The 57,741-nt window shown below is 35.5% G+C and overlaps 3 protein-coding genes and 3 pseudogenes across 3 annotated transcripts; 3 read left to right on the top strand and 3 right to left on the bottom strand.

The window, feature by feature from the left end:
* Positions 1-13,848: 13,848 nt before the first annotated feature.
* Positions 13,849-14,525, top strand: LOC146898748 (agamous-like MADS-box protein AGL29 pseudogene; annotated as a pseudogene).
* An 11,930-nt stretch (positions 14,526-26,455) lies between these two features.
* LOC146898747 (F-box protein At1g30790-like) lies at positions 26,456-28,103 on the top strand. The gene has a single exon (XM_085732938.1). The coding sequence runs from the start codon at positions 26,574-26,576 to the stop codon at positions 27,843-27,845; it is 1,272 nt and encodes a 423-aa protein (XP_085589064.1). The 5' UTR covers positions 26,456-26,573; the 3' UTR covers positions 27,846-28,103.
* A 1,991-nt stretch (positions 28,104-30,094) lies between these two features.
* Positions 30,095-31,816, bottom strand: LOC146898746 (hydroquinone glucosyltransferase pseudogene; annotated as a pseudogene).
* Positions 31,817-34,102: 2,286 nt separating this feature from the next.
* On the top strand, positions 34,103-42,155 carry LOC146898745 (F-box/kelch-repeat protein At3g06240-like; annotated as a pseudogene).
* A 5,804-nt stretch (positions 42,156-47,959) lies between these two features.
* Positions 47,960-49,588, bottom strand: LOC146898744 (prohibitin-3, mitochondrial-like). The gene is made up of 2 exons (XM_085733501.1): positions 49,140-49,588; positions 47,960-48,650 (listed from the first exon to the last, which is right to left on the bottom strand). The coding sequence occupies exons 1-2, from the start codon at positions 49,519-49,521 to the stop codon at positions 48,211-48,213; spliced, it is 822 nt and encodes a 273-aa protein (XP_085589627.1). The 5' UTR covers positions 49,522-49,588; the 3' UTR covers positions 47,960-48,210.
* Positions 49,589-53,572: 3,984 nt separating this feature from the next.
* Positions 53,573-57,134, bottom strand: LOC146898743 (prohibitin-3, mitochondrial-like). Its single transcript, XM_085731776.1, has 3 exons — positions 56,705-57,134; positions 55,565-56,037; positions 53,573-53,777 (listed from the first exon to the last, which is right to left on the bottom strand). Exons 1-2 carry the CDS (start codon positions 57,084-57,086, stop codon positions 55,574-55,576), a joined length of 846 nt encoding a protein of 281 aa, XP_085587902.1. The 5' UTR covers positions 57,087-57,134; the 3' UTR covers positions 53,573-53,777; positions 55,565-55,573.
* Between the last annotated feature and the right edge of the window lie 607 nt (positions 57,135-57,741).

The following is a 57,741-nucleotide window of genomic DNA, read 5'->3' as shown; positions in this document are numbered from 1 at the left end:
GTTTGAAGAAAATATTTATAGGGACTAAAAAAGTTGATAATTTCTTAGACAAAAAAATATTCACCTTTAATTAATTATTAATATGATTGATATTTTTTTATCTTACTTTTATTTATAGATTTTATTTTCGTAAAATTTATCACCCATACTATATAATGTAAATACATAAAAATATTTTTAAAATTTATTTTTATTTATTATTAATTTATTAAATAAAAAACCTTTGATTGTTTAAGGATAATTATGTCATTTCATATTTTTGTAATATGTTTATGTCTATTTATGAATACATATATTTCTTTTCTATCATAATTTCCTTTTAACTTTTCTTATGCCAAACTATTAAACAATCTGTCCTCGTGAGCTTAGCTCAGTTGGTATGGACAATGCATAAAATATGCAAGGTCTGGGGTTCAAACCCTGGACACTGATGTAAGATTTTTCCTACATGTCATATAACTATGTACACGTGAGTATATATAGGATCGTTTCCACAGGGAGTTACGTTAATCATAAGCATTTACACAATCGTTCACATTAAGGGTTTGGATATAATTTGTTTGTGTGTAACACTATATCCATGTTTGACACTAAAGTAAAAACGAGAGGGGATCGAACTATTTCGCTTGCGGTATAAGATAACGAGCAAGCATAACAGCAGCAATCTCTCGATCGATTAACAGACTCTAGCTTTATAACCAATATTATTACAATCATTTCTACAATATCCTTCGTGTCCAAAGCGACATCGTTATTTCCAAGTTAGCGTTTAAACATTCGTGTCCAAATTCCTTAAACGATAACAAAGTCGATCGGATAACTTAATCGACCGTGTCCAGCCTGATTAAGTATCCGAAAGCATTAAAATCTTGATTAAAAGTAATTATCAAAGGTTTACAAACTTGTCAAGAGTGATATAACATAAGATAGATTGTTATTCTAGTTCTAGATTCAAGAGTTTGTGTCCAAATCATCTTGAATCTCTTTGAAAGCATTAAAAGCAAGAATAACAACAATATTGAATCATTAAGCTAGAACCTTATATATTAAAAGATCAAAAGATTACATAATAGCTTGATTGTTACCTCAATACTACAAAGAAGGTGATAGTTACATATAGACATGTAAACTAATGCAAGGAAGGAAGGAAAGATGAAGATTCCATGCCAAGATCCTTGATGTCTCAATGAATCTAGGGTTGAATCTACTCCTTAATCACTTGCTTTGTGTTTCTCTCTTATGAAATAGCTCTAACCTCTCTCTAGAAATGTATAAAATGTTTCAATGGAATAGTGAATACCTAAAAGAGAGGTAAAAATGCTATTTAAAAAGCCTGTGTTTTTGCACCTGCGCTAATAGCGCAACTCACGCTAATAGCGTGGTAAGGCGGCCTATAATTTGGCCAATGGGAGCCTGCCACGTTGTTCTTGCCCTGCTGCTACGCTCCAGCCACGCTAATAGCGTGGCTCTCTGGAGCATTTACGCTAATAGCGTGAAATACGCTAATAACGTAGCTCTTCAAACCCAGCTTCTGCTTCCACGCTCCAGGTACGCATATAGCGTAGCTCTCTGGACATTGTACGCTAATAGCTCATAATACGCTATTAGCGTACTCTTCAAGAGTGCTCCAGATCCACGCCCCAGGTGCGCTAATGGCGTATCCCTCTGACCTTTGGCATTTCTTCATCACGCCAATAGCGTAGGACACGCTAATGGCGTAGCTTCTTTGAACTTTGACATTTCTTGCTCCTTGCTTGTAATTTCCTGCACAAAAAGGGTAGACTAAGGCTCAAAAGCATAAATGACATATTAACACAATATTTGGAGTTTTCCATAGAGAATCTTGCAAAACAAGTCACTAAAACGCCTAAACTCCTATGCGAAATATATCACTTTTAAACACTTATCAAACTCTCCCCAACTTGGCTTTTTGTTTGTCCTCAAACAAATCAATTGAAAAGGAAACTAACAAGGCTTTGGACAAGGTTTTCAACATGGTGTCAAACAATTCAAAACAAAAATAAACAAATGGTGATTCAAAAATGATCGCGTGGACAAGCATGAAGTCCTCCGCTACTCTAGGTTCAAACTAAGAATGCGACAAATGTCCTAAGCACAAACTATACATCATAAACTTCAAGACATAAACATATTTATCTATGAACCACACCTAACACACTTCTTTGAAAGTAAATGCAATATAATGATGACAATGAATGAGGTAATGAACACACATCCAACAATCATGCTAACATCCTATTTAAGTTAGGTGTCCATCCAAATATCGTCTCAAAAAGCATAAAAGCATGGATCAAAAGGTCTTGCAAGGGTTATAACTTGGCTGGGCTACAAAAGAAATGTCATATGTGGGGCAATTGATCAGAAAGCCTATCAAAGAGGAACATTTTTTTGTATCACAACTTGAAATCCATATACTTCCCTACCAAGAATTAAAACCTGTGGTGATTAACAATCAAACTTATAACCTTGACAACTTATTCTATTTTTGATTTTTCACTTTCTTTTTCTTTTCTTTTCTTTTCTTTTTCAAATGTACAATTTTTTCTTTGATTCAATGTTGTCAGGTTATTTTACAACTTCACCAGAACTTAACATATAATGCCTCCTTTTTCTCCCCAACTTGAATACAACAAAAACTCTAATTGAATGTTCCCCTATCCTAAGGCAAGGGACAAAGTACAAAAAGGTTAAGGGTTCAACAAAGTAAAAATATCAAAGTCCTATAAGATTCAACCATGAACTGGATTTTTGAAAAATTTCAGGCAAATTCAACAAGCATTGTGCTTATGAATATTGACAGTTCATGTTTGAGGACTTGATTCATTAGGCTCGGATTGGGGTATCAGATACTCGCTCTTCTCACAGGTAGGCTTTATGTGGTCAAGTAGGTTACTCTCAATTCAAAAAGTGCCTTGATCCTTTCCATGCTTTCAAACAATTCAAAATAATTATCAGATTTAACATAACTAAAACAAGTTAGACGGTGATTATTGGTCTCCAGCATATATACAACGGATTGAAGCTACCTCACATTTATGTTAAGTACTAAGTGGTTCAAAAATATTTATGTCTATGAAAAGAATTAAATGATATATATTTTGTGCAAAGTACAAGTTTCAAATTCTTATTAAAAACCTAGAATAAAAGAAAACCAATACCTTGGCCTTACGCTTTATCACAAGTAATATCATTATCACTCACCTGCTTTTGCTCAAACATGGCTCCATGGAGCACTTTAAAATTTATTGTTCATGAGCAATTTTCTTTTGAGAGACACAAGCAAGATGTAAACAAAAATTTCATCCAAAGCATAAGTTATTAAACCAAAAAAAACTAAGTTATTAAACCAAATATAAAGTAACAAAGTAACAAAGTAACAAATCAAACACTAAAAACCACAGTGCTTGAAGAGTACAAAATACAACCAAAATAAACATATGTTCCAACATGAAATAAAAACGAAGAGTTATAAAGCAAAAAGAAAAACATCACTAAAAACTCAAGTTCACTGATCATCCTCTCCAGCATCATCCATATCAAGATCCTGGTACACATCATCATCATCACCCACGACTCCAGCATCATCAGGTGTCGCCTCATCATCAACAGCATCAGCCACCCCCACATAAGGATTTGGCCTGCCCTCAGGCCAATGAACATAAGCCTGGTACTGCTCAGGAGTCATAACCGGGTACTCAGCATTTCCCGGATGCATGTGAGCATTGTAGAGGTCCTGGTGTATGCCCATGTTGCTCCTCCAAATTGCCTCATTCTGGTCCATTAAGAAGCTGTTCTGGTCCCTCACGTACTGGTTATGCATCTACTGCTCCAGCATAAAGGTCTGCAAACCTGAAAAGTCAAAAGAACCAGCAGCCTCAGATGGGCCACCTTCATCATCAGAGAAATGGTATTGGGCTGCCCTCTGCTCTGTTTTCTCCCAAGTGCGAATATGAGTGTCAGTAATGGCCCCCTCAATATCCTCATCATAGGGTCCAGTAATGGCCACTCCATTGGCCTTCAGCAATCCCATAATCAAACCCGGGTAGAACAAAGCCACCTTCTTAGCACCAGTGGCTACTTTCAAAGCCACAGCCTTCATCTCATTAGCAATGATGCGAGCAATATCAACAGGCACTTCTTTCATAATGCACCAGATGAGTGGTAGAACGGCTTTTGGGGCATCGGAAGTATGGGCTCTAGGCAGGGCATTGTGGACTAGGAATTGGAAAACTAAGCGGGCAGTAGCGGTCATCTCCTTGGTAAGTGCATGCCTAATCTCTCCCTTGTCATTCTTTACAAAGAGTCTGCCCTTGTTCATAATATCACGCTCAATTTGCTGAAATTTCCAATTTCCTTGAGCGTTCCTCTTACCATAGGTACACAAGGTGGGCACTGTGGGGTCAGGTGATGGCTCAAGGTTTAAGGCATTATCAAGGAAAGGTAGCGGGTGAGGCAGGGCATTTCCTTGGGATTTGCTTTCCTCAGACATAAGAAGTCCAAGAGAAAGTCTCAGCAAAGGTAGCGGGTGAGGCATCAGGGACAGCATTACAATAGAACTCCCTGATTAGGTCAGTGTTAATCTCGGTTGCGGGCACAAGGAGTTTGGTCCATTTGCGACCAGTGAAAATGTGGAGCATATCAGCATGCTCACCACTAGGATGAATGTCAAAAGTTTTCTCGTGCCAGGTTTTGTACTGTGCCATCTTCTTAAACCTGGCAGAGTGGGCAGGGGTGGGGAAACGGTTTGGGATTGCAGGTGCAGCAGAGGAAGAGGCACCTTTGCCTCTAGGACGCTTAGTCCCGGTAGTTTTTTCAACATTTTTCGGTGCCATCTGCAACAAAACCAGGAAACACCAACATATTGCATAGAAAATATTAGCACAAACTACAATTGGTCATTTAAAAATATCAAAAATTTTGAAAATCTGGACAAGTACGAAGAACTACGCTAATAGCGCCTGTCACGCTAATAGCGAAATTTTTCTGGGAAACTTTCGCTATTAGCGTAGGATACGCTATTAGCGAAATTTTTCTGGAAAAGTTGCGCTATTAGCGTATATTTCGCTAATAGCGTACTTCTTCGTTCCTGCAATTTTCAAATTTTCAAAATCTTTGTTCCTGCAATTTCTCAGCACAACCCAGCATATTTCAACCCTAGGTTTCATCCTATGTCTCTAAAACACAATAAAATCATGAAAAGGAATCAGAATCACAACATTGACACACAAATCATTCAAAACCCTTGTTTTTCAAATTTACAAAATGGGTCAAAATCAAAAGATGAATGTTTGTTGCATGTGGGTTATGATTATTGTTCCTTTTCCAACTATTATCATTAAAGAACAATCTCTATTCACAAATCAAAACTCTAACCCTAACCTAACCATCTCTAATCATGTCAAAAGCATGGTTTTTTTTTTTTTTCAAATTTAAGAACAAAGATAGGAAGAGAATCAAACCTGTTAGTGCAGTGATTGGATGCAAGCAATAGAATGAATGATGCAAAGATGAATGCTTGGAACCAATTGACCCAAAAGAAAAGGGTTTTGATTTTTAGGGTTAGTGTGTGAGTGAGAGAAGTTTTTGTGTGTGAGAGTGAGAAAGGGAAGAATGAAACCGTAAAAGGAATAAGAGGAGTGGGTTGTGGGAAGTTAAGGGGAGTTACTCCCCTTGGGCCCACAAAAATTTTTCCCTCACGCCAAAACCACGCTATTAGCGTAGCTCTCTGGAGCTCCCACGCTAATAGCGAAAAATACGCTAATGGCGTGAGGCTTCAGGATCAGTTTTTCAAAGTTTTTCATTCTGCTTGTAAATGTATATGTACTACCACTATATGCAATAAACATAAAAATACTTACAAAACTGGGTGTGCCTCCCAGCAAGAGCTTGTTTAACTTCCTTAGCTTGACGCATTTTGAAGAAATCATGGATCGATTAGTGAAACCGTCGTCAAACACCGATCAATTTCACCACCGAAGTAGGGCTTAAGCCTTTGCCCATTAACAGTCCAGTTGGCTTTGGTGACTGGGTCCTCAAGTTCCACAGCTCCGTACGGTTTGACCTCTTTAACCATGAAAGGTCCGGACCACATAGACTTCAATTTGCCCGGAAACAACCTCAGTCTTGAATTGAAAAGTAATACCATTTGTCCCGGCATGAATTGTCTCAGAGTGATCTTCTTGTCATGATACTTCTTGGTCCTTTCTTTGTAGAGCTTTGAAGATTCATAAGCTTGATTTCTCAATTCTTCAAGCTCATGCATTTGAACTTTTCTTCTTTCACCGGCTTTCTCTTGATCGAAGTTTAGGAACTTCAATGCCCAAAAGGCTTTATGTTCGAGCTCGACCGGTAAATGACAAGATTTGCCATAAACCATTTGGAAAGGAGTGAGGCCTATAGGAGACTTGTATGCAGTCCTATATGCCCACAAAGCTTCATCAAGTTTAGCCGACCAATCCTTCCGAGATGTAGAGACCGTCTTCTCAAGTATGCGTTTGACCTCCCGGTTAGAAACTTTGGCTTGTCCATTCGTTTGCGGATGATACGGTGATGCTACTTTGTGCTTGACTCCATAATGATCTAGGGCCTTGGCAAGTTGTGCGTTGCAAAAGTGTGATCCTCCATCACTAATAAGCACTCTTGGTGTACCAAACCGGGTGAAAATATTCTTCTTTAGGAACTTCACCACCGTCTTGCTATCGGCTTTAGGCGATGCTACGGCTTCCACCCACTTTGACACATAATCAACAGCGACCAAGATGTACTCATTTGAATATGATGAAGGGAAAGGGCCAACAAAATCTATACCCCAACAATCGAACACTTCCACTTCAAGGATGAGTTGTAGAGGCATCTCATTTCTTTTTGACATTGATCCGGTTCTTTGGCATTCATCACAATGCTTGCAATGTAAGTTGGCATCTTTGAATAGAGTTGGCCAATAGAACCCGGATTGAAGTACCTTTGTGGCGGTTCTCTCCCCGTTGAAGTGACCTCCATAGGGGGAATTGTGACATTGCCATAGGATCTTCTTTGCGTCTTCATCATCCACACACCTACGCAAGAGATTGTCCGCTCCAATTTTGAACAAGTAAGGCTCATCCCACACATAGTGGTTAGCATCATGAAGGAACTTCTTGCGTTGTTGCCATTCAAAATCTTCCGGAATGAACCCGGTTGCTTTGTAGTTCACCATGTCGGCAAACCACGGTCTCACATTGATTGCTAGCAACCGTTCATCTGGAAATTCTTCACGAACCTCCGGTTCATTCTTGGTTACCTCATTGTTTGTCAACCTTGAAAGGTGATCAGCTACAAGATTCTCCGTGCCTTTCTTATCCTTGATCTCTAAGTCAAACTCTTGAAGCAACAACATCCACCGGATGAGTCTAGGCTTTGAGTCGGACTTAGTAAGGAGATACTTGATAGCTGCATGGTCAGTATAAACAACAATTTTGGAACCTACAAAGTAAGAACGAAATTTCTCCATTGCATATACTATTGCAAGTAACTCTTTTTCAGTTGTGGCATAATTGATTTGTGCCTCATTTAAAACCTTACTTGCATAGTGAATAGCATGAAAAATTTTGTCCTTACGTTGACCCAAGACCGCACCAACAGCATAATCACTTGCATCACACATTAATTCAAAATTTAAATCCCAATTAGGAGCAATGATTATTGGTGCGGTGGTCAACTTTTCTTTTAAAGATTCAAATGCATCAAGACATTCATTATCAAAAACGAAAGACTTATCTTTGTTGAGCAAGTTGCTCATAGGCTTTGCGATCTTTGAGAAGTCTTTGATGAACCTCCGGTAGAACCCGGCATGACCAAGAAAACTCCGCACACCTTTGACATTTACCGGTGGAGGAAGCTTTCCTATGACATCGACCTTTGCTTGGTCTACCTCAATACCCTTAGCAGAAATCTTATGACCAAGGACAATACCCTCGGTAACCATGAAGTGACATTTCTCCCAATTGAGCACCAAGCTAGTTTCAATACACCGCTTCAGCACGGTATCCAAGCTATTCAAACACGTATCAAATGACGAACCGAAAACTGAGAAATCATCCATGAACACCTCCATGCATTTACCAATAAGTTTGGAGAAGATTGCTTGAACACACCGTTGAAAAGTTGCGGGTGCATTACACAAGCCAAATGGCATTCTTCGATAAGCAAAAATACCAAAGGGACAAGTGAAAGCCGTCTTCTCGTGATCATCTGGGTTCATGGCGATTTGATTGTAACCGGAGTAACCATCTAGGAAGCAATAAAAGGATTGACCGGAGAGTCTTTCAAGCATTTGATCCATGAAGGGCAAGGGGAAGTGATCCTTCCTTGTTGCTTGATTGAGTCTTCTATAATCTATACACATCCTCCATCCGGTGACGGTTCTAGTTGGGATCAACTCATTTTTATCATTAGTGATCACCGTCATTCCTCCTTTCTTGGGAACTACTTGAACCGGGCTTACCCAAGCACTATCCGAGATAGGATAGATCATGCCGGCTTCAAGCAACTTCACTACTTCCTTTCGCACCACCTCTTTCATGTTTGGATTCAAGCGGCGTTGCGGTTGTGCTACCGGTTTAAAGTTTTCTTCCATCATGATCTTGTGCATACAATAAGATGGACTTATCCCTTTCAAATCGGATAACTTCCACCCTATCGCTTCCTTGTTGGCCTTGAGAACCTCTACCAACTTTGTTTCTTCATCGATGGACAAGGAGCTACTAATGATCACCGATTTTGTACCATCTTTCTCAAGAAAAACATATTTCAAATTAGATGGTAAAACTTTTAATTCTACCTTGGTGTCATCAACTTTGGCTTCTTCCTTGGATTCTTCTTTCAAATCTTCAAGTATGGCTTGATTAGGAAGAACCTCCTTCAAGGAATCTAGCTCCTTCAAACACTCTTCAATGGCACTTGCTTCGTCTTCATCAATAGCATTGAGTGCGTCCACCAAAGCACTCTCAAGGGGTGTTCTATTGTGCATTTGCTTCCGAGTAGTCAAGATGACTTCTTCGGTTGCATCCATTTTGAAACATGCACCCTTGTCTTTCGAGTACTTCAAAGCTTCTCGGATGTTGAAGGTAACCTCTTCATCATTTACCTTGACCTTCATAATATTATCATCAAGATCAATCATCATCCGAGCCGTTTGCATGAAATTCCTTCCCATTAAGATAGGCACATCCTCATCTTCTTCGACATCCATAACCACAAAATCAGCCGGAAAAATAAATTTGTCCACTTTTACAAGAACATCTTCGGCCATACCTAGTGGTTTTGCAAAGGATTTGTCGGCCAATTGCAACATCATCCTAGTCCGCTTTATACAAAGGTCACCAACTCTTTTGGCAAAGGACAAAGGCATGAGATTGATGCTTGATCCAAGATCAAGTAGTGCTTTACCTACACGTGTTGTGCCAATAGCTACCGGTAGAGTGACTCTTCCCGGATCTTGCTCTTTCTTAGGCAACGTTCTTTGAATAATAGCACTACAATTGGCATCAATTTGGATCGTCTCTTCATCGTTGATTCTTCTTTTCTTGGAAAGGATATCTTTCATGAACTTTGCATAGACCGGCATTTGCTCCAAGGCTTCCGAGAATGGTATATCAATTTGCAACTTCTTGAAGAGTTCAAGAAACCTTGCGTATTGCCGCTCTTTGTCTTTCTTCGATGGAGCATGTGGGTATGGTAAGCGTTGAGCCACCTCTTGCTTCTCAACTACTTGTTTCTTCCCTTTATCTCTCCCCACATCTTTATTCTTCCTCTCCATCTCCTCTTGTACCACTAGATCTCTTTTTTGATTTTTTTCTTTTTCAACTAATGCTTCTTTATTCTTTATATACACTTCCTCCTCTATCTCTACACTATCCTCCTCGAACTCCTCTTTGTCCTCCTCATTGACAACTTCATCATCCTTTTCTTCAACAACAATATCATCACCTACCCCTATACCTACTACTCTCCCACTCCTTGTAGCTATAGCTTTTGACTGCTATGCCTTGTTGTGCTCCTTAGGATTTGGTTGAGTGTTAGCGGTGAAAGCTCCACCTTGCGGAGGACCTTGAGCCATTTGTTGAGCTAACTGACCAACTTGCGTTTCAAGGCCTTTGATGGACGCGTCGGTGTTTTTCTGGTTAGCCATGGACACTTGCATGAATTGTTTCAAGACCTCCTCGGTGCTTTGGGAATTATTCGGTTGTTGGGGGTTATTTGGTGGTGGATTTTGGTATTGATTATTGAATGGTTGTTGGTAAGGTTGTTGGTAGTAGTTTGATGGTGGATATTGATAGTTATTGTTGTACGGTGTTCTCCAAGGTCTTTGTTGGTTGGCCGGATACCTTCCTTGGAAGTTGGAAGTACCCGGATTTTGTTGTGAGGTTCCGGCTTGTTGTGGTTGGTTAGGCCTTTGTTGGTTTCCCACATAGTTGACCTCTTCCCCTTCAAAAGAACTGGGCTCGGGACAATAGCCGGTGGGATGATCCCCCGTACAAAGTCCACAAGTATAGACTTGAGCGGTTCCTCCTTCTTGCTTGAGAGATTCAAGAATTTGTTTAGGCATAGCTTTCATCTCCTTTTGCATAGCTTCTAATTGTTGAGTGAGAAGCTTATTTTGAGCTAAGACCGCATCATTTGCTTCTAGTTCCAGAATACCGACTTTCCTTTGATTAGGATTCCGGTTGTGAGAGGATTTTCTTGTGTTGAGAGCCATTTGATTAATGATTTTGACAGCTTCAGCTGGGTTTTTCAAAGCAATAGAACCTCCAGCACTTGCATCTAGCATCGTCTTGGACATGTCTTGAAGCCCTTGACGAAAAAGATATAGTTGCATTTGGCTATCAAAACCATGCTTTGGACAATTCCTTAGCAATGATTTATAGCGCTCCCAAGCTTCACAAAGAGTCTCACTTTGGCCTTGAGCAAAAGTTGTAATTGAAGTTTTAGCCTCAAGATGCCTATCCTCCGGAAAGAACCTTTCTTGAAATGCTTTCTCTAGCTCACCCCAATTTTCCATCAAAGAAGTTGGTTGATCAAGATACCACTCCTTAGCCTTCCCGATCAAAGAATGAGGAAACAATTGCACAAACACACCCTCTTCCTCATCTTCCTTCATACCAAGTGTACCGGCGGTAACATAGAAGTTGGTTAAATGCTTATATGGATCCTCATGATCCATACCGGTAAACTGGTTATGAGTAATCAAGTTAATCAACCCCGACTTCAGCTCAAAAGATTTGGCATTACGGTTGCCAAGATTAGCTAGCCTCCTCGGACTAACCCACATAGGTAGAGCATTCTCATCTTCATTAGCCATGACTACTTCTGGATCACTCCTCGGAGATGAATGTGCAGAAGAATGTGATGAAGAATCACCTAGTGATATAGTATGCACCGAACCTGACGGAGAAGGAATAAAAAGTAAAGATTCCGGCTGAGCCAGCCTGGCTAATCTCCTAGCTTCCTTTGCTTGCTTTCTAAGTAACCTAGCAGTTTTCTCAATTTCAGGATCAAATTGTAGGTCTTCTTTATCAACGGTACCTCGCATAAACAAAGTTCACCAAGACTATACCAGGTGGTTAGCATAAAAAAATAATGAATGATATATGTGTATAAGTATATGCATGAAAGAATTTTGTGCAAAATTGACTTAACATGACAAAATTGTTTCGATACTTATGATAAAAATTTCCGTTACTCCCCGGCAACGGCGCCATTTTGATGTAAGATTTTTCCTACATGTCATATAACTATGTACACGTGAGTATATATAGGATCGTTTCCACAGGGAGTTACGTTAATCATAAGCATTTACACAATCGTTCACATTAAGGGTTTGGATATAATTTGTTTGTGTGTAACACTATATCCATGTTTGACACTAAAGTAAAAACGAGAGGGGATCGAACTATTTCGCTTGCGGTATAAGATAACGAGCAAGCATAACAGCAGCAATCTCTCGATCGATTAACAGACTCTAGCTTTATAACCAATATTATTACAATCATTTCTACAATATCCTTCGTGTCCAAAGCGACATCGTTATTTCCAAGTTAGCGTTTAAACATTCGTGTCCAAATTCCTTAAACGATAACAAAGTCGATCGGATAACTTAATCGACCGTGTCCAGCCTGATTAAGTATCCGAAAGCATTAAAATCTTGATTAAAAGTAATTATCAAAGGTTTACAAACTTGTCAAGAGTGATATAACATAAGATAGATTGTTATTCTAGTTCTAGATTCAAGAGTTTGTGTCCAAATCATCTTGAATCTCTTTGAAAGCATTAAAAGCAAGAATAACAACAATATTGAATCATTAAGCTAGAACCTTATATATTAAAAGATCAAAAGATTACATAATAGCTTGATTGTTACCTCAATACTACAAAGAAGGTGATAGTTACATATAGACATGTAAACTAATGCAAGGAAGGAAGGAAAGATGAAGATTCCATGCCAAGATCCTTGATGTCTCAATGAATCTAGGGTTGAATCTACTCCTTAATCACTTGCTTTGTGTTTCTCTCTTATGAAATAGCTCTAACCTCTCTCTAGAAATGTATAAAATGTTTCAATGGAATAGTGAATACCTAAAAGAGAGGTAAAAATGCTATTTAAAAGGCCTGTGTTTTTGCACCTGCGCTAATAGCGCAACTCACGCTAATAGCGTGGTAAGGCGGCCTATAATTTGGCCAATGGGAGCCTGCCACGTTGTTCTTGCCCTGCTGCTACGCTCCAGCCACGCTAATAGCGTGGCTCTCTGGAGCATTTACGCTAATAGCGTGAAATACGCTAATAACGTAGCTCTTCAAACCCAGCTTCTGCTTCCACGCTCCAGGTACGCATATAGCGTAGCTCTCTGGACATTGTACGCTAATAGCTCATAATACGCTATTAGCGTACTCTTCAAGAGTGCTCCAGATCCACGCCCCAGGTGCGCTAATGGCGTATCCCTCTGACCTTTGGCATTTCTTCATCACGCCAATAGCGTAGGACACGCTAATGGTGTAGCTTCTTTGAACTTTGACATTTCTTGCTCCTTGCTTGTAATTTCCTGCACAAAAAGGGTAGACTAAGGCTCAAAAGCATAAATGACATATTAACACAATATTTGGAGTTTTCCATAGAGAATCTTGCAAAACAAGTCACTAAAACGCCTAAACTCCTATGCGAAATATATCACTTTTAAACACTTATCAGACACCACCAAAAAAAAATTATTAAACAATCTCTTCGTTTCAACTTAACTTATTTTCTAACTTCTATATTTCTTTCATAAACCAAAACAAAGTGTAAAAGGGTTGAGACTAACTTATCCCGATTTATTTTTCTTAGGGGTAAAAAGTTGTTTTTATTTTTTTCTGGGTCTAAGTTTGGTCTTGCAAATTTTTTCAATGACTAAACTAGGGATTCAAACTATAAATTAAAGTCATATATAATACATGTATTAATTAAATATAAGATTTATATTTCTTATTTTTCATTACCTTTTATGTTCCCACAGTTTTTTATTTTTTGAAAGAAAAAAAAAGTATTCCTATAATTATTATTAATTACCACAATTTATTTAAAATAATAAGAAAAAAAGGATAAAAATTTAATATTTAGAAGAAAATTTGTAAAATAAGAAAAGTACAAAAACATTTAGATATTATAAACTTGTTAAGAAATAAAAATTGTTTTTAGGAAATATTGATACAATAAATTATTAAAAAATAATTTAATACAATATTAAACACAATTAACTCATTATATATAGAGATATAGGGATAGAATATAGCCACAACATTTACAATTAACTCATTATGGGTCGGCGCAAAATTGAGATGGCGATGGTGAAAAAACCAGAGGCGAGACAAGTCACATTCTCAAAGCGCCGAATGGGGTTATTCAAAAAAGCAAACGAGCTTGCCATCTTGTGTGGGACCAAAATTGTTATTGTTGTATTCTCTCCCGGGAATAAACCTTACTCTTTTGGCCACCCTAGTGTTGATGTTATTGCGTCTAAATTTCTTCAACAAGAGCCCGATCTAAACGATGTCCTAGAAACCCCTTCCTCTAACATAGATGATCTGAACCAACAACATGAGAAGGTGATGGCTGATATAGCTGAGGCTGAAAAGGAAGATAAGGCCAATGAGGATATGCTAAAAGAATACAAATCGGCACTACTCAGCCAGCCTAAGGAATGGAAAGATTCATTAATGGAGCTCAAGGATATGGTAAAATCACGTCTTTGTGATTTAGATATATCACAGTCCATGATGCTCCTCGCAAAGGAGCCCGTGGTTGGAATTAAAAACCAAGTCACAGAAAAGAAAGGAAAATATTAATGTTTGATTTATATTATGCAAAATTGCAAAGTATGTCAATTTTAAAATCTCTTGTACTAAATACTTGTTGCTTTTTTCCTCGTTGTTAGAGCAACATAGAAAATAGTACGAGTCTCGAATAAAATATGTTGTACTGAATTTCAATAAATTGCAAGGAAATAAAAAGGTCAAATGCATCCATGGTCTTTAAGTTCATCGTTTGTACACATCGATCTTTTACGTTTTTATTTTATTTTATATTGGTCCTTTATCTCTTTAAAAATTTACGTTGTTATCCTTTCGTTGACCCAGTGTTATAAGACATTGACGTGGCTGATCAAATTAAGCAAAAAATTTATTATTTTTAATTATTTTATTAAAAAACTCAAATAAAAAAAATATGTTGTGTCGGGTTCAAGTAACTAACAACGCCATCGTCTTCATTGACCATTTTCTCTCTTCAATTCAACTCAACCTGGTAACAGTTCTTCTTCAAATACCATTTCATTTGGTATTCTCCTTTTCCTTTTTGTTTAATGTATGCATTGAATCATATGATTTTCAATTTTAATTAATCTGCTATGTTCTAAATTAATGGGGAATTAGTCACTTTAGTCCCTGAATAGGAAAGGAGTAGTCACTTTAGTCCCTGAATGCAGAGAAATTGCAAAACAGTCACTGAATGTAGACTTTGTTGGTCAATTTCAGGGACTAAAGTGACGAACGGAGTCTGCATTCATGGACTAAATTGACTAACAGAGTCTACATTCATGGACTATTTTGCAATTTATCTGCATTCAGGGACTAAAGTGACGATCATTTCCTATTCAGGGACTAAAGTGACTAATTCGCCTAAATTAATTGTATGTTTGATAACAGGTGGAAGATATTAGGATTAACTAAAAAAATCTAAAGAGAAATGGAATGTATTTTGTGTTTATTTGTGACCTTTCAATTTGATTTATGTGTTCTAATGTGCTAACCCTAATCCGCCGCCGATCCTCTTACTCCCAATCCTCCACCATGTAGACTTTTATCTTGGTTGTGCGACGAGATCCTTTCTCTGCACCACCGAAACCAATCCTCCCGGTGGCCTTAACGCCGATGGTGGTTGGTTAAGTTAGGAAGATTTCATTAGCCCCTGTTAAATCAGTGGTTTTTGCTTCTTCTTAAACCTTTGGTTCCTATTACTTTTGTGGTTCACTCCGTTCCTGTTACAACGCCGTCGCGTCTTCCGCCATGTTGGGTGATTGTTCTAGTGACGGATGTAAAGCCTTACCCCTTTTTAGATTCGATCTGTTTTGGGTTTTGGTTGGTTGTATGTTGGAACTCAAGGCTGTGGAGACAGGTTCGTTTCTAGTGACTTACCTGGGTTTTGAGAAGGTTAATACGACGTGTTCTAAACTGTTAGGTAGTGGCTTTGTGTTCTGCTTTGATACCTGGTTTCTTTTCAGATCTGTTGAGATCTGCAGGTTCACTGCATTTTGGAGGCTGCCACCGCACCAATGGTACTACGATTCAAAACCTTGTCGTCACTGTGTTTGACATGATGAAGTCTCAAATATGGTTTATATGATTTGGTCTGTTTAGCTCGGAAGGGTTGTTAGGCTTGTTGTGCTGTCTCAGGGGGCTGATGATACGTGAATTGTCCGTGTCGGCGGACGATTCATTCATCACTTCTTGTATCCCAGTCATGCTTTGATCGACATGGGACTATGTGGACTCAAAAGAGTCGTTAATGCTTGTTGTCGTTGTTGCAGGGAATTGATGGTACGTGAGTTGATTTCGTGTTGACGATCGACTCATTCGTCAAACTTTAGACACGCACTTAACTGTCAGAATTGGTTAGGGTTGGATTCACTTGTGGAATTTTATTTTATTTTTGTTTTTCTCGTTAGGGTTGTTAACTGGGTCATGTTTTATGTCCCCCAATTTTTATGTAATTTTTCCTTTTTTTAATAATATATATGAGCAACTGACAACAGATTAGAGTAGGGTACCAACTTAGTTGGACACTTTTCTTATGGATGTCTTTTTGCTCATGGCCTATAAAAAAAAAATGTGTTCTAATGGTTGAAATGATTATAGGCCGGTTTTCTATTTGGGAGCTTTAATGGCTTCTATCTGGTTACAATATGATGGAAGGTTTACATTAGACATTAGGTTAGAAATTTGAAGGTGGAGAATGGAGGAACGATGATCGAAATAAAGAATGGATGAGTTGGTTTTGTTTGATGTTTTGATTTGGATAGTGTTATTCAATTTTCATGATTGGATTAATCTGTGGTTAAAATTTTGACATATAGCATTGTTATCGTTTCGATTACAAAACCCATAAAACTCAAATCGCACTCTCATCTCTATCCCCCTCTAAAACCAATCCTAAACCTTCTCTCATTGTAGTCAAATTCATTTACAAATTCATTTCCCCCCTTTCCTCATTTCCTACTTCTTCTCATTTGTGAAACATCAAATTAAAAATTAATATCTGATTAATTTGTGGCAAGAGAAAAGAGTTTTTGTTTGATATTTTTGAGATGAAAGGATGTGAGAGGAAGATGGTTTGGTTTGAGAGTAATACAGGGATTGAGATGAATATGGTTTTCGTTTTTTTAAGATGAAAAGAGAATATATTTTTATTTTGTTTGGTTTTGAATTTTTTTTATTTAAGAAAAGTTGTTAAAAATTATATTTTTTGCTGATTTAGATAAGCCGCGTGACCTGTTTTGCGGACAGTTAGTGTCTTGTAACGGAGAATCCATAAAAGAGTACATTGTAAATTGTAGAGGAGATAAATGATAGACATAAAATAACAAAAAATACGTAAACGACCAATGTAATACAATATTAAATGTAAAAGACCACAAGATGTACCTGGCCAATTAAAAAAAAACTTTATTGGATAGAAATTAATTATAAATATTTTAACGAATATTTCTCTTTTTTCATTTTTTACGGTTACAATTATTTTAATTAGAATGGTTCCTAATTCATGCACAAATAAATACAATAATTTTTTTTTGACAATCAAATAAATATAATAAATTATTATAATAAATATGGCACTCATTATGTTCTATAATAATAATCGCATTTGATTAAGTCACACAAATTAAAAAATAAGATAAATGAAATAAATATATTAGGATTGTTACGATTGACCCACTTTTCAAAGTTTTGATTAATTAGTGGGAATTCATCAAAGCTTCGTTTTGTGTTGGGTGGTACGATCAGTATAACACGTTGAGAATCGGTCATGCCATTTGATTCGCAGGCAGAGATTGCAGCACTTGAGGTTATCTCCACAACCGCGCGAGTGCTGCCTCCTACCATACTTGTAATTGCAACCGCACATACTCCACCTGCACCAGTTTCTTTTGCATAGACCTTAACCTCACCGATCAATACTTCCTCGAATGATAATCTGCTACAGTTGTCCATCCGAGATGAAGTTGTTTGTATCAAAATATCTCAGACACCATATGAGAAAGGATTTGAAGTTTTCAAGAGGCATCTTCGTGAGAGACTTGTATTGAACAAGGGCGATAAACCGTATACGACGAAGGATATTCAGATGAAGCTTCAGAAGCAATGGAAGAACACAGGACCATGGACCATGTTGTCTTTAGGTAAGGGGCATTAAGAATTTTCTTTCGCCTCCGAAAATGATTTACATTATGTTTGGGCATTGGGAATTGTTAGTCTAAAGTCGGGTGTATTACGACTTTTTGAATGGACAAGTGATTTTAATTTGCATAACCAGCACAACACTCAGGCACAGGTTTGAGTTCGATTAATGGATTTGCCTAAAAAATATTGGATTGAACAGACCCTTCGAGAAATTGCGAGTGTGGCAGGCAAGCCATTGCTCATTGATAATGTGACCTCCAAGCGCATATTTGGCCACTACGCAAGAGTCTTGGTTGATATGGATTTTTTAAAAATGATTTTCATGAAATTTTGGTAAAGAGGGAAGGTTTCTCTTTTTGTGTAGAGGTGGCTTATGAATGGCTTCCGGATTTTTGTTCCTATTGTCAAAATCTTGGTCGCGACATTACAGCTTGCTGTTGATTGTACCCTAGGAAAGACAATAAGGTATCTAAGGAAAATGCTATAAAGGGCAACAAGCAAATACCAACTTGTAAGCAAGATTGGGTGCCTATTAAAGAGAATCCATCTGACATGGGTTCTTCTAAAGCGTTTGCATCTCCGGCAACGACAAAAGTAGCTGCACATATGGAGGAATCAATTGTTGCTACTGCTGCCCAGGTCGCTAACTATACTCACCAGATGCAAGCAACATAGACACCGGTGGCAAGTACAACAATGGTTTCAAATTCTTTCAGTTTTGCACTACAAGATGTGTCTGATGAAATTCCTCATGTGGATCTGCCTCAGCTGACTAGTCCTATGTTGGAATTGATTCCCCAAGTAGTGCACATTGACGTGCATTCAAATGCAGTGGAGCGGTTGAGTCTAAAATCAAGGGAGGTGGTGGATGTTCCCAAAGTTCTCGATGCAACTGTTACACTTTCTTACCCCTTAACGTACGATGTAGTTCAAGTGATTTCTAATGAGTTGATTTCCTCAGCTTCTGGTAGGGAGGAGTCACCGGTTCAACATGATGTAGCGTGTAACACCCCGTTTTCCCAACGTAAAATTTTCATAAATAAAATCAGATTTTTTCATCATAAAACGGAATGTCACATTTCTTAAAAATCATAAATGGAATAAATAATAATTTATCCTTCAAAACGTTCAACAACATAATATTTAAAACTTTGCAGCGGAATAGTTTGACAACTTAAATATTCTTTGGCACAAGGGCCTCAATATAAAATCACAAAAAACTTAGTTCAACATCAATTTTTGAAAGATTCATAAAGTAATACGTAAGGAACAGAAAGTAAAGACATAATCCCATCCCGTTACGTATCAGAGCACCTAAGACACACACTTGTGAGGAGTCCACTCACGACCGCTACTAATCTTGGTTACCTGCAAGTTACCCATACGAAGAGCAACATTTTCAAGCAGAAGGGGTGAGATTTCACAAAACAATAATATTAGGCGTATAATTCAACAATTATATCTAACATCTTAAACTTCATTAACTAGCATCATTAATCTTCCTACATTAGCCATAAACTTCATCATACATCATCAAAAATACAATCATAAACATCATCATATATCTTCATAAATATAATCATAAGACATCATCTTATAGCATCATAACTACAAACATAAACTTCATCATATATCATCATAAATATATTCATAAAAGCATCATCACATATCATCAAATACTAATCACAAACAATCATCACATATCATCAAATAATAAACATAACATCGTCACATATCATCAATTAATAATCATAACATCGTCACATATCATCATCTAATAGACATAGACATCATATCATAAATCATATAGCATCATATCATAAATCATATAGCGTCAACATAACATCAATCATCATAAACCATTTCATAATCAATCATCATAAACAACTTCACAACCATTCATCATAAACAATTTCATAATCATTCATCATAAACAACTTCATAATCATTCATCATAAACATCTTCATAATCATTCATCTATAGTCACTTCGTTAAAACATCACAACTTAACATCTTGACTCGACAATGCATCTAAACTAGACCATGCAACTCTTAACGTCTTAAACCATCTCGAATCATCATGAAATGCAAATGCATGTGGTACCATTCTAGGGCATAAGCCCTCATCGTCGTTGAGCATAAATATACTCCTAGGGCATAAGCCCTCATCGTCGTGGTTGAGCAAAAGCTCCATCGTCGTGGTTGAGCAAAAGCTCCAGGGCATGAGCCCTCATCTATAAATGAGTATGCATGGACTCAACATCTTACGTCTTAGAAACTTCATGAACATCTATGACATCTTAACAAAGTGACGACTTCATAACGACTCGTCGACTTAGCAACTTCATATCATCTTAACGTCTTAACATCTTAACATCTTAGCATCTTAAAACATCATATATAATTCACATTAATACTCATATATCAATATCACATTGATAATATTAACAGCAACATGAAGGCACACAATTAATTCATCATGCATCTTTGTAAGAACATAAATAATCATGCACAACATATTTTCATGTCAAACCAAGGCTACTGGAAAGATATCACAATTATCAACAACTTTCATGTTTACAACAAAGATCAATTCAAAACAGAAACATATGAACAAAACGCAAAACATGAAACAGAGAATGATGTCACCGTACAATTTCGCTAAGACATCCTTGGAGTATTTTCATCACAACTCAAAAACTAAAAATCATATTCACGTCAAACCAAAGCCACTGGAAAGCTAACAAAATTATCTAAAACTTTCATGTTTACGCCTAAGACCAATTCTGTACCGATCAACATCAGTTTTCATTTTAAATTCGGAAAAGTTGTGCTGAAAGTCCATAAAAATTCACTGTGACCTACGTACAGTAATTTGACCATAACTCATGTTCTATAAATCCTTTTAAAGTCAAACCAACGACATTAGACAGCTAACATCCATACCTACAACTTTTGTGTTTACACCTAAAGCCAATTCAAAACTGAAATGTGTGAAAAAGATGCAAAAACATGAAACAGAGAATGCTGTTAGAGGTAGCTCTCGGGAAAACTCCATTTTTCATCCCAAAATCCCAATTTTGAATCCCCTAAGCCCAAATTTGGTCCCAAAGTTTGTTTAAACGTTTCTAAACATGAAAAGACATCCAAATCCATATAAAACTTGAACTAAAACACCCTTTCAACAAAAATCACCATTTGACCCATTTTCCATGAAAACCTTCAAGAACAACATAAATTCACTTCAAGTTCTATGATTATGATTACCCATTGCATCAATCATTAACAAAAACATATCATAACAATAACAGCAATAAGCAGTCATGAATTTATCAACAACAACATTATATTTCATCAATTTTGAGTGAAACTTAATTTCTCTAATCATCAAAATCAAACAACAACAACCATTAATTCTCAATTCTTCACTTAAACCCTAATTCTCGATCTCTCAAAAACTCTTCCTACAACTCGTTAAATCTAATCGTTAGAATCATACACACGATAAGATTGAATGCTAGTCTCACCCTTACCTTAGAATTATCGATGCAGCCTCTTCTCTCTTCTCTTTGTCTTCTCTTCTCTTCTCTTCTCTCTAAACCTTGTTTTCTCCAAAAACTGATCGTACGTTCTATGTCTTTCTAAACCTAACTTCTCTTATTTATAACCCCTCATCTAATTTCTCTTACACCTCAAAATTACTATTTTCCTCATAATCTTATTTATTTCTAAATTAAATATATATCTCTCCCACTTAATAATATTAATACACCAAATAACACATAATAGCATATTTCATCAAAATATATATCTATACTATATATAAAGAAAACTACCCCTTTCAGCACACTTTTGGGTTGAAATTTTCATTCCAAAAATACCCTTAATTTTAAATACAAATAGTCAATTATAAAATAACATGTGGATTAATAATCAATGTCACTAATCGTCACCATTAACTTTCTTTTACCACCGTTAACAACAGATCAAACTCACAAAAAGTTTAAAAATTATATTTGCATTCTTTATGTCTCTTCTCATGAATTCAAATCGATCCAGAATTCATCATAGTATCCTCTGATCACATCTCATCACCTCTAAAAAATTAGAAAGTTCCAAGGCTCACGAACTTGATTAATACTTCTGAAGCACCATTGAATGGAATATCTTTAAGGTCCAATTCATGAATTGAATATCTTTCTGTTTTATCCTTCGAGCAATTTACTTTCCGCCAACATTACAATTCAAGCTTTGTTTTTACTTTTTTTTGTTAGAAGAATGAATGAATCAGAATTTGAGAAAATCAAAGTTGAACAATAATCACTTATAAAAAAGATAATCCAAAGTTTATGTTTTTTCCTGCTTTATTTCTCACGAGTCTATGAGTTTTTTTTAATTGTTTTTAAACAAAAATAATAGCCGATGAGGATTGGACTATAAATCCTCTAAAAAAAATTAGTAACAAACGTGAGCAAAAAATATTGTTAAAGATTGGACTTTAAATCCTCTAAAAAAAGATTAGTAACAAACATAAGCAAAAAATAATGTTAAAGATTAGACTTTAAATCCTCTAATAAAAGATTAGTAACAAACTAAGCAAAAAATAATGTTAAAAATTTGACTTTAAATCCTATGGTAAAAATATTAGTAACAAACGTGAGCAAAATATTATAATTCAAAATCTTTTAGAAAAAGATTTGTTAGCACTATATTGAATGGACTATAAATCCTCTAAAAAAATATTAGTAACAAACGTGAGCAAAAAATATAATTAAAGATTGGACTTTAAATCCTCTAAAAAAATATTAGTAACAAACATGAGCAAAAAAATAATGTTAAAAAGATTTGTTAGCACTGTATTAAAAATATTATTAAGTAGGGCTCTCACAGTTCATAGTTCGTTCCCGTATTGTTTAGTTTTTCTCAACCTCTCTCCGCCCTCTGCATCAGAATTCAGAATTAACCTGTAAGTATTTTTTTCCTTTCATGTTACAACTAATCAAAGTTGATTAATTCTATGGATTATTTGACTTTGCTGGTTTATAAGTGATTATGATTCAAATTATTTACGACTAATTTTAAGAATTATTTGACTTTGCTGGTTTATAATTGCTTATACAAACTATGATAGTGTGTTTTTTTTTTTATTTATAAGCACACCTTTGGGTTGAACTTTTCTTTCCAAAAATACCCTTAATTTTAAATACAAATAGCTAATTATAAAATAATACGTGGATTAGTAATCCATGTCACTAATCGTCACCGTTAACAAACGTGAGCAAAAAATGATGTTAAAGATTGAACTTTAAATCCTCTGAAAAAAAGTATTAGTAACAAACGTGAGCAAAATATTATGTTAAAGATTGAACTTTAAATCCTCTAAAAAAAATATTAGTAACAAATGTGAGCAAAAATTAATGTTAAAGGACAGAACATTCCCATTGTCGGAATCTATCTTCCACGACATGTTTTCGGTCATAGTCAATTATATGTAGCTTTATCGAGAGGAGTTTCTCAAAATTCAACAAAAGTTCTCATTAATGAAGAGAAAATAGAAGGAGAAGATGGAGACTTTACGAAAAATGTAGTTTTTAAAGATATTCTTTTATCGCAATCATAACAATGTTTCTTTTACATAAAATGTCATTTATACATTTATGTTATGATGTTACTAATTACTATTAGAATAAACTATAAAAGATCATTATTTTTTCTTTATTTTATATGCAGACAAACTAAAATATGTTGAGTTCATAAATAATTGTTATATAACTTGACAATATTTTGTTTATAAATCAATATATCAATAATTTCCATTAATATTTAAAAATTTAAAAAAATTAATCAAAATTATACAAACAAACATAATAAAATAATCACATGCGTTATCGCAGTAGAAAGAGCGGACAGACGGGCACGATAGTGCCCGTCTTTCCGCTAGTGTATATAATATTTTAACACCAAATAACAAATATACCTCTTCACTGAATAACAAATATATTTCTATACCAGATAACATATATATTTCCACACAAAATAACAAATATATTTATACACTAAATAACATATATATTTCTACACAAAATAACAAATATATTTCTACACCAAATAACATATATATTTCTACACAAAATAACAAATATATCTCTACATCAAATAACAAATATATTTCTACACAAAATAACCCCACAACTTAATATTTATTTTATTTTCGAATCTTATTTTATTAAACAATAAAATAAGTCACAGCGTCTCATAAATTTCTCTAAAATCATATAAATCACATAAATCTTATAAATCACACTAATCATATAAATATATTCTAAAACTCATTAAAATAATTAAATAATCGAAACGGGCGTTACATAGTGCACGCTGACGTGCAATCAAGTCCTCCTATAGATCATACTTTGGTTCGGTCAAGTCAGAGGGATTTCCCAAGTGACTGTGACACATGTCGCGACTTCAGAGGATGGTAACAGGGTATTGGTTGTGCACGAAGAAGACACACACAACAATCCAAACATTCAGCGATACATGGAACTATGACGTCAAATCCGCGATTATGATAAGAAAGCAGCCGAAATGCCATTCACACACGGTTTTATCTAAGAAACAGAAACAACAGATCAAGAAGCAACTTCATATCGGGAAGCCGCCGTATAAAACCCATTCAAGGGGGGATGCATTTCCAACTGCCCAATGATTTTTTTTCCTATTGGAAGGTCCGCGGTTTTGGTAATATGGGTACAAAAATTGCTTTAAAAATATTTTATATGTCTCATAAACCTGTGGTTATTTTTTTGGTTGAACCTATTGTTAGAACATTGGTGTGATGTTGGAAGAAAAATTGAAAGATTAAACACCAAGTAATTATACTTTGATCTAATGTTGTGTGAATTGAAAAAATAGAGTGTGAGGGTCCCACATAAAATATAATACACACATTAGTAGTGTTTAAATTACGGTATTTAATTTTAAATACTTGATAATAACAAAAATAATAGTAATTATTATTTTTATTCGTGAATATCACTTTCCATAAATTTAACTTATGATGGTTGTGATAAGAATAAGAATTCAATTGAATTTCTTACCTTTCCTTCATTCAAATCCAATAAGTTTGTTATGGAGAAAAAAAACTTGAAAACAACAAACATTTATATTTATATTTTTAAGGGTTAAATATGTTTTTGGTCCCTATAAATATGCCCAATTTTCGTCTTGGTCCCCCTAAAATTTTCCATCCATATTTTTGGTCCCTGCTGTTAAATGGGGCTAACGGTGATGACGTGGCGATGACAAGCTGTCACTTTTTAATGCCACGTAGGATAATCAACAAATTTAATTAAAAAATAAAAACTGAAATTAATTTATTTTTTATGTTTAATGAAACGTTGCGTTTTGCTTAAACTGTTCATTTTTCTCAACAAAGTTGAGCATAAAGCCTGCTCCAAGTATGGTTGCTTTCTCCTGTAGCGATCTTCAAGGTTCACTGATTCTTCAAACCTGCTTCATATTTTTTCCTAACATAGTATTTTCCAAATTCTCCATTAGTTGTAACCCGTGTGGTTTTACATGAATCCATCATGGTTTCATTTTTTTTCTCTCTTTCTTTCACTAGATTACTAGATTACCAAGAGAGCTCGAGAAAAGAGTGAGCGAATCGTACGGAATCTCTAGATGGTAATGGTGTCGGAATCTCTAGATGGTAATGGTGACGAAATCGTACGGATAATACAATTCATATGGTTGTTGTTGGTAATAGTGTCGAAGGTTGTTGTTGATGGTGGTGGTGTCGATGATGGTGTCGACAGTGGTTGCTAGTGGTTGTGACGTCGGAATTGACGAGGGTGGGGATGGGGTTGCTTGATGAAGAAGATGATACAAGCATAAGCTTGAGATAAATTTGGGAAATTTAATATGGATTTGGGGGTAATTTGGGGATAATATAAGTCTGTTTTAATAAAACATAAATTAATTTAAGTTTTCATTAATTTTTTAATTTTTCGTTTAAAAAATTAATTTTATTTTTTTAATTAAACTTGTTGATTATCCTACATGGCACTGTTAAATACTGTACAGTCATTAAAAAGTGATAGCTTGTCATCGCCACGTCATCTGCCACTTCAGCACCGTTAGCCCCATTTAACACCAGGGACAAAAAATGTGGATGAAAAATTTTAGGGGGACCAAAATTCGAAGGAATATTTTAGGGGGACCAAAACGAAAATTGGGTATATTTATAGGACAAAAAACATATTTAACCCTATTTTTAATCCAAATCAATTTTCGACATTAAAAAGAGTAGAGAGACATGCAGGGAAAGACACGTCTTTTCGTTCATTAGTAAATATAAATAAAGAATTTTGCTAAAAGACACCTTTTATAAAGGTGATTTTTATAAAACGTACCCTAAAAACACGTAACGTAACATAACATAAGAAAATGTGTCAAAAAAGTGTGATGGTACGTGCCAACAAGTAGAACAGTAAATATCTCCCACTCTATTTGTTTTGCAGCGGCAGTGTTGTTCATTCATTCACTTCAGCGAAAGCCATATTCAGTTTCACTCACTCCAATCTCCATGGCTGCTACTGTTTCAAAGAAGAAGGTAAGTACTTCTTCTGATTCTCACATACATGAAGACATTGCTTTCTCCATTCTCTCCAAATTGCCTATTAAATCTCTCAAACGTTTTACTTGTGCTAACAAATCATGGTCTCTTCTTTTCCAAAACCCTAATTTCATGAACATGTTTCGCACCAATTTCCTCAATTCCAAACACGATGATGACGCTGAAATGCGTCTCCTCATATTGGAACAGTCATTTGGGTTTCCCATTCAGCAATCTCTTTCCATTCTTTCTGGTGAAAGGTTTGAAATTAAGGCTAATTTAGATTGGCCACTTCCATTTCAACAAGATCACAATGCCAATCCTTTTTCTCTTCCTATTCCTGTTTTCATTTCGGGCTCTCGTAGTGTTAATGGCACTTTTTGTCTCTACCAAATGTTAACAGCTGTATTGTGGAACCCTGCTACTGCTGAATTTAAGATACTTCCTCCTAGCTTTAAACCGGAGGAAAATATTGAGTGTAATATTCCTTCTCATGGGTTTGGTTATGACTGTGTTACAGATGATTATAAGGTGATTCGTAAGGTTACGTATCCCTTGGAGTTTGCAGGCTGTGATTGGGTTTGTCTGCCAGACAAGGATGACCCTTTTTGGGAGACTGATGTACACCACCTTGACTTGAATGACGGTTTTTGGGAGGAGAAGGGGCTCACTGTCAAGTTGTTTCAACCTTTTTGGGAGATATATAGTCTAAGGAGTAATTCTTGGAGGAAACTCGATGGGTTTGATGATATGCCTGATTATTACCCAGGTATAACGTCTATGGTGAACTTCAATGGATTTTGCCACTGGTTGACCCAAGAACTTGATAATGATATAGTGTCCTTCAACTTTAGCAAAGAGACATTTGTTGTAACTACCTTACCTTCTTCAGATGTAAAATATAGATCATACTGGTTTAACTTGGTGGAGTTAAATGAGTCTCTTTCTGTCATCTATAATTATGACAGGACGCCTGATTTTCATATCTGGGTTTTGGGTGAAGTGGGTATCAAGGAATCATGGACCAAGCTCTTTGTTGTCGGGCCTTATAATTGTTCGATTGTCTGTCCTATCTCAGTAGGGAACAAGAGCCGTATATTCTTCAGGGAAGAAGATCTTGAGCTAGGCTGGCTTGATTTAAGTACCCAAAGGGTTGAAAGAATTGAAGTTCAAGGCGAGTCATATTGTACGCATATGAGAATCTATAAGGAAAATCTTCTTCCTTTTCCAAGGAATGAATAATTTCAGCTAGTGATTCATGAACTTTGTTCTTAGATTTAGCATTTTATATCAAGATGAATGTTATGAATTTATCTAGAAACTGTAGTTTTGTATGTGTTGCAGCTGAACATGTGACTAATTCCAGAGTTCTATACTCCATAACACTATGTCACTTTGTTATTTGACATTTATTTGTATGGAGAAATGAGATATATAATCTACTTGTCCTTGGTAGCAATTAAAACCTAATTGATTGATATAAATTGCCTATTTACTCTACTCTGTTTATGTATTCCCGTGGTTATATTGACATGACATTGAGGATAAAAGCTTAAGGCCTTGTTGCTTCAATTAGTAATTAGTTTTATGCCATTCAGGCATGTTGTGCTTAGAGTGCGCCACTTGATCAATGCATGTGAATTTGGTTGTTAGAAGTCAGTTATAGAATTGTTTTGTAGCTTCAGAATTGATTAATTTACTAAAACAACTCAAGTTTCAGATTTGAGGGCTATCCATCTTAATTTTCTCAAGTTTGCCACCTCATGCACATATAAGATCTGGTCTAGTTAACAAGAATCCTTTATTATAGATTTTGAGACATGGAATGTCTAAAAGACTCCAATGCTAAATTATAGTTTTGATTCAACACTAATTGGTAGCATGTGAGTTATAATTTATTGATCTAAATTGCTTTGTTTACTCTGCTCTATTTATGTATTCTCATATTTAAGTTTATGATCATACATGCATCTTACATTGAGATTAAAATGAACAAAATTTATCACAGGTTTTAGTATTTACAATCTGAAGTTAATTTTCTTGCCCAACTTCCAACCTGTTTGGTCCTGTGTCTCAAAAGTGTTATTTTGGAAAGTTGCATTCCAAAATACACACTTCTTAATTCCATATCTTGCCAAACATTTTGATATTCAGGTATTGTGTGTTTATTTCCTACTTTGAGCAATCTTTAACTGGTTTGGCTGGGTTACTAAATAGGTTCTGCAGAATAATATACTAGAGTTTACTTGAATTTGTATGATTTTGGGACATCCAAGAAGTTGTATGCTAGCTAATGAGGTTTTCTGCAAAATTGAGAAACAAAGTGAATAGTCGTCTTTAAACACTTGAACATCCTACCCTATGCTTTATTTTGCCTCTGATGTACAATCTTCTGGTTTATAATACTGTCTAATAATAAATATAAATGCAGAAATTGAAAATTTAGAAGGTAGGTATGAATGTATGATAATTTGGAACAGTGCAAGTTAGGTAACTCTTTAGATATCCTGATTTTGTATACTAGTAACATCTTCCCTAGTTGGATTTGGTGAATCCAATTTCTGATGTTAATTTTTCTTTGGCTTCGTTCTTTTATCATGTTTTGAGGTTGGTCTTTGTGAGCAAAACCTATTCCAAATACACACTTAGAGATTGAATGTATGAATTGTGAATATTTATTATCATGAATTTATCCAATCCTACCATCAAACCATGACACTAAAACTACAAAAGTAGGGGTTTGAATCAGAAGGTAACCCTGTTTGTAGTCAGAATCCTTCTCCAATAATAGTCGAGGTTCTATTTTTTTCTCTAACGAATGATTCATTTGACTAGTATAAAAATAATTGCAAATTTACTGTTTTATGTGGGGAGTTGGAGAAACCTGCATACTCAGCTTAATGTTCATGAATATGAGGGTTTAGAGCGACATGGTTGAATACAAAAAATTCCTCGTGGCCATATCATTGGTTCATTGATAAAGAAAAGTTAACCTATGTGTTTAGACAAAAGTTAGTAAATTGGTACATATGTCTGTCTTAATGATTTTATGCCTTTTTTTTTGTTATTTATTATTTCGATGCTTATTATTGCGCTTGTTGAAGATTTTAAATCTAAGACATCCAAGTTTGGGTGAAAGTCCTCCCTCTCTGATAAATTGTAGATAATGTATGCAGATTCAAGTTATGTATTTGACACACTTATGACTCAACTAGGATTTTATAAAGTAATGAATGTCAATTGCAACTGCTTTTGCACATTCTTTTAACGTGACTTGGACAATCTCAATGAGTTTTAGTTGTCCATTTGCTTTGGGTTTATTCATTGTTTAGGATTGGATAAATCATTTGAAGTTTGTTGTAGAATATAGTTGTGTTTTAGAGTGCGATATCTGTGCGCCGCTCCTCTGTGTTAGAAATAAGCTTGAGAGCTTGAAATAAGCTTGAGAGCTTGAAAGAAATAGAAACTGATTAAAGTTCACATTGCTTATATTAGATAGCAACAGAAACATGATACACATTAGAAGAGTTTAACAAGTTTGGGACATACCCCAACCAAGTTCTGCAACCTTCATACTTGGCTATGCCAACTAATCTATGAGCCTCAACATTTTGGCTTCTTTTAACATGAATAACATCAACATTAACAAAACTAGAAAAGAGATCACAACAATCTTGAACAATTAACTCAAAATCACCATTAGCATATAGGGGTTATTACCTTAGACCTGTTTGATCATCAAAATTATATTTCACATGTTTAATTCATTTGTGATCTCTACTGTCACTTTTTTCTAGTATTTTATATACAGTTCTCCAATGGCCAGTTAGGGGTCAAATTTAAGCTGTTTACAAAGGTAACTTCTACCTTAAATATGCATCTATATTCCTGGTGTCTATGTTAGTTTGCTGAATTTTTTAATGGTTAGGAATTCTGTTATACCTTACAAAAATACGGCAAGCAATGAATCATCTAAAGAGAGAAGAAAGGGTTGCTGAATTCATGGGAGTGATACAATTAAATATTGTATTTTCTTTTTATTTGAAAAAAATAAAGAACAATAATGAAACCTGTTTCACTTACCGGTACTTTCCCATGGTGGGAAAAAAGATTCCTTTCCCACCCTAAATGCACCCTCGTGACACCCTTATATAAAGAAATGCAGTTCCATAATTTTTTGGGAGAATATGTGATTAGTGGCACACCGTGCACCACACTCTCTAGGGTTGAATTCCAGCCACAGCGAGTCAAGAATCCACCAATTGAGTTGTGACTTAGGATTTGAATCTGCGGCGCCCATGATGTAATGACAAATCTCTCTCTTTAGTTCTCTCTGAAAACCCGGACGGTAAAAACTGCAAAGGGTCAACTTCATTTTGTGCTGAAAGATATGCTGCACTAGATGAGCTACTACTTGGTGCTCGCAAAACCCACAAGAACTTTTTATTACTCAATTCCAAACCCAAAGCCAGCTCAACAATTTGTTCTTTTGAAAGTGTACCTCCACTACCAAAAGATACATACAAAACTGAACAAGGCTGCTGTTTATCCAACCAAGCCAGACACTCCAGGCCATTAGCATCATCGCCAGATTTTGTTTGTTTGGATAATTGGTCCAACAGCACTGGAGGGTTGTCACTTCCCTCCTCTTTCATTGCACTTATAGGACCCATCTCCATTTCTAGGAAGCTATTAACAAGAACACCATCAGCCAAACTTAAAAGTTTAAAAAGGGGGAGGAAGTGTTTGTAGACTTGACTTGATCTATCTTGTGCTATGCTAAAGAGATCCCTGCCATGGAGTGGTACACAACCTGGTATTTTTATAGGCTCTGGTATATCTCTATACTCACATGATGTTTCTTCATCCAACTTGGGCAAATAGAAGCCCCAAGCAAGTGTAGTAGCAGCTGTAGGGCAGTATATATAAGACAACATGTCGAGTTCCTTACCATTATTTAGTACTTAAACAGAAAAAGAGTCAACCACTAAGGCCACAAGGGGAATTTCTTTAGCCAAAGACTTCAAAGCCTGATGTAGATATGGGAGAGAGTTATTCAGTGTGAGGTGTATTTGGCTTTCCATGCTAGTCCCTTGTGGTAGGTCATTGGGGTTCACAGGTGGAAGAAAAGTGTGGTTGATGTTTGATGGAAGAGTTTGAAGTATATGGGAGAATATGATTTGTTCCCTTTTTGTGATTAGTGTTAATGTCATTTACTGTAGTGCTTGGGCTGTTGTTAAATTTTAAACTATAGTTTTAGGTGTTGATATGATAGTTGATGGCGAGAACAATGAGATTTTGTGATATTTTTACCTAGACTTGGATTCTAATAATAGGTATTGGAATTTCTTTACTTATCAAAAAAATAGGTTCATGTATTTTTGTGTGATGAAGAACACTGAACTGATTTCTGGTCTTCCTCTACTTTCGGTTCTTTTTCATTCTAATAGTTGTTTATAGTTTGGGATATATTATTGAATTTGGACGACAATATTTGCATGACAATGAGTTTAGAAAATGTTACAACACGCAAGTTGATTTGTGTGGCAAGGTGATCTCTTCCGTGCATTCTACACTTTTTGTCGGGGCTTTTCTCTTTCGTAAAAGTAGTAATAGGTTAAGAAGCTTATCATTTTGTTTACCTTTCTCATTTTTTGCTGCATCTGTCTCCGCTGACAAGCTTTCCCGGAAGAAATGGAGGCAGCCAGTTTTCTCCGCATTGGAGGTTGCTAGAGTCAAGATTACCAGACAACGAACTTTGGTTCAGTATTGCTAGACAATGTTTTATTGTCTCATATATTCTACATGATCTGAAATTACGTATTCTTTTGAATCATTTGAACCACTGACAGATGTTCTATCCACCACAGATTATGTAACAATTAATGAGAATGTCCGTGACTTTGGTTCTGGTTGGATAAACAGTTTATTTGTCGCTTATAGCGCAAACGCTCGTTAGCACTTATTTATAAGCTTGCATAAGTTGTTTTTATAGCAAAAGCTGACATTCATTGTTTTTGCATATGCTATAAGTTGTTTTTATAAGCAATATTGGAGAACATATGAAAATAAGTTGAAAAAAACTTATGAAAATTGCCATAAGTTCATTTTCATAAGTTCTCCCAAACAGTCTCTCAAAGCTTATGTCAATAGATAAGCTCAAATAAGTCGATTCAAACAGCCCTACGTCCTATTTACTCGTCTTCTCCAAATGCATGAAATTGAAGCCATTTTACTGCCGTTTCGTATTTGGATATAATTGTTATCGTACAGGTGGAGGTGATACTATGGGAAATGTATAACTTGTTTTAACTAGTCTATTTTTCTTGCTTTGTATACACTTTATGTGTGCAGTGCAGTGTTTCTTTATGTTAATATTTTTATTGAAACATATTCTTTGGTTCATGAAATTCTTCTTATTTGTGCTTCTTGGTTTTTCAAATGCAATCAGGGATGATCCGACAAATAATGTTCCAGACAATATATTTTCAAAACTTGAAATGCAGCTTTACATGAGGGATATTGAAGAATGCGATATATGACTAATTTGACACAAACTATTCAATCAATTTCAATAAGTTTGACGACCATGTCCTATTGTTTCAGTCAAGCAGGTATGGAAAAATACATCAAAAAATTGGTTGCCCTCAGCTCCTCCTATATGATGTACTGGAATTGATTTTTGTTTTCACGTTGATTACTCATTATCATTGTACGCAATGAACTTCAATCATGTTGATTTCATGTCTTGTATATTACTCCCTATGTCTTATATTATGTGTCAATTCATGTTGTTTTACAGAGATTAAGAAAATATTTAAATAAATGAAAGACCGTGACAATTTTATAAAATTACTCTTATTAACCATCGGATGTTAGTTATTGTCATAAATGTGTAGTGGAGTATAGTGGACATGGGAGTGATGCGCGTACCGTTTAGCATTGGGGTGAAATTAGAGCAAAATGGTTAGGGTGTGTTTGGATTAAGGGTTTAGGAAGGGAGGGTTTATTTTTCTTTTTTAAATTACAGATTATATTACATGTTTTTCTAAAATAAATTTAGTGTGATTGAAATATTATATTATCGCTTATCATGTTATTAGTTTAATTTAAAAAAAAAATAAAATTTCATAGTATGCGTAATTTAAAAACGAAATGTAAGCCCTCCCCTCTCAAACCCTTCATCCAAGAACAACCAATATTCAATTTACAACAAGACGTAGCTACAAAGAATGTATAATTTTGGTAGCTTCAATATGGTGAATGATCAGGTCATCTTTGTTGAATTCAAAGCTTGATTTTGGAGTTTAATCTATTTTAAACTATGCTTTAGTTTTTAAGCTTTGTTAACAACTTCAGTAGTACAATTTAGAATACAATGGAGTATATGAAAACTATAAAAGAATATGGATGGATGTCTTTGACTCTTTCTTGCTAGCAAGTGGATAACCGTATTGACTGAAAGCCTAACAAATTTGACAAAGTTTAGTTTGTTTTGAATCATACCTCTACAATTTCTATATAGTCAATTTAGATAAATCTGTCCTAAGCTTAAATCTTGAACAAATATGAGGGTATCTAAAAAAGAATATGGATGTCTTTTATACTCGTAATAAGATTCGTTAAATATTGCAAATGAAATACACTTTACTCGTAACCACTAAATGTTAAGAATATGAATTTGCCCACTCTTCGCGTGTTTCAATAAAACCACACCTCATTGTCTTAGAGGCTACCATTTTTCCAGCATTTGGTAGGTGATCCTTTGCTGCATTGAATTAGGCAAATCTTAGCATTCAATGGTTATGATAAAAGAATTAGAAAAAAGTAACATATTAAACCAATTAGATATGATAATCAAATGACAAATTGTCTGGGAGAATTTGAACTTGATTCTTAAATGAAACAATTTTGTGACCCTATATTTTTTCTCACTCACTTCACCGAGAGCGATTTTCTGCTTAGGTTTCTTCTTCTTCTTCGTGATTTTCAGCTCCAATCTCCATGGCTGCTGCTTCAAAGAAGAAGGTAAGTACTTCTGATTCTCACATTCACGATGACATTGCTTTCTCCATTCTCTCTAAATTGCCTGTTGTTTTTCGATTAAAAATATACCGAATGAAATTACTGGGTGAGTCACGACCAGGTCGCTTTCTTTAAGACGTTTCGCGGCACTACCCTAGTTTGTGCAAGGTAGACTAACAACCACGCCGTCTCCAGGATAAAACAGCCCAGATCACTGTTACGAGTATATACTGCACAGTATATAGTCGCTCGAGAATTACACCTCAAAATATGGTTCAATCGTTTGATCGAAGCCACTCGATACGGTACGTGACCGCTCTATTCGAAACCGTATGGTTCAATCGTTCGATCGAAGCCACTCGATACGGTACGTAACCGCTCTATTCAAAACCGACGGGACAGAAAGGAGTAGAAGCAGAAGAACGATTTGTTAAAATCGAAAGGGAGAAGAGAGAAAACCGCACAGGAAGCATCAACTGTGAGATTTTGGTGTACAGAATGAATGGGGCGAGCTCTCCTTTTATAGGGAGAGTTTGTAACAAAAAACGAGTGACTTGGGGATTAAGTCTGCTTAATCCTTAAGCAAACGCGTTTTGTTTCTTAATTGGATATATCCGGAAGTTTCTGGATACGCGTTTTGGATCGGGTCGGATCGTAACAAATTTATTTGTTACGCGTAGCGCTTACGGATAATGATTAAATTAATTAATTAATTAATTTAACATTTTCAAGTAACAAAAAATATATATTTTTTTTTTTTTTAACCCGCGACCCAAGCCCAAGCCCGACCCGGCCGGTCGGTCGGACGGCGGCGTCGTCGTCGCGCGTGTGATATATATATTTTGTAAGCGTTCACCCGTTCACAAAATTGGGTACCCCAAGGGCACACCCTTGGAGGTCACTTTGCCCATATATAAACACTTACTAGTTGGGGTGACCCTCCAATGTGGGACATTTTTAAGTCACACCCACACACTAGTTCTTTCATAGTGTTTTTCTTTCCAATTTTCTTCACTAGAATGACTAGTGTTCCAACAATCCCCCACTTGACTTCAAAATGGTTTCGAGAAATAACGTAAAACGTTTCCATAAGATCTGCTAATATACAAAGGTGTCGCCAACAACTTGAACCTTTGCATAGTGGAAGGTATTCTGATTTAACAAGAGTTGCTTACAGCATTGAACTCTATCTCAGACATAGAATCCACACACAAACCTTTTCATAGGTGTATTCTAAAAGCCCGTGCGTTTTAAGGCCCTGCACGTGTATCCCGGTTTTAACGAATGCTCTAGGAATTCTGCCTCAAAATTCCATAGGACCGGCCTAAGTTCCACATTCGTATAGGTGAGTCTATCAAGGGTACTCCTGTAGCTGTGTACCCCACTCAACATAGAGTATAGATCTCATTAAGAGTTACTATTACCTCATCCTTCTTTCGCTGCAGGATCATGCTTTCTTTATTCTTTCTCTCATAGCATGTTCTACCACTTCATGACTTGTTTTTACCCATTGAACCTAAATCTTGGGATCTCCAGTCATATAGGTCGGGTTACCATCATTCGTGGGCTATAGGCATTAGTCCCATCCTACTGGATGTTTCTCGGACTTTCTCTCTATTAAGTCCTTTCGTCAAAGGATCAGCTAAGTTTTCATTCGTACGTACAAAATCAACTCTAACCGCTCCATTTAGAGATACACTCTCTAATCGTGCTGTGTTTTCGCCTTATCTGTCGTCTCTTACCATTGTAATAACGATTCTTAATCTTTGCAATAGCCGCGGTACTATCGCAATGAACTAACACAGCTGGCAACGGTTTATCCCATAAAGGGATTTCAGCTAGCAAGGATCTTAGCCAACTTGCTTCTTCACTAGCAGTAGCTAGTGCTATCATCTCAGATTCCATTGTGGACTGAGCCAGGATAGTTTGTTTCTTAGACTTCCAAGAAACAGCTCCTCCAGCTATGCTAAATATATAGCCGCTGGTCGCTTTGGAATCATCCGACAAGGTGTTCCAATCTGCATCACTGTACCCTTCAAGTACAGCAGGATATTTTTGATAATGCAGTCCTAATGTCATAGTCCCTTTCAGGTATCTCATGACTCTCTCAATAGCATGCCAATGCTCCTTGCTTGGCCTACTTGTAAATCTGCATAAGAGTCCCACGACATAGGCAATGTCGGGTCTAGTACAATCAGTGGCATATCTGAGACTGCCAATGATGCTCGCATATTCAGTTTGTCTAACACCATCTCCAGTGTTCTTAAAAAGTTTTACACTTGGATCATAAGGTGTGCTTGCAGGTTTACAATCAATGTAGTTGTATTTCCTTAATATCTTCTCAACATAATGAGACTGATCCAAGGAAATTCCTTTATCTGATCTAGTAATCTTGATGCCAAGAATTACATCAGCTTCTCCTAGGTCCTTCATATCAAAGTTGTTACTCAACAGTGATTTCACAGAATTTATGGCAGGAATGTTTGACCCAAATATGAGTAGATCGTCTACATATAGACATATGATAGTGCAAATGTTTTTATCATACTTGTAGTAGATACATTTGTCACTTTCATTCACTTTGAACTCATTCGTAATCATTAAGTTGTCAAACTTTTCATGCCATTGCTTAGGGGCTTGTTTTAGACCATACAGAGATTTGTCTAACTTACAGACTTTGCTTTCCTGTCCATGGACTACAAAACCTTCAGGTTGTTCCATATAGATTTCTTCTTCCAACTCACCATTCAAAAAAGCAGTTTTCACATCCATTTGGTGTACTATCAAGTTATAAACAACAGCCAAGGAAATTAGTACCCTTATGGATGTGATTCGAGTAACTGGTGAGTAGGAATCGAAAGAATCTATATTTTCTCTTTGTCTGAAACCTTTGGCTACAAGGCGTGCCTTGTATTTTTCAACAGTTCCATCAGGTTTCAGTTTCTTTTTCAAAATCCATTTACAACCTATTGGTTTGCAGCCTGGAGGCAGTTCAGCCAAGTGCCATGTTTCATTAGACAGTAGAGAATCCATTTCATCATTTATGGCTTCTTGCCATAAGTCTGCATCCAAGGAAGACAAAGCTTCTTTGAGATTTGATGGATCCTCTTCTAATGTATTGACCACATATTTGGGTCCATACTCTTTAGCAGTTCTTGCTCTCTTACTTCTTCGAAGTTCTGTTACATCAGTTATGATGCTCTTATCACTATCCCTAATCACTGGATTGTGATCAGGTGTAGAGTTCATATTTATGCCCCCACTATTGCCCCCACTATCTCTTGATAGAAAGGGAAATTTCGTTTCATAGAAATCGGCGTCATTTGATTCTATGATCACTTTAGCCTTTAGGTCATAAAACCTATATGCTTTACTGTTTAAGGCATACCCAATGAATACACATTCATAGGCTCTACTGGCTAGTTTTACTCTCTTGGGATTAGGAATCCTTACATAGGCTAGACAGCCCCATGTTCGAATGTAAGACAAATTTGGTTGTCTTTTCTACAAAATTTCATAAGGAGAAATTTTGTTCTTAGTTTTAGGTACTCTATTTAGCACGCAGCTAACAGTCAGTAAAATTTCTTCCCACCAATGAGGCGCTGCACCAGAATTAAGCATGATAGCAACTACTAATTCGGTAAAGGTTCTATTTTTTCCTTTTTCCGCTTTACCGTTCATCTCAGGAGAGTAAGGTGCAGTTGTTTCATGAATGATTCCGTGCTCTTTATAATACTCATTGGATGTGTGTGATAAATATTTGGTGCCTCTGTCACTACGATAGCGCTTGATTCTATTATTGAATTGATTTTCAATTTCTTTTACAAAAAATTTAAACATATCAAGCGCATCACTTTTTGTTTTTCATTAAATACACAAAAGTGTAATCAGAGCAATCATAAATAAAAGTTATAAAGTATCTTTGCCCGTTTTTAGTCAGATTACCATCAAGTTCACATATTTTAGAATGTACTAATTCAAATGGTTCGGTTTTTCTTATTACAAATTTATGAGATCCTTTTGTTATTTTTGCTTGACTACAAAACTGACATTTTTCACTAACATTCATTCAAAGATAACTTAGGAATTAAACCGATATTGCTCATATTAGAAATGATTCGTTTATTAACGTGACAGAGTCGTGCATGCCAAATAAGAACCAACCATCAGATTCACACACCATGTTGATCCACCAATCATCAGATCCACCTACCATGTTGACTTCAGTTGTCATTGCAGTATACGGCTGCTCCTCATTTGTTGTAAAGTGAGTCTGAGCTTGAGCCGGTCTAGTGGATGGGTTTCTACACTTTCGTGCCATATGACCTGGTTGTCCGCAATTGTAGCAATTAACCGGTTGAGCAGGGTCATTCTTTGATGGTTGAGCTCTTGGGACCTTTGGTGGGTTCCCATTCTTATTCCGATTGGAATTCTTATTTGCAGGGCGGTTCTGATTCTTAAATTGTTTGCCAGTAGGCTTCAGAACAGCACCCACAGATTTCTTTTTAGTGTTGTTGTTCGAGACAACAAACACCTCTTCATTCAGTTTTTGTTTTCTTGCCTTTTCTTCAATACGAAGTCGAGTAAACAGACTTTCAAGAGACAACTCCTTAGTCTTATGCCTAAGGGCATTCTTGAAGTCCTTCCAAGCAGGGGGCAGTTTATCAATTATCACAGCAATCTGAAACTGCTCAGGTAATTGAATCCCTTCAACAAAAATCTCATGAGCTATATTCTGAAGCTCCTGAGATTGTATTTCGACAGATTTCTCGTCGTTCATCTTATAGTTTAGGTACCGGCTCACAGCAAATTTCTTTGATCCAGCCTCTTCAGTGTTATACTTATTCTGAAGAGAATCCCAAACATCCTTAGCTGTCTTATGAATAAGATGCAGATCATATAGATGATCCGCAAGACAGTTCAAAATATAATTCTTGCACATGCAATCATCATCTTGCCAGAGGAGTATATCCTTTTCAGTCTGTTTCACCTTTTCAGCATGTTCGGCCGTAAGCCTTTCCAACTCAGCATTTGTCGCAGATACAGAAGCATCTGTAGCCACTGCTGTCTTACCGTTACTAGTCGTTTCCATAGGAACCGACATCGATGGTATCACAGGTACGTTATTCTTTAAGACGTGGGCAACCTTTTTAGTATTTAGAAAAAACATCATCTTTGTTTGCCAACGCTTGAAGTTACTACCGTGAAACTTAAACGGTTTGTTGAAATCGATAGCTGTTCCAGATACAGTAATTTCGTTGTTGGTACTCATGTTTTCAGAAACGTCTTAAAATTGTTGTTTTTCGATTAAAAATATACCGAACGAAATTACTGGGTGAGTCACGACCAGGTCGCTTTCTTTAAGACGTTTCGCGGCACTACCCTAGTTTGTGCAAGGTAGACTAACAACCACGCCGTCTCCAGGATAAAACAGCCCAGATCACTGTTACGAGTATATACTGCACAGTATATAGTCGCTCGAGAATTACACCTCAAAATATGGTTCAATCGTTTGATCGAAGCCACTCGATACGGTACGTGACCGCTCTATTCGAAACCGTATGGTTCAATCGTTCGATCGAAGCCACTCGATACGGTACGTAACCGCTCTATTCAAAACCGACGGGACAGAAAGGAGTAGAAGCAGAAGAACGATTTGTTAAAATCGAAAGGGAGAAGAGAGAAAACCGCACAGGAAGCATCAACTGTGAGATTTTGGTGTACAGAATGAATGGGGCGAGCTCTCCTTTTATAGGGAGAGTTTGTAACAAAAAACGAGTGACTTGGGGATTAAGTCTGCTTAATCCTTAAGCAAACGCGTTTTGTTTCTTAATTGGATATATTCGGAAGTTTCTGGATACGCGTTTTGGATCGGGTCGGATAGCGCTTACGGATAATGATTAAATTAATTAATTAATTAATTTAACATTTTCAAGTAACAAAAAATATATATATATTTTTTTTTTTAACCCGCGACCCAAGCCCGACCCGGCCGGTCGGTCGGACGGCGGCGTCGTCGCGCGTGTGATATATATATTTTGTAAGCGTTCACCCGTTCACAAAATTGGGTACCCCAAGGGCACACCATTGGAGGTCACTTTGCCCATATATAAACACTTACTAGTTGGGGTGACCCTCCAATGTGGGACATTTTTAAGTCACACCCACACACTAGTTCTTTCATAGTGTTTTTCTTTCCAATTTTCTTCACTAGAATGACTAGTGTTCCAACATTGCCTATTAAATCTCTCAAACATTTTAACTGTGCTAAAAAATCATGGTCACTTTTATTCCAAAACCCTAATTTCATGAACATGTTCCGCACCAATTTCCTAATTTCCAAACACCATGACGACGCTGAGATCCGTCTCCTCATATTGGAACGGTCAGGGTTTAACATTCAGCAATCTCTTTCCATTCTTTCTGGTGAAAGGTTTGAAATTATGGCTAAATTAGATTGGCCATTTCCATTTCAACAAGATGCCAATGCCGATGCTCCTCCTATTTTTATTTTGGGTTCTGCTAGTGTTAATGGCACTCTTTGTCTATATCAAGAGTTAACGACTGTGTTATGGAACCCTGCAACCTCAGAATTCAAGATCATTCCTCCTAGCATTCAACCGGTGGAAAACAAGCTTCCTCCTCATGGGTTTGGTTATGACTGTGTTACGAATGATTTTAAGGTGATTCGGAAGCTTAGAGATCCCATAGAATTTGAAGGCAAGTTGTATGAACCTTTTTGGGAGATATATAGCCTCAAAAGTGATTCTTGGAGGAAACTTGATGGATTTGATGATATGCATGTTTCTTACACAGGTACGTATATGGTGAACTTGAATGGATTTTGCCACTGGTTTACCGAATTACATGATAATGATATAGTGTCATTCGACTTTAGCAAAGAGGCATTCATTGCAACTACCTTACCTTCTTCAGATGTAAAATATAGATCATACTGGTTTAATTTGGTGGAGTTAAATGAGTCTCTTTCTGTCATATATAATTATGACAGGACGCCTGATTTTCATATCTGGGTTTTGGGTGAAGTGGGTATCAAGGAATCATGGACCAAGCTCTTTGTTGTCGGGCCTTATAATTGTTCGATTGTCTGTCCTATCTCAGTAGGGAACAAGAACCGTATATTCTTCAAGGAAGAAGATCTTGAGCTAGGCTGCCTTGATTTAAGAACCCAAAGGGTTGAATGAATTGAAGTTCAAGGCAAGTCATTTTGTACGCACATGACAATCTATAAGGAAAATCTTCTTCCTTTTCCAAGGAATGAATAATTTCAGCTAGTGATTCATGAACTTTGTTCTTAGATTTAGCATTTTATATCAAGATGAATGTTATGAGTTATCTAGAAATTGTAGTTTTGTATGTGTTGCAGCAGAACATGTGACTAATTCCAGAGTTCTATACTCCATAACACTATGTCACTTTGTTATTTGACATTTATTTGTATGGAGAAATGAGATATATAATCTACTTGTTCTTGGTAGCAATTAAAACCTAATTGATTGATATAAATTGCCTATTTATTTTACTCTGTTTATGTATTCCTGTGGTTATATTGACATGGCATTGAGGATAAAAGTTTAAGGCCTTGTTCCTTCAATTAGTAATTAGTTTTAAGCCATTCAGGCATGTTGTGCTTAGAGTGTGCCCCTTGATCAATGCATGTGAGTTTGGTTGTTAGAAGTCAGTTATAGAATTGTTTTGTTGCTTCAGAATGACGATTCTCCACATCATACACCTTTCGTCAGCACCAAAGGTATGGTATTGTAGCTTTAGAATTGATTAATTTACAATAATCTTTATTATAGATTTTGAGACATGGAATGTCTAATAGACTCCAATGCTAAATTATAGTTTTGATTCAACACTAATTGGTAGCATGCGAGTTATAATTTATTGATCTAGATTGCTTTGTTTACTCTGCTCTATTTATGTATTCTCATATTTAAGTTTATGATCATACATGCATCTTACATTGAGATTAAAATGAACAAAATTTATCACAGGTTTTAGTATTTACAATCTGAAGTTAATTTTCTTGCCCAACTTCCAACCTGTTTGGTCCTGTGTCTCAAAAGTGTTATTTTGGAAAGTTGCATTCCAAAATACACACTTCTTAATTCCATATTTTGCCAAACATTTTGATATTCAGGTATTGTGTGTTTATTTCCTACTTTGAGCAATCTTTAACTGGTTTGGCTGGGTTACTAAATAAATTATGCAAAATTGTATGATTTTGGGACGTCCAAGAAGTTATATGCTAGCTAATGAGGTTTTCTGCAAAATTGAGAAACAAAGTGAATAGTCGTCTTTAAACACTTAAACATCCTACCCAATGCTTTATTTTGCCTCTGATGTACAATCTTCTGGTTTATAATACTGCCTGATAATAAATATAAATGCAGAAATTGAAAATTTAGAAGGTAGGTATGAATGTACGATAATTTGGAACAGTGCAAGTTAGGTAACTCTTTAGATATCCTGATTTTGTATACTAGTAACATCTTCCCTAGTTGGATTTGGTGAATCCAATTTCTGATGTTAATTTTTCTTTGGCTTCGTTCTTTTATCATGTTTTGAGGTTGGTCTTTGTGAGCAAAACCTATTCCAAATACACACTTAGAGATTGAATGTATGAATTGTGAGTATTTATTATCACGAGTATTTATTATCCAATCCTACCATCAAACCATGACACTAAAACAACAAATGTAGGGATTTGAATCAGAAGGTAACCCTGTTTGTAGTCAGAATCCTTCTTCAATAATAGCGGAGGTTCTATTTTTTTCTCTAAGGAATGATTCATTTGACTGATATAAAAATAATTGCAAATTTACTGTTTTATGTGGTGAGTTGGAGAAACCTGCATACTCAGTTTAATGTTCATGAATATGAGGGTTTAGAGCGACATGGTTTAATACGAAAAATTCCACACTGCCATATCATTGGTTCATTGATAAGGAAAAGTAACCTATGTGTCTAGACTAAAGTTAGTAAATTGGTACATATGTCTGTCTTAATGATTTTATGCCTTTTGTTAGTTATTTATTATTTCGATGCTTATTATTGCGCTTGTTGAAGATTTTAAATCTAAGAGATCCAAGTTTGGGTGAAAGTCCTCCCTCTCTGATAAATGTATTTAGAATTTTTTTTTATGGCATTGAAATTCTTCGTAGATAATGTATGCAGATTCAAGTTATGTATTTGCCACACTTATGACTCAACTAGGATTTTATAAAGTAATGAATGTCAATTGCAACTGCTTTTGCACATTCTTTTAACGTGACTTGGACAATTTCAAGGAGTTTTAGTTGTCCATTTGCTTCGGGTTTGTTCATTGTTTAGGATTGGATGAATCATTTGAAGTTTGTTGTAGAATATAGTTGTGTTTTAGAGTGCTATATGTTGGTGATTTCCAAAATAATGGAATCACTTTAAATCAAAAGTTGTAACTCTTCATGGGAATCATTCATATACATTGGAACTTTTCGCAAAGAGATGCTTAACGAACATTTGCATTGATTCAAATGTATATGATTATAACCTTTGACAAAAGGGTGCTTAATGAACCTTTGCATTGATTCAAGTGTATATGATTATAACCTTTGACAAAGGGATGTTTAATGAACCATAACATTGTTTCAAATCAAAGGGGTGTTTTCTCTCATATGAAGGGTCATATAATGCACTATAAATGCTTGACATTTGGGCATTAGTTGGACACAAAAAAAAAAAAGAACAACAACATAATTCTCCATCATTCTCTTACTCTAAATCATCCATCAATTTTCTAATGCATGAGTGAATTGCTGGAACCATAAATCTGTAAAATACTGTTAGGAGATACGCTTGGTGTGGTTGTGCAATACACGTCAAGGAACTCATAGTATCCTGAAGGGGATTCGCCGGTCATTCCTTATTGCATCCAATATACAGTTATTGGTGGGGGCGAATCGAACCTAAAGGTTAGTATGGCAACCCCATACGCTTTGAGTTTGCATGCATAACCATTAATCTTTTCAGGTTTCAAGTACAGCAGCATCTTCCCAACAATCAAGATATACAACAAATCTTTGGAATTTATGTGCACACTTCATCATAGTCATCTTCATCATCTTCTTGGTCAAGTTATTGCAGCCGACCCCCAACACAAGTTCCAACACTATATCTGTGCGCCGCTCCTCTGTGTTAGAAATAAGCTTGAGAGCTTGAAAGAAATAGAAACTGATTAAAGTTCACATTGCTTATATTAGATAGCAACAGAAACATGATACACATTAGAAGAGTTTAACAAGTTTGGGACATACTTGGCTATGCCAACTAGTCTATGAGCCTCAACATTTTGGCTTCTTTTAACATGAATAACATCAACATTAACAAAACTAGAAAAGAGATCACAACAATCTTGAACAATTAACTCAAAATCACCATTAGCATATAGGGTTTATTACCTTGGACCTGTTTGATGCATGGTATAAGACAGGGCTTACTGTATGATAACTAGCTGATATAGGATAAGCAATCTACCTGGTAAACTTCTGAATTATTTTGTGTACGTTGTAGGTCATATATCACATTTAATTGGTGAACATAATCATATATTTAAAATTGACCTTATTGAATATGTATTTTTTTGTTACAGTAACGTGTTAGGTAAATAACAAAGTGTAGTGATAGCTAGGTAGTCGATCGTGGTGGTGTAGAACAGCTGCTGGCCGCATCGGTGGGATAAATTGAACAATTCTAAGGAAGGAAATATTTTCCAATCAAGAATATTCTGATCATCAAAATAATATTTCACATGTTTAATTCATTTGTGATCTCTACTGTCACTTTTTTCTATTATTTTATATACAATTCTCCAAGGGCGAGTTAGGGGTCAAATTTAGGCCGTTTTCAAAGGTAACTTCTACCTTACATATGCATCTATATTCCTGGTGTCTATGTTCGTTGTCATTTTGCTGAATTTTTTAATGGTTAGGAATCTGTTATACCTTACAAAAATACGGCAATTCTAAGTTGCATGGGAATGTTCTAGGTGATTGAAACATAAGATGGCCCATGTAATTTCTATGCAAAACTGTTAATATTTCTTACATCTTTTATCGAGAATTGTGGTGAGTTTTGTAGGTCTGAATTGCAATATGTATGATTAAAAAAAGAAATGCATCTGTCCGTGACTTTAATGCTTTACTATGTTAAAGGTCCTGTCATGATATAATTCAGGTACACAATTTCTGCATTTTAATCAAATGATACTTGTATATTATATGTAAATCTTATTACACTAGAGGGTATTTAATTTAGTAATCTTACAAATACTTTTTCTGCTTGGACCTCTGGTGTTATATTCTGTATGTCTATATTGTTAATGACCATGAGAAATTCATATTAACTTATTATTGTGACTGGATACATTTCCAAAATCTTGTGAGAACATTCTAATTCTTCTCTCCGTTTTCCCCTTACAGTATCCTCCTTGTTACAAGGATATCGGTTTCTGGATCAATGAATCATTTACTCAAAACAATCTGTGTGAAGTTGTCGGAGAAGTAGTGGGGGATCTTGTACAAGAGGTACAGTATACATCTTTGAATAATTTGAGCAAAAATATCTCTGATTACATTTACATTGCTCCATGGGGATTATATACATAATAAGATATTATCGATGAGGGATGATGTGACAGTGACAATGTTCGCACATATACTAGCCTTGGCTTCTCAATGAATCAATTGAGCCACCGCACCCATTTTAAACCTACCAGAATCATTCAACCAGAAGCTCAAATCATCGATAGCCATAACATTCTTCTCAGTCTGAAATTAGCTCATAAAAGAAACCACAACTCGGTTAAAGAGAATAGGTTCCTAAGATTAACAATAGAATAGAACGGGCTTATGTTGTCAATAGTGGAATAGCATAGTAGGGTTCGGCATGACGCCATCTCCCAGAAAGTCGCCTTTAGCAGTGGCAGTTATCGTGGCCATCCCACTATCCGCTATACCACTATAGCAATCTAGACTCCCTACAGCTGTGCCTAATGGAGATGAAGAGTTGGAGGTGGAAGAACAAGAGTTTGAATCAAGTGATGAACAAGATAATATTGATGTGGTGGAATTTAGAAGAAAAGATGAAGCGGATGCAGAAGCATGGTTTTTAATACTTTTAGAACATGATTTTAATGGCTTGTCATTTTATGTACTGTTAGAACTTGATTATTTCATTTTGATTACATATAGAGCTTATTTTGATGGGAAATGACAAAGTTGGTATGATTGTTCCTATAATTGTGTACTTTTTAGTATTTATGCATCTTGTTGGAATTTATGTTTTCATGTACATTGTTTTTTAGTCTTCAAAATAGCGGCCATCTTACTATCCACATACAGCTACAGCATTTTCGTGGTTTGGCGTTACTCACCACTACATGAGATTAACAACATAGGAACGAGCCTTTGTGACACTCGATGGATTCTAAACAGGTTCATTGATGTCATGCGATCTGTAAAATACATTCCTATCATCTCCAATTAAGCTGTAAAATAGAGGGAGATCGGTAGCCTTTGATCCTCAGTTCCTAGTGCCTGATAAGCTACTACAAGAGAAATGGTTTAAACTTATGCATCAACATGGGGCCAATTCTATGGCGCACAAGTGAGACAGGTCTTGCATCATGCACAAGCTAGTTTCCACCATTGGATCAATATACAATTTCCAATTAAATATAATGTGACTTTTTAATCCAATGATGGAAAAGACACATGTGCATGGTACAAGATAATTTTGCTTGTGCATGTTAGACAAAGCCTCAACATGGTACCTTCGTATGATTTTGGTCCCTTTCTAATTCTGTTTTATTTCATGAAATTGCAGGTGCAACTAATATACAATTTCACCAACAAGAAAGGAACGACCACAGGACTTACAATCTATTTTTGAATAAGAAAAACTTTGAAAACAAATTATCTTGAAATTTAGTAATGCATAATCTCTTATTTTATTTTTAATAGTATTGTATTAATTTCTGGTGTGCTGATTCCAAAGGTAACTACTACCGGGGATCAATCTACACCATGTTAATGTCCATGAATTAAAATACTTGTAGAGAAAGTTAAAATACCTTGTGAAAATATGAAGATATATTTATAGTTACCATGAACACTAAATTAAATATACCCAATGGATTATTAGCAACGTTTACAAATGAATCCCCAACTCCAATTGTAACAGGCTTTAGGGACTGAAGAACTCCAATTGCAACTGTGTTGGCCATATTTGTTCACAACTGAACCACATGCCTGCAACTACAATGGTTCTTTTAATGGCTAATTATTAATTCAATCAACTGATGTTCTTAGATTACAAGTCCTATTCCAGTATTACAATTAAGTTCGACTACGATTAAAATGCTGCAAACAGGAAGGGGACTAACAGGCCACTCTCCCAGAAGAACACACACTCATGCAGATTGTAATGAACCAATGAACCCGAGTTTTAAAACCGAGTTTTAAAAAAGATGTGAAACAGTGGCTGCACGTTAGTGACATTAAGGTTTCCCGCACGTTTAAGGTTTCCCGAGTGACATTAAGCTTTCCAGTCCCGCAGGTAGATAAGAAACTTTAGACGAATTTGCCGGTGGCCAAGGTATTTCCCTAGCAGCTTCAATCAACACCATCCCAGCGACAGCATTAGCATCAGAAATCAACTTAACAGCATCACACACACCTTCAGCCAGAATAATCGCAGCCCGATGTTCCTGCTCCGCCTTCATCACAACAAACTTTGACCTCTCTGCTTCTTGTTGAGCCACCTGTTTCTGCTCCACAGCACGCGAAAATTCAGCACCATAAGACAAATGCGTGATAGCCACATCATCAAGAACGATGTTAAAATCCTTCGCACGTCGGACAAGGCTCTCCCGGACAAGTGCAGACACCTGTGGACGATCTGTAAGGAGCTGATCCGCATTGAATTGCGCCACAACAGCTTTCAAAACTTCGTTTCCTATAAAAGATGTAAATGTTAGTTACATATTAGTTATCAAGGAGCTTAGGTGTTTTAATTGGTTATATAAGCCTCAATGTACTCATTCTATCAATAGATTAATTTGCATGCACTGACATTGTAAAACTTACGATACCAATCAAGTCACGCCAAATAAATTAACTTTCATGCACTGACTATGTAAAACTACTTTTTTGCATGTTGATCTCGTCAAATCACACCAAGAAACTTATTGATTGGCTTATTTGAACTTATCTACTAATATAAGTTTCATGAGACTGTTTAGGAGAGTTGAGTTTATGACAATTTTCACAAGCTTTCTTCAGCTTATTTTCATAAGTTCTCCAATATAGTTTATAAAAACAGCTTATAGAATATACAAAAGCAATTTCACTTCATTTTATCTTTTGATCTTATGCATAAATACTTCTAGGAATATACATTTTTATCATAATTTTCAGGTTGTATCAAGAATTGTAATCATATTACCGATGGAAGGAAGAACTTTTTCATCGTATTCGAGACCAAGATTCTGAACAATGGCAGGTAAATTATCGGTATCAGGACGAGAGAGAACACGGAGAGTTAGGTTAACCATCTGAAGATCTTTGGTGCCAGAGATTGAGGAGAAAGTGTGGGGACGAGTTTTGATGTCAAAGATGTAAGGTTTTTGAACCCATGGGATGAGGAAATGGGTTCCTTCCCCGATTGATTGGTCGAGGATGCCACGGAAACAGTCAAAGAGGACAGCGCGTTGGCCACCATCGACGGTGTAGAGGGAGGTGTTGACTGTGGTTGCAGCGGCGCCGAGGCCGAAAGCGGCACGGGCGACGTTGGTTAGGAAGGAGACTGCGGCTTGGTTGCTGCCCATTTTTTTTTTGGAGGAAGGGTTTGTTAGGGTTTAAGAGAAATGAAGTGTCGGGGGCTTTTGTTGATTTATTTATTTATATGAAAAATGGATTGCTTGATTAGGAAGATATAAGTAAATTGTTGTGTAAGAAACTAAGGATGAGTGGCTGGAATTTCAACCAAACACAAATTTGTATATTCCCAGTTTCCTTAAGAACATAACATTGGTCTGTTATGGAAAACAAAACCGGTTTAGTGTAATAGTGGTTAGTGAACCCGTGCATTGCATCTATAATGGTTATTGGTTCCCCCAACAAGAGCATTGTGTTCTTTCTGTTCACATCAGTTTTCTCTTATGATAAGAACATAGCCAAGGTTTTAAAGATCAATCCAGATCGCGTACACGTTACAGATTTCATGGTTGCGGCTGTTACAAATGTTTACTAGTTTTTGATTGCTGCCGTCGTGAATAGTGATGAGAATTAATCGTATCATTGTTCAAATCTTATTAAAATCCTTATTTATTAATTTTGTTAAGTCTGCAGCTATGGGAATAGGCCAGGCCAGTCTACAGGGGCCTACGGCCTAGCCTACGATAGGTCAGGCCATGCCAGATTTTTTTTCTTAAATAGAGAAGGCCTAGGCTTTTATTTAAGTTAGGCCAGGCCACAGGCCTCTCAAAAAGCCTCTTAAGCCTATTAAGCCGGCCTATTTAAGTAATATGAATAATATTATTTATTATTATATTATATTTTATACTTTGAATTAAAATATAAATTTGTAAACTTTTTCAATAATTTAAGTTTCATCTGTATACATTAATTTTTTGCATATATAAATGTATTATTATAAATTAGAATATAAATATGATATAATATATAGTCAAATTTCCTAAAACCTCGTGTTGATTATCAAAAGAGAGTTTAATCTAATTGAACTATTAGTTCACTAGTCCATTTAAACTAATATCACATTGCTTATTTAAAGATGTTAATGAGATATAGGCTTTTAAACAGGCTAGCAGGCCGTCTCAGACTTTCAGAAGGCCAGGCTCAGGCCTAAAAAGTAGGCCTATGACAGGCCACAGGCTAGGCTTAGGCTTTAAAAAAAATGGCAGGCCAGGCTTAGGCCTTGCAAAGCCTAGCTCGGCCTAGCCTATTCCCATCCCTATCTGCAGCAACTTAACCTAATTTTTTCCCCTCCACTAATCCCTTATTAGGTTTGCAACAACTCTATCCTAAAATTTTGGTTCTAAATTTGCATCATATATGTTTTTCATTTCTCTCTCTAATAACCATGAATATTTTCAAAGCAAAAGTTTAATAGATATCTTAATCTTCATCCATATTATTTTTAATTTTATTAGGTCTGCAACAACTTAACCTAACCTATTGTTTCTGTAGATTTTGTTTTTAATTTAATTGATATCTTAATCCTTATCCTTATTATTTATTAATTTTATTAGGTCTGTAGCAACTTAACCTATTGTTTCCGTAGATTTTTTTTAATGTAATAGATATCTTAATCCTTAACTTTATTATTTATTAATTTATTAGGTATGCAGCAACTTAACCTAACCTATTGTTTCTGTAGATTTTTTTTTAATTTAATTGATATCTTAATCCTTATCCTTATTATTTATTAATTTTATTAGGTTTGCAGCAACTTAACCTATTGTTTCTGTAGATTTTTTTTTTTGACAAGTTGTTGTACACTTATCTAATACGTTTACAGATAGAATACCCTAATTTCCATGCAAACTCGGCTACCCTAAATAATTTGTTAGGAATCATGAACTGCATTAATTTTTTATGTTTAACTATAAAAGTTATAAATAATATTGACTCGTGCAACAATATAATTTTTTATTCTTTTTATCTTTTTTCTTTATAATTTTTTGTATTATCATTTGATTGTAATATTGTATCTCTAATAATCTAATTTGCGTTTATTGATCGACCCATGATCTTATGGGTTAAAGATTATTTATTGGTCTCTATTATAGTTGAGAAGACATGTGCGTCGCACGGGTCAAAAGTCTAGTTACAGTAGAAACTCTTTGAATTAATACTCGGTAAATTAATAAACTCTCTAAAATAATAAATTTGTCCGGTCCCGACTTGGGCCAATGTAAAAAATTGAAAAACTTGATAAAATAATAAGATAATAATTTTTCGGGAGATCCCTTTATAATTTTCGGTCCCAAGAAAATCATAAATTAATAATTCGTAGAAACTGAAAAAAAATATATTAAGAATACATTGAACACATTTGTTCCTCTTGTTTACATTTACTGTACTTCAAAAGTCATTATTGATTTTGTTTACATTTACTGTACTTCAAAAGTCATTATTGATTTCCAATGCATATGAACACAGTAGTTACTAATTTACGTTAAGTCCCAAGGTTCGCTGCAACGTAATTCTAAGAGGCATAGACTAATTTGCCTTTTTGTTTAGTATGTACAGTATAATTACTTAAAAACTCTTTAAATTAATAATTATTAATTTATCTATAAATTAATAACTCTCTAAATTAATAAATTTCTCCGGTCCTGGCATTATTAATTTATAGAGTTTTAACTGTATTTGTAATATCAATATATCATACAATGTATAATAGCTTAGTGTCAGTTTGGAAAGCCTCTTTTTCAGCAAAATGACTCGTTTTTGGTAACGGTCATTTCCTCATGAACTTATGGCTTATTAATTAAATGCACTTTTTTTTGGGTTAATTAAGTAAATAGTCGCTATAAATATTCATAATTTTGTTTTTAGTCCTTACAAAATAAAATCACACTCTTTAGTCCATGTAAAATTTTCCGTCATTATTTTTAGTCCCTATAAAATTTTCCATCAACATTTTTAGTCCTTGTAAAAATTTTACGTCAACATTTTTGGTCCCTAAAATACTAAAGGAAAATTTCACAAGGACTAAAAAGTGTGATTTTATTTTATAGGGACTAAAAACAAAATTCTGAATATTTATAGGGATCATTTACTTAATTAACCCTTTTTTTTATATCATTTCCATTTTTGATCTTATAGCGTATGTTAATTAGATTTTCATTTAGGTATGGATTAATAACATCTTTTATGTTTATAAGATAAAATTTCCATATAGTTATTAATCTTACATTAACATCTGTATGTAAGTCTTAAAAAAAAAAAAAATTCAATGGTATTTTCTTGACAATAAGAAACAAATAATTAACATATAAATATAATAAAGGTAGTCATCTGTATGTGTGAGGATTGAGGAGAAACATTGAAAATATAATAACTTGGTTTTAATTTATAATAAAGGGTAAAGATGGATTTTAATTAAAATGATAAGGGTAATATTGGAAGAAAAAAAATGATAAACTATAAGTTATAAGCTCAAACGCTACTTGAAATAACGTTTGAAAAATAAGCTATAAGTTAGCGAAATAAGCTATAAACTCATGGTGAAAAGATCGTTACCAAACGGCGTCTTTTTTGTCAGACTAACGTATAAGCTATTTGCCATAAACTATAAGCTAGCTTCTTGGCCTTAGAGCCTAAGTTTCGGCTTCTTACAACGCACCAGCTTTCTGAGTTAATGCCCCGTTTATTTTTACCAGCAAGCTCTACTTAGCCAGCTCTGCCCATTTCTATACATGTTAAAAGAATCGACTACTACCAACCTTTATCATCATTAACTAACTTAATATGTCATATGCAAAGTAAACAATCTATATGTTGATAGATCATTGGATATAACATATTTTATATTCTTTCCACATGTAAGGTGGACATACTCAGAAAAGGTAAATAAAATCCTCAGCTTGACTCTAAACGATGTCTTTATAAAAAGTTGGGACTTGAATTTCCTAGTGATAGATTATTGGTCGTCTGATCTCAATATGATCTCAATATAATGGTCGAGAACGTTTTAACTAAAAGAATAATAATAATTATATATAAAAAAAAAAACTAAATAGACAGTTTATATTCTAAACCATCTGATCTAAGATTGACGATTTTGAGAATGAAAACTTTATATACATTAGTTGATCCAAGAAGTTAGATAACTAAATTATATAAAGACGCTAAACCAAATAAAGTATTACTCAATTTATCCATAAACGAGAAGGTCCAAAATTATTTCTACATTTCTTTTTTTTTCCAAAAAAAATAAAATCTATGGAATTGTGGTCAGACGAGATCGGGCCTACGACAAAAGAAAAGCTTCTTTCAACAAAACCTCAAAACTAATTTAATTCCAACCATTGCACCATAAACGGATCATTGAGCCCTGAAATAAAGAAGGAAATGTTAGTCATTACAGGTTTAGCACAAAATGAGATGCTAGAGATCAGATGTTAGAGAACATTTAACATCAAAATTCAAACTACTAAAGGCATTTTACTTTTTTTGAAGGGGAAGAAGAGGTAGACACGTTCAGGGGAAGAAGAGGCAGACACATTCAGTTTCAAAGAGTAACAACTAACAACCCTGATTCAATCATTTATAGGTGGAGAAATCACTCATAATTCTCCTAACATACAACATCAAACTAACACATAACAATTTAGTTAAAAGGAGTTAAGCAGTAGTTAGCGTGCACCCAAAATTTCGCTACATTCTTTACACTAGTGTCTCGTGCATTTATTAAATTAAGAATGTAATGTCAAGATTTTAACTCAATTCCAATCCCTGGATATCTCAGCTTATTTCAAGGCATCAGCTCACATGAAATGGAACTCAATTGTTGTTTCTGAGTTGATATGCCATTCTTATTTTTACTTACTTCATGATGATCTCTGATCATCCTCAACCTTTCTACGCTCTCTCTATCAAACTATTTAAAGCATAGCATGATAAGAGATACGGCCCAATATACCAACCTATACCACCATTAACTAACTGAATATTGTCATATGCAAAGTAAACATTTCTATTTTGATAGATCATAAACACCTTATTTAGACACGACGCATTTTATATTCTTTCAACATTTAAGTTGAACACATTCAGAATCTGGACAGTGTCTGAACTCTAAATAAGAAAATTGCAACATATAGAAGAACTTTTTAAAAAAAATATATGATAATAACTTACTACCAGGGATCAACCTGTGCACCATATTGTTGTGGATGAATTAAAGATACTTGTAGAGGAATTTAAAATACCTTGTGAAGATATCAAGATGCATTTAATAGTTACCATAAACACTAGATTTAATATACCCAATGAATTATTAACATATACTTTTGAATTGCAATCCCCAGGCCCAATTGTGACCGCAACAAGGATTTTTGGGACTACAGAAATTGCAACTGTATTGGCCACATTTGTTTGCAAATGGACCGAATTACCACAATTTAAAGCTTTAATTGCTAATAATTCGTTCAATCAATTGATGTCTTAGATTACTAGTCTTATTCCACAAATACAATTAAGCTTAAGCAGGAACAAAATGCTCCAAACAGGACAAGGGCACAACAGGCTACGCTCCCAGAAGAATACATGTAGGAATACAATTTCACAAGCATAATTGATAATGCAAATCTTAAACTACCAGGTCACGCATGAAAAATGAAGTCTAACTGAAGTTCTCAAAATGAATGGAAAATGAAAATAAAAAGCGATCTACAACATGTTTTTTTTTCTTTCTTCTGCTTATAGAGTGCTAAATCCAATGCCTTTCCATCATGCAAACAGTCTACATCAAACAAAGCATCGCATCCACAATTACAATCGCATTTACCCACAACTTCAGAACCCACTACTTAACCGGAATTGGAATAGCAATGACAACTTCTAATACATTTGAAATTGATGCAACTTATTAACCATTAAATATCCATCTATATCCAATTGTAAGCACAAATAAAGAGAATAAACACTCATGCAGATTGTAATGTTGCAATAAACCCAAGTTTTAAAAAAGGTCTGCAACCACAACATGAACAGTAACCTTAAGGTTTTTGTTGATATATGTGCAATGTGACTGCAATCCACGACTATTGCCACAATTCAAAACTTAGCAATGAAAAATCAAACGCCAAAAATTGAATATTGAGAAAATAGATTACTTACCAACAACAATCAACGACCAGTTGGAGTATTAAGAGACATGATCATGTTATTTCCACCAGGAAGATAAGTAACATTAGGCGATTTCGCTAACGTCCTTGCAATTTCCCTAGCAGCTTCAATCATCCTAAGTTCAATCAACCCCGTCCCAAAAGCAGCAGTAGCATCAGAAATCAACTTAGCAGCTTCACTCTCACCTTCAGCCCGAATGATCGCAGCCCGACGCTCCTGCTCCGACTTCATCACAACAAATTTTGACCTCTCTGCTTCCTGTTGAGCCACCTGCTTCTGCTCCACAGCACGCGAAAATTCAGCACCATAAGACAAATGCGTGATAGCCACATCATCAAGAACGATGTTAAAATCCTTAGCACGTCGGACAAGGCTCTCCCGGACAAGTGCAGACACCTGTGGACGCTCTGTAAGGAGCTGATCCGCATTGAATTGTGCCACAACAGCTTTCAAAACTTCGTTACCTATCAAAGATGTAAAAGTTAGTTACATATTCATTACATTATCAAGGAGTTAGTTGTTTTAAACTTGCTATATAAGCCTCAATGTACTCATTCTATCAAGAGATTAATTTTCATTGACAGTAAAACTTTTTTTTTACCAATCAAAACACAACAATAGATTAATTTTCATTGACTGACAGTGTAAAACTTTTTTCTCCAACCAAGTCACCCCAAATAGATTAATTTTCATGCAGTAACGGTGTAAAACTTTTTTTACCAATCAAATCACACCAAATAGATTAATTCTCATGCACCAACAGTGTAAAACTACTTTTTACATGTGTCTCAAGTCAAATCACACCAAGAAATATATAGATTGGCTTATTTGAGCTTATCTACTAGTATAAGTTTTGTGCGACTGTTTGGGAGAGCTTACGAAATCAGCTTATAACAATTTTCACAGGTTTTTTTCAGCTTATTTTCATAAGTTCTCCAATATAGTTTACAAAAACAGCTTATCGCATATACAAAAGCAATTTAACTTCATTTGATATAAAAATTGCTAAAGTAATCTTATGCTTAAATGATGTAAGCTGCAAATAAGTTGTTTATCCAAACAGACCCTAGACGCTTCTATCAATATGCATTTCATGTAATTTTCAAGTTCTGTAAAGAATTATAACATTACCGATTGAAGGAAGAACTTTTTCATCGTATTCGAGACCGAGATTCTGAACAATGGTAGGTAAATTCTCAGTATCAGGACGAGAGAGAACACGGAGAGTTAGGTTAACCATCTGAAGATCTTTGGTACCAGAGATTGACGAGAAAGTGTGGGGACGAGTTTTGATATCGAAGATGTAAGGCTTTTGAACCCATGGGATGAGAAAATGGGTTCCTTCACCGATGGATTGGTCGAGGATTCCGCGAAAACGGTCGAAGAGGACGGCGCGTTGGCCACCGTCGACGGTGTAGAGGGAGGTGTTGACAGCGGTTGCGGCGGCGCCGAGGCCGAAAGCGGCACGGGCGACGTTGGTTAGGAAGGAGACTGCGGCTTGGTTGCTGCCCATTTTTTTTTTGGAGGAAGGGTTTGTTAGGGTTTAAGAGAAATGAAGTGTGGGGGGTTTATGTTGATTTATTTATTTATATGAAAAATGGATTGCTTGGTTAGGAAGATGAGTTAATTGTTGGGTAAGAAAGGATGAGTGGCATAGTTTCACCAAAAAAATTCCTTAAAAAAAAAAAGTAGATTCACCAAAAATATAATAGCCTAAATTTTTTTTTTTTTGAGAGGGTAATAGCTTAAATATGTAAATCAATGATTGGCAAGTTTTTTTTTTCCGTCATGTATTTTTTTTTAAAAAAAAAAACAAAACATGTAAGTTGTAAACGTTTTAGTTTTAGTCCCTACCATCATTTTAGGTTACAAAAACGTGTATATGTGATAAATGAAGGATGATGTGCCATTGGATAATGTGATAAATGAGACCGATTTGATAAAGTGGATGGTTAGTCACAAATTGAGAGAGACGGAAACCATAAAACGACCAAAACTAAAAAAACGAAAAATAAGTAGAGGAACCAAATCCAAAAATACCTAGGCTTCCCAATCCTCAAAGGGCGGCCTAAGAGGAGTGATTTCTTATTTATCATTGAAAAAATGCAAAACAGGCTGGCTACTTGGAAAAGAAAACTTCTCAATAAAATAGATGGACTTACTCTAGC

Source organism: Medicago sativa, chromosome 8 (assembly GCF_051527215.1).
Source record: "Medicago sativa cultivar Bolivia chromosome 8, Bolivia_mono, whole genome shotgun sequence".
In the NCBI taxonomy this organism is placed as follows: Eukaryota; Viridiplantae; Streptophyta; class Magnoliopsida; order Fabales; family Fabaceae; genus Medicago; species Medicago sativa.
Note: the sequence above shows the minus strand (reverse complement) of the source record. Positions and strands in the feature narration are given on the sequence as shown.

Bases quoted from the DNA above. Each gene is read 5' to 3' on its own strand.
- LOC146898743 (XM_085731776.1), bottom strand. From the start codon at position 57,086: ATGGGCAGCAACCAAGCCGCAGTCTCCTTCCTAACCAACGTCGCCCGT. The intron at 56,038-56,704 runs GTAATGTTATAA...CATCTTTGATAG, and splicing joins AAAAGTTCTTCCTTCAATCG to GTAACGAAGTTTTGAAAGCT.
- LOC146898747 (XM_085732938.1), top strand. From the start codon at position 26,574: ATGGCTGCTACTGTTTCAAAGAAGAAGGTAAGTACTTCTTCTGATTCT.
- LOC146898744 (XM_085733501.1), bottom strand. From the start codon at position 49,521: ATGGGCAGCAACCAAGCCGCAGTCTCCTTCCTAACCAACGTCGCCCGT. The intron at 48,651-49,139 runs GTAATATGATTA...CATCTTTTATAG, and splicing joins AAAAGTTCTTCCTTCCATCG to GAAACGAAGTTTTGAAAGCT.